Source organism: Chanos chanos, chromosome 8 (genome assembly GCF_902362185.1).
Source record: "Chanos chanos chromosome 8, fChaCha1.1, whole genome shotgun sequence".
Classification (NCBI taxonomy): domain Eukaryota; kingdom Metazoa; phylum Chordata; class Actinopteri; order Gonorynchiformes; family Chanidae; genus Chanos; species Chanos chanos.
In genome coordinates, this window is record NC_044502.1 from 29,395,499 (window position 1) to 29,464,889 (window position 69,391).

Sequence of the window (69,391 nt, forward strand, 5' to 3'; positions counted from 1 at the left end):
GGTTTTTAATTCACAAGATGCCTATACTAGTTGTGAGTTGTTTTTTTTTTTTTAATGGTGAAAAGCCAAAGCCTTGTTTCTTGCTAGCAGAGGGTTTTCCATAACATATTGTAGTACACCTGTTAATTGCTGTGTTCATAACTACCAGTACTGGTTCCTTGTTTACTGTTGCTGAGACCGAATAATCATGTGATTTGGTATGAGACCTGTTACCCATCATGCAAATCACATGATAAACAGTAGTGCATGCTTGGAGGCCTGAGCTCCACACTTTTTTCTATAGCCGCTTTCAACACGGCCTGCAGACTTTTGGGTCACATATTCAATAATGAAGACAGATTTAACAATACTCAGATGAGATGGAAATTTGTGAAATATACTTACCTATCAAATTCTTACAGCCCTTTAAAACATCAGGCAAATAAGTCTTTGGAGGGCTACTACTATGTTCCAATATTTTTGACGAGGTGCACATGATTGACCTTACAATGAAAATCATTACAGCTGTCTCCTTTATTGCCAGTCACTCCGCCCTTTTCAACTTTTTAGTTACAGTTAGCCAAGGAGTTCATCTGATCTTCATCAGATTAAATGCAGACCATCTGGGACGGTGTCAAATAAAAAGATATTCAAAGAATATTCTTCTATTCTATTCTTCAATCGCAATTTTTTCTGTTGGTCTTTGCTTGCTGGGTCTTAGTTATTGGTTCTTGCAGCAATATTACTCTTCACAGCTGATCGATATTTGGAGGGTGTCAATGGAGGGCAATGCAGACAAAAGATCAATTGTGCTTGGATCCAGGTTCTGATTGGGGACACTGGTTATCTTTACCTTTTAGGTTCTACAATCACACCATTACAGCATTAACTCTGTAGCTCAACCCGTCGCATTCGGTCTTCTTCTATAGGGACAGTGTTTGTTCTGAGTTCCCACTGTTTACACAAACTGGCACACGGTTAACAGCCATCCAATATAAATCCAGACGAGTCCAGCTGGGGACTGCTGGATTATTTTTCTGTAAAACTACAAGATACATAACGTATGACTATAAATATCTAAAAACATAAACAGATTACTTATGAATATCTGACATGATATTCATTACAAGGATGGTGCGAGCTGCTATAACTATATGATCTATATTATACAGTTATAAAAAACTAGATGCCACAAATATCATAATTAGACAGATAACAGGGTTATTAATGTCAAAAAACACAAACAATAAAGCACACTACAGGGCATGAATAAAAACACCAATGAACCTTCATGTGCAAACCCTGTCTGTGTAAACGTAAAGCCTACGACACAGTAGTTTCAATAAACAGAAATCTCTGTCTACATTTAAAGGTAGACACGTTCGCCAACATAAACATGCCATTCGGCACCTACACTCATATTTTCCAAGGCCTGCCCTGATGTGAGAAAAAGAACAGCATGTTGCCACTTGTCTTCCTCTGTTAGTTGAAAGCAAAGAGGTAGTGTAACAACAATTTCCATGTGTTGTAAGACATCAAACCAAAAATGAATAAATGAATTACCAGAAACTCTCTCTCCCTTTCTCTCTCTCTATATATATAAACAAAAACAAAACAAGACACCCAGACGACAGTCAGAACAATATTCGTGACCCGCTTGTTTAAATCTGCGCAACGGTCAAGACCTCACAACGAGAGTGAACTGTGAATGTTAAGGAGAAAAGAAACTCTTTTTGACTTAAGCTTGATGTAAAGTGCTGGAAGGTTGGTCGCAGTACTAATTGTCATATTTGTTAAAATGGCATGTATCACATTCAAGGTCTCAAAAATAGACAACTGTGCAAGTTTATATTTGCGAGGAATGTTGCATCAATCAAATTCATGTGCAAGTGATTTATACTGACAAGTTGGGCCACAACACCGCGAAAGATTAGTGAAGAGAGGTTAGAGGAAAACGGGTGTTGTAATTAAGAAGCCAGGCTAAGCTGTCCTTCAGATCTCATAATTTAACCTTTCAGTAGATATAGACTTTCCAGTGGTGCATGAGTAGGAGTTGAATTATTTTGCATGTGACAAGCATGCAAAACCTTCCCATAATAAGATTCATTTGTATCCTACTGAGTCGTTTTTGTCTGCAATAGGCGAATGAACAATATTGAAAAACATGCATCTATTATTCCTTTGACTCTGCATTGTGAAATGAATTGCGAGTAGACGGGGTTTATCTCTCATCGCTCTTTTGTTTCATTTCATTCAACCTAATTTTATTTGTATAGAGCTTTTTACAATAGACATTGTCACAAAGCAGCTATACAGTGTCTTGGGCTTGAGACGCCAAGTGAACATGCCAGAGGCCACAATGGAAAAGGAATCTCCCTTAGTCTAGGAACCCTGGGAGGAACCAAGACTCAAGAGGAACCGAGGAACCAAGACAAGTCCATTCTCCTCTGGCTGGCAGCAGTTACAGGGTTAAAAGAATTTGTCTATTTGAGATAACTAAGGGGCAAAGGGGGGCCAAGAGGGGACGCGAGTTCGGTCTTAGCACGTGAGTTACGCAAGTACAGTCAAAGAGGGTTTGTGTGTTAGTCAGGGAAAGTTCAGAAGGGGGGGTTCAGTCAGGGATGATGCTAAGGCAGGATCTTTGCTGTATGTAATGTCCTGTGTCATGGGACTTGCAGTCATTCATGCAGAGAACTCCCAAAATTTGGGACCTCCCTGTCCAATCCTAACTGACACAGCTTCCCACTGCCGGCTGCTTGCAGCTGCAGGTTTTTGGAGTAAGAGCCACGTCGGTGAGCAGATTCAGTAAACTGACAGATCTCACAGAACAGAAATGTCCATATCTCCCGGTTGAACTCCACACGCATGGACTTCTCCTAAGAGAATGCAACCATAAATCTGTAGTTGATGTGTTGAGTGTGTCATCTGCTTTCATAGACATTTTCTTTTTTTTCCAAATGAGATGGCCTCTTAGGATGAATCAAAGATATGTAACCCTAAAAATAAATAAATAAATAAATAAATAAAGACATCTTGGATACCAGCCTCTAATTCACCATGGAAATCAAACGTATATTTCTGCCCATAAACATGACAAAGTATTTTTCTGCTTAGGTTCTTGTCCACCAATCTGTATTTGACAATACCAATTTAAAAAATAATAATAATAAAATAAAAAAAGAGAGGCATGATTCCACCAACAGGCTTCTGCAACCCCAAAAGAAACAGGAGTGGAAAGAAAAATGAAATCAGATCACATTCTACAAAAACTCACCTGACACCACTTCCTTTCTCTGTAAAATAATTTCCAATAAACTTTATTTATACACAAACTGAGTCTAAATTTGCAAATTTGTCACACTTACAATAAAAAACATCTCTACAAAAGACAGAAATTGCGTGCCCCCAATCATCAAGCTACCATCTTTACACATAACTTGTTTCAAAACAAATGATTGCTATACAACGTAATGTGCCCTCAGTATACAGTGGTTGCTTCCATTTTTGTTGTTTTTAATATGTCACACAGTGCATTCATTATCAATGCTATACATCTCTATTTTAGAGGAACAAGTTGTACAGATTAAAAAGATTAAGAAAAACAGCAAAAAAAAAAGAAAAGAAAAAAAAGAGAAAAAGAAAGAAAGAAACAGTAAAAGGACAAGAGCTACACAATTCATTTCCAGGTAATATCTTTTGTTAAAAAAAAAAAAACTGGCATCTTAAGGCTTATGCTGAATCAGATTGACTTTAACCAGGAAGTAGAAAGGACTGCAGTTTAAAACCTGCATTGTCATACTGCCCTTTTGCATTGAACTGAAATTTAAAACACTGAAATTCATTACCACCATCCAATGAAGTCTAGTCTCACTACCAAAAAAGAGAAGTTGAGAGAGGAAAAGACATGGAAAAAAAAGAAAGACAGAAAAGCTGAAGACTTGTTTTTACTCACGTTCCCTCTTGTCAGTTTTTGAGGGTGAATTTCAAGAAGACAACCAACACACACACACACACGCACGCACGCACACACACAAACAGGGAGAGCTGGTGCTTTCCAGCATTCTGATTATACACAACTTAGAACATCTCAGCAACTGATTCTGGAATGTACTATGATGGGTGGGTCAACATCCACAGCTACCTGCGTTACTTGCTAATAAGTGACAGTAGCTGAAATGTAGTTGTTGTTGTTGTTGTTGTTAATGAGCTTATACACCTGCACGCCTCATGAGAGAGCAGCAGTGTTCCTGAGAGGCCTGCCAATGTGGGGGTAGCAGGTGGTGGAGAAGAAAAGGGGTTGAATGCTGGCAATGGAGAGGAGAATAGAGCTTCCCATACACCACTTTTTTTGTTGGTTTGTTTTATTTGTTTGTTTGTGGGGTTTTTTTGTTGTTTTTTTTTTTTTTTTTAGTTCTCCTCGATAAGAGTTATATCGAGTTCTGTACAATCCCTCTCAAAAACGCTTTGCTGCGTGCTGTCACAATCAGGGTCCACCTCCTCCCCTTCCTCCTCCTCCTCGTCGCTTTCGCTCAGGGGCCCGATGCTCGTCCTCCCGAGGCCTTCGGCTGGCGAACACGACCCTCTCAGGTCTCCGAAAAACGGCTCTAGGCCCATACAGACGTCCCCTCCACAGGCCAGCCTCCCACGTTCCAAAAAACTGAGGGGGTCTGTGCTTCGGGTCTAAAAAGAAACAAACACAGGAGTGAGATGGAATTCAAATAAAAATTTCCTTTTAACGCCCCCCCCTCGCCTTTTAGCTGCAGTGAACTGCCTGAACTCCCTTTTAAGCGAATGCTACATAGGCCGGAGAGAGTGCAATGATCCTAAGCTCCCTTGTGAAGCAAAGGAGGTTAACACAATAACAAACACCACTTTTTGCCTTTCCGCGCAGAAGTCAAAGCTACTGTTATCAGTGCTAATATCTTCCTCATAGCCACAGGACACAAAAGCATGATAAATGCAGCTATCATACTGTTTGTCATTGCCCTGTTAGGAGTAAATGCAGATTAATTTTTTTTTTTGGACCACCTGGTGCACAATAATGGCACCTCCTTTAGCACCGCGCAACTGCGCAAAAAAGTATGATCAGTATGAAAACCAAATCAAACTTTATTGGATATTTCAGTCTGTGAAAAGGTTGCCCAAGCTTAAAATTTTCGTGTTTACCCAAAGGTGCACCCTTGTCACCAAAACTAGCAAGCTGTCGATGCTACACTTACTTGACAGGCAAGAAAACGGATAACAGGCTGTTATTATACGTGTTCCTTTAATGCTGTTCTCATGATTTGGGAACAGAATGTTCATGTATAATGTATATGTGTACATTTATCAGACTGGAGAAAGCAACCTTGGGGGAGAGTGCGGGGGTACAGGTCTATACAGGCATTACATTTGGGAGGTTGGGGTTGTGAAGCATGAGAACCAAAGTCCTCCACATGCAGTACGAGTAGCGACAGCAGAGAGTGACGATGCATTTACGTCACAGCGTTAACAATAAGCTGCTTCAAAAAGCAAAAGCTATAGCAGCTGTTACGCTTAAAAAGGTCTTTGAGACCAACTCTTCTTAAAATTATGATTTATTACCTCACATAATTTGGAGTTTAGAAAACAAAGAACAGTGAATTTTGTTCTGTGCACAGTAGCATTTGCATATTACTGTTGACGGTTACTAAAAAGGACAGATGACAAAATAAGATTGTTTGAGTATAAAGAGGAAGAATTTAAATTTTGTTGTTCATGTTTAATGATAATCCATGTTGATTTTTTTTAAGGGAACACTGTATTGTCAAGCCAGCATCAGGATAGAAATGATTTTGAGGGTTGAGTATAATTTCATGCCTCTAACCAAGCTGTTACTGGTTGATAAAAAAATTGATGCCCAAAATTCCCTACAATCAATGAGAAACATGCATCCTATTTTGATGTGAGAAAAGCTGTAAAAGAGCATGTTTCAGGAGTAACCGGTCAGGTATTTATTTCACTGATGCAACAAATCCCAGCATTCCTCTGCCTGAGGTCTACAACAATCCCAGGAGCCATTCTTTGCAAATCACACATTCCCAAAATCCTGTGCTGTGTAATTAAATCAAAGCTGCATTCAATTGCCTGTCAAGCCATAAGTAAAACTTACGTAGTCATTGTAGTGAAGAAATAAACTACTGAATGTGATGGCACGATGTGTGTTGTAAGACACCTCACGGAATAAGCTAAGAATAAGTATCATGTCTTATCTTAGGATGGTGCTGACAGTTTTTTTGGGGGGGTTTTTTACCTGTGTCATCTTGGCAAAGTCCAGAACGGGCCTTCCACAAGGCCTGTCTGGGTCCCTGCGACGCTTCAGTCCAGGTTTGAGGAGGAGGAGGTCGCAGGGCTGGGAGTGGCAGCGTGGGAGCTGAGGAGGAATGGCGCGACGGAGCGAGGACGGAGTGCTGCAAGCGGACGAGGGCGAGGCGGGCACGGCGGGCGGGAGGGCCGCCGGTTGCGGGGGCACAGGGGGCGGCGGCAAAAACTGGGCGGCGGCTTCGCGGATGAGGACGGGGGAGAGGGAAAACCGCCGCTGCGGCGGAGGGGGCGGGTGGAGAGGCGACGGGGAGGAGGAGCACGAAGACGGCGAGGGGAGGAAGCAGCAGCAGGCGCCCCCTCCGGCGGTGTCACTGGGATCCCACGGGAAACTCCATGGCAACGGGGAGTCGGGGGAAAGGGCCAAGCTGAAGAAAGTGGGGCTCGAGGACGAGTGCAGCGACGAATTGAGAGAGGAGCTAGGGGCTCTTAGCGGACACGGCCCCCCCGCTCCCCCTCCACTGTGGCATCGACGGTTCACTGGTGTCCAGACCTTGGAGGCACTGGGCCGCCAGGTATTCCGGCAGCGTGAGAGGTCCTCCGGCACGGACAGTGAGCGACAGTGGCGTTTGGGGGGCGGCGGGGGGGGAGGCGGTGCACCAGGAAAAGACAGGTCCGTCACAGAGGTGCTCGGGGCTAGGGGTCGATGCAGGACATCTCCCTCTGGCAGGTGGGTAGCAGAGGGACCCAGGAGCACAGGGCCCGGGGGGAAGCTTGAACTAAGCACACCCTGCTGGCTGGGCTTGGAGGGAGGGCAGAGCTGCCAATAACTGCTCTCTGAAGATCGAAAAAGAACAGAGAGAAATGACTTACACTGACAGCAGAAAACTATCAAGACCACGTTACAACACAACAATACTCCTGCCCATATCAAGTTTTACTCTGAAAGTTGTGATTTAATTGACAGTCAGTTGAGCTTCTTTAAAACTAATCATATTTAATATTACAAAGAAATCTAGTTACAGTGGTGATGAACAGGTGCCACAACCTGCTAATAAAATTACTTAAAGATATCTAAATCTCTCAGTTTGGCTTTCTTGTCAGATGTTGAAGTGCATACGTGAATACTTTGTGTGACACGGCCTCAGTCTGCAAAGCAAGGCAGCCTTGAAAACCTCTGACATCTAGTGGCGAGACAGGAAAAGAACAAAATATTCCTAATGGCATTTTCATCATCTTCACACGTCCTCTTAATTCTTATACACCAGTGGGCGTTTGCCGAACCCAGACTAAGCCATGTATTTTACCATTTTACTGTTAATGGGTATTCTCCATTGAAAACCCTTTTTAATTGTGGACTGGGCTTAATTTGTTCCTCCCTCTACACAAGTAAATTCTGTTCTTTCATATCTGAATTTATGTTAGAATGAATAGATTGTGTTCATAATGTAAATTCATTAAACAACTGCTGAGGTAACAGAGCAACACACACTACAGCAGTGTTTTGGCTGCACCACTCGCTTTGGTTTCAGAGATTTGCACTTTCACTTAACCAGCACCTCATATTTTAATAGAGTAATTAACATCTAATTACCCAAATAATGTTACCCAATTCAATGAACAATTTAAGAATCTCTGATTTTGTGATTCTAAATTAGGGTGTGTTGGTTCAAGGTCATGAATAAAGTCTGAGAAAAACACTCACCAGGCATCAATCCATCTGTGGGACAGCATAATTTGGGGCTCTGCGGCTCGGGTAAAGACTGGAACACAGAAATATTTAACTACAGTCAGAAGATACTGTGTATTACAATTTATCAGTAATGACAAAGATACTGTGTATTACAATTTATCAGTAATGACAAATCACAATCAAGATTAAAGCAGACACGGCATGAGAGGAAACCAAAGAGGGAAGGGAGACAGAGAGATAGAGAGAGTCGTGCAGATAAATTCAAATGTCTCACCAGGGTAAGTGCCTTTTGGTGACTGATACCGAAACTCTGTTTATGGAGCTGCTCAATATTTAGTGTAACCATGGCATGGTGAGGTGTCTGTGGAGGGACAGGGAGTAGAAGAGGAAAAGATAGGGAAACACTGGGGGGGTGGGGTGGGGGGGGGGGGTCACTCTCCCCTGGCCTGCGTGTCGGTCCAAATGTGGAAAGCACAAGCACGTGTCCAACTTCTCCGCACTTCCACAGGGAAAGCTGTCCCAACTGCTGTCACTCGGGTATCATAGTGACACAGCTTCTTTCTCACCTGGAGAAATAAAAAACAAGTGGTAAGAGGTTATACGTTTAGTGACAATATGCAACCTGAAGCTTCCCAAATCCAATAGGGTTAAGCTTATTTAATGACTGTTTCTGACACCATCCATAGCACATCACTGGTTAATCTTGTCCTTACAAAAAAAAAAATTAAAGTTGAGAGAATCAGTCATACCCTCCCCATTACTTTAATAACATATTTACACATACAAAATTAGTCCCAGGGCTGATGAATAACACAAGGGATAAATCTAAAACAGCAGTAGAGGCCTCTCCTTTGCGTCACATTTATGCATGATTTTGTTTCTGCACTGATCTAACACACCTGTTTTATTCTGACACTCTTCAGAGCATGTGTGAATGGTTGTGTGTGTGTGTGTGTGTGCACGTGCATGTGTGTGCCTGGAACTAAATGACTGATTATTCAGACTAACAGGTCAAACAATCTAGTTTTGTACAGCCTTGACCTACTATCATCATTATTCTTCTTGAGGGTAAAACATTTGTCTAACGAACTTGTTCTAATTTTTTTAAATGAAGGATCAAGAATGGTCTACAATTCTATCTTTTTTTTTTTTTCAAAAATTGGTCTTGCCCCATAATAATTAAACAAGACTCTTGTGAACTAGAAACAAGAATAGTGCACACTAAATATTAAGACATTAAAAATGAAGTATTATTAATAATGACAAGATAATAATAATAATAATAATAATAATAATAATAATAGTAATACTAGCATTATGCATGATTGAAGAAGCATATGCTAATACCTAAGCCAAGTCGCAAGCCATGCGCTGACATATACACTGCTGCTTAGCCCATAGGAGTGTAAATTTTGAATTGTGACAGGTGTTCTGATGAGTATACAAACTCAGGGAGCTTGCTAGTCTAATATTACGGCGAGTTAGCAATAGCAATCCCTCTGCACGTACATTAAAATCAAACATGGTATCAAACGTCGTCATCAGAGATATTTAACTATAAAGGGATCTGTGCTGAATTGATGAACAATGATGAAAATGCATGCTTAATGTTCAATGCAGTACATCTCATTCTATGCAGTTCGCTAACTAGCGCGACGTCGAGTCTGTCAAAAACCAAGACCCTCAAGCTAAACTGTGCAGGATTCAGTCACCAATAACTAATAAACTACGGCTAGATGAAGCTAAAATACCATGTCGAAAAATGGATTCGACTTCTTGGTTACCTTAGTAACGCACTTCGCACGATCGCGGAAGCTAAGTGGCTAGCTAGCTAGTGGACGTGAGATGGGCATGGGGGAGGGGACGGTAGCCCATGAAATGACTATTGGGTTAGCTAAGCTAACTATTGTCATTAACCAAGATATTTTATCGTTTCACACACAGGGCGCTATCCTAGTGTATCATCGGGTTTTACCAATGTCTAATTAATTAGAACAACATGCCTTCAATGTTTATGATAAATCTATCTTGTGTGACTCATTTGAAGGACAGTATCGGCTGGTTGACTAAAGGATTTGCCTGGGCCTTGGCTATTGCTATCTGTACACAGCTCGCTAGGTTACCTCCCTTGCGTTAACTTCAATTAGCTAAGCTAGAGTAGCAAAGCTGCGAGAACACTATGTATCCAACAGTTTTAAACGTCTGTATTTACCAATTGCGTCTAGCATAAGAGGCATGTAGCATACTATGGGCTGTCATCAGAGCTTGCCTGGAGTCTTTTTCGTAATTCCGTGCCGGGTAGCTAAAATTAGTCAAATGGGAGGCATCAGACTGGTTCGCTGGCCAACATGGTGAAATGCCCACAAGAATTCATTACCACCAGTATAAGCCAACAAATAAGCAAATAAACAAAAACACATTGAAAATGCAGGCAGAAGAGAGTGACAGTCACCTGATTAGTTAAATCCCAAGAGAGAACACATAAATGTTCAGCAATTAACGTAAAGTTCACTGGTATATAAATCCAGAGAGCAAATCGAGAATGACTATCTATAGCCACCGTCTTCATCCATGTCAAACGAAATTGATTTCACCAGACAGCCCGTATGTATAGCTACCGCTTGCTATGTTGATGTACCCAAATATATATACTGGAAGAATGTGCAATCGTGGCTTTTATGATGAAAAACACAGAAAATGAAATTTTCGTTAAAAAAACATAAACACTATGCCTCTTTGTTTATGTGCGAGCATTCTGACTTACCATGCGAACAGAAAACAGCATTAAGCATCACAGGCCTCGTTGTATGCTCAAATGCCGCTTGTAGGGACAAACCAATCTGGAAGTAGCCTCTATCGCGCGACAAGCTAGCGCGCAACCCTTAGCGTTTAGTGCTGTATTTAGTTTCTATATTTTGGCCTAATGTAAGCATAATGGGAGTTAAATAATGTGTATGAATCTGTGCCTATTGAATTAAGAATTTATCCATTTATGAGTCAACAGAACAATCCATATTATACGATTCTCAAAAATAATGAAGCTAACGTTATTGCTAGTCTTAATTCACTTCGTCTCCTATTAGAAAAAAACAACATTCGTACGCCAGTGAGCGATTGGAATTCATAACATGTACAGTGCACTACGCAGGGAGTGTCCTTATTATGAGATGAACCTCGGTGAACATCCAGATAGTAAAAACTAAGAAGAGCATCAGACAAGAGCAGAAATTATTGTTGTTCATGAATAATACAAATATCTAGCTCGATAAAAAGAACAGAGATATTGTTAAGTTTTCCATACAACCTACATCTGAAGTTGGACTGAGCCGTGACTGAGACGTCAGTTTGAATCATGGGAACTGTAGTTTTATTTTTAATCTTCCACAATAAACATCACCATTAGAACGATAAATAGAGCACTTGTAATAATATTCATTCTAATGAATTTATTCTGTGTTGTTCTCAAACAGCTACTTTCGTAGCTATTTAAAGGACGCGTCATAGGAAATTAATTAACGACACGTCTTTACTCTCCTTGAAACATTTGGAAGACACAAGAACATTATTCTCAAGGAGAACTGTAGTTTTCATTTTTTTTTGTTTCTGTTTATAATTCATGGCACTTCAAAGAAGTCTAGTTAGAAAACATCTAGTGTGCGGACAGAAATGAGGGGAGGGCTGCGGTAGTGGTGGCTTTTTTTTTTTTTTTTTTTTTTTGGTAGTGCTCAGGTATAGGAATGAAGGACTAACTAATATATTGCACTGAAAGCTGAAGGTTTTGCGAGGTTTAATTGTTGTTTCTGTTGTTTTTAATATATATATGGAATTCTTCTCATAAAATATGATAACAAAATCTCAATAAAGGACATTCCCACAGTGTTCATATGCTTGAATCTCCAAGCTAAATACCAAATGACTGTTGATGGCACTTAATTTTGGCATTTTCAAAGAGGAAAAAAATGATGTACACAATGAATCCCTGAAAATCCAGAAAACCTCATAGCTGCAGATGTATACGCATTCTAATCATATACATGGTGGAAACAGTGAAAAGTAGAACATTTAAGACCTTATTTTGTAACTTTGTAACTCTGTTGTGAAAACAGTGATATTTACAAATATAATACTGAACTGTTCACTGGGAAAAAAATCATATTTGCACCACAAATCAACCTATGACACCAAAAAAAATGTCCCAGATTGTCAGTAAAGCCACTGATGCCCAAACCTAGCATGGTGGACACTTCATCAAAAAAAATAAAATAAAAACATAGTCCCAAAAGTCCCAAATAAAGGAGCTGGAAAAGTTAGTACAAAGTAAATTGACTGATTAATAGAGAATGGGGGAGAAAAATGTTCAGTGCAAATTTACCTCAAGGCAAACATGTCACGCCATTTGTGTACCCATGAAGCAGAATATAGTTCAAAGCAAACCCACAATGAATGTGCAGCGTGAGCCACTAAACTGGTCTGGTTTGAGTGATAGGCTCAAGTGTAAAAGTGATCATCTTTCTTTCTTGGATGACCGAATCCTATCACCTCTCGAGAGCAAACTACACAGTAGAATATAGAGACTATAAAATGAATTCCAAGGTAGCTGTTTTCCTCCTAAGACCACTTGTTGTCTGTGAGTGCGGTCAGTTTCCAGAAGGACTCTCAGCCATTCCAAAACATTGTCGTCAGATGCAGGGTGACTTGTAAGAGAATATCCCAAGATAGACTGTGAGGCTTGAATCTGCTAGCCGGTAGAGCCAACCTGAAAACGTCTATTCCAGAAAAGAAAAAAATGTGCACACACGTCAGATTGTACTTTCTGATAGTACTGTACTACATTCTTGTGGCACATAAGATATCTAACGATTTGTTTGTTCATATCCCAGTATCATGAAAGAACAAGGAAGCAACAGGGTCTAATAAAATTGCAGCCTGTGAGTAAAATGCGTTATTAGCCTAACCCTTCATATATTCATAGTAGCTGTCAGTATTTCTAGAACCCATGTGTGCTTTTTTTTTTTTTAACATTTTGGATTTATTTGAATCAAAACACAATGAGTCAAAATATACTAAACTATAGCACAAGTCACTAATAAATAGCATACACATCACTCCAAATTTGCTTTAAAATGAAATTATCTCCTCCTTATCTGTTAAGGGATGTAACTGTCCTTATCTCTGTGGCGCACTGAAAAAAAAGAAAAAAGAAAAAAAAAAAAAAAATATATATATATATATATATATATATATATATATATATATATATATATATATATCAGCCATTTAGCTGAGTTGTATTGAAGGCAACAGATGTCATCTCAACAGCTTCAAGGCTTTACAGAATGTGTCATCCTAATATCAATGCATTTTTATGTTCCCTCTGAAACAACCCCTGGCTGGTGTCCATTACATTCAACTGTAATTATGCTATAGAAGGCAACTTAAGTAAACATACATCACTGGCAAAAGTTGTATCAGAAAAAAGTCAGATGTAAATAAATTATGTAGTAAAAAGGCAAACTTGATGTCACCATATGAAGGGTATGTACATGGTGGTTCAACGATTATGGTGCACAATACTGACCACATGGGTATTGTGAACATGTTGTGAACACGAAGAAGATGCAGTGCTCTTGCCCAGTGAGTCACCCTTGGGAATTCACACATTGAACTGGATGTTTTATGTGTGTGTGTGTGTGTGTGTGTGTGTGTATATATATATATATATATATATATATATATATATATATATATATATATATGTCAGAGATGCTAATGCTAAATTTGAACTACTTCTATGATTTGTTGGGGTTTTTTTATTACACTTTTACTAAAAATACCATGTCCAAAATTATTCATACCTCATAAATTTGCAAAATTATCACAAATTGTTGAGAAAATGCAAGCCTCTATACCATTCCAAATGGTTATGGTAATTTCTACTGTTTTCTAGAGCATTACAATTAACTATAAATTGAGAACAGCTGATGCAGTAGTTCTCTAGTCAGTTACTAGTCAATTGCAAGTCATGGCTAAAACCAAAGAGCTTAGTGAGGGCCTCTGGTTGCACATTGTGGCTGCTCACAAGATGGGGAAAGACTATAAAGCCATATCCAAGTGTCCATGGACACCGACCAAGGAGGACTCCACTTCTCCAAGACAGTGAAGAAGAAAGCTTTTGGTCATCAATTCTGTGGTCAGATGGCCAGAAGCTTTCTTCTTTCTTCAGGTGAGCTTGTGTGCCTGTCTTGAAGAAGTGGAGACCTCCTTGGTTGGCATCCATGGATACCAGCCTTGTGCAGATGCTGGTACCAGAATTGCTCAGATTCCTCAGGATGGCCTTGGTGGTGATCCTTGGATTCTTCTTGGCCTCTCCAAACTGCCATTCTTGCCAGCACAGGGGTCACTTTTGGCTTCCTACCATACCCTTTGAGATTTTTCATAGTGTGGAACTCCTTGTACTTTTTGATTATGCTTTGTACTGTGGCCACTGGCACTCGAAAACACTTGGATATGGCTTTATAGTCTTTCCCCATCTTGTGAGCAGCCACAATGTGCAACATTCCTCACTAAGCTCTTTGGTTTTAGCCATGATTTGCAATTGGCAAGTAAGTTACTAGAGAACTACTGCATGAGCTGTTCTCAATTTATAGTTGATGAGAATGCTCTAGAAAACAGTAGAAATTACCAGGACCATTTTGAATGGTATAGAGGCTTGTATTTTCTTGAAAATTTGCAACAATTTCAAGTGGCATGAATAATTTTGGACATGGCATTTTCAGTAAAAATGTAAAAGAAAAACCAAAACAAACAAACAAAAAAACCCATAGAAATAGTTCAAATTTATCGCTAACATCACCGGCACAATGTCTTACCATTTTTTGTCACTTGTTTGTCATTTCCAGCCAGATGAAACCTAGTGGTCAAATAAAAATTCACTATAAATCAAAATTTGACATGGGTATGAATAAATTTGGGATATATATATATATGATAGGGCCTTGGACACGTTTATTTGAACCTCAACACAAACAAGAGCTCATCTTGGGCATTTGCCCTTTTATTTTATTTCATTTTATTTTTTTTATTTTTTTTTACATTTTATTACTGCAGTTTAACAGGCAAGTAACAATACTCTCTGGTCTAGATTATGTATATGAAAAAATCACACGATAGCCGCACTAATGAATATCCTCTACATTTGCACTCAGATTAATGCTGGGCTTTTATATCGTTGTAACTAAAATGTGTTGTCGGAAGTTAGTGTTGAGAATTTTAAGACCACCAGATGTCAGTAAGAACCTGGGTGTAAGATGCCTCGAAATACCAAGTCTGTCTGCAACCTTGAACTGTCTCACTCCCTCGTGTACTTAGCATTGCCAATCATAAGGATGTAGACAGAACACGTAGCCGCAGAGTTTAACCGTTCCTTTAAGCCACCTCTTCGGACGTAGCCAGACATATCTGTCAATAACCCCTTCAATTTACAGTTTGTACATTGTACAATAGCTCGTCAGTGACGTGATCACGTGGTACGTGTTACATTTACTAGGTGCTGAGTATGTTTGACCAATCGCAAATTAATGTTGTTTGCTCTATTAGCTCAACGCTAACGCAATTAGTATTTTTTCCTAACAGCGAATCTATCGATTGTAATAAGCTTTGATCCCAGTCATAGCTTTGTATTTTAACAGTTGTTAATAGATATTGACAATGTCAGCTATACCACTCAAGTGTATTGTCTACAAAAATCTGCAATGTTAAAACGTATCATTATTAGGAACATACTGAGTAAGACTCAACAAGAAAAATGAATTCCCATGCCATGGGCGCCATATGTCTCGCTGTTGAATTTTTCTGTGGTCGATGTTTCCATAGTCTGACAGTACAAGCGAACGATCACTGCGTTCATCGTATGGTACTTGCCCACAATCCACACGTTTTTGTTGATTTACGGCAAATCGAAACACTTTACGGCACTTCAAAATGGCGTCCGGCAGTGGTGTAAGTATTGTTTTTACTTTCTCGTTTTATCTCAGTTTTTCCTCATAGCTTTTCGTTTCATCCATGTATATTTCATGTGAATTCGGTTAGCATCTATTGAAACATTTAACTACTCACAGTGGTTACCGAATAGAGCACTGAAATGTGTTTGTAAACTCTATGAAGCTACTTAGTGGCTCATCAAGATAGCATTTGTAGCTAACTTTTGATTTGGTGGTGCCAGTACCATTTAAAGGCTAATCCGAGACATGTAAGGTGACCAGACCCTTGAGCTTGTCTGTTCTTTAAACTTATGAATGATGTCGTGTTCTGTATCAATAGGAAAGTAAAATATATTCCGTTAGACAATGGCTGTTCGACACTGTCTTCGAGTGACTAATACAATGTTGTTTACATTTTGATTTAGAGTAAGAATGATTTTCGACGGCGATGGGACAAAGACGAGTATGAGCAGCTGGCTCAAAAAAGACTCACGGAGGAGAGGGAGAAAAAGGATGGTAAGGATGCCTCTAACGAACAATTATTCATTAGTTGACAGAAGACAAGTATACGTTGTTGTTGTTTTAAGTTAGAGAGGTTTAGGTTTTAATACACTGCCCCCATGAGTATGTAGAGGAAAAATTACACTAATTTTGTAATTTTGCTGCGCTATGAGGTTGGCATTGAATTCAGATAATGTTGTAAATAACAAGACCGCGAGAGATAAAAAAAAAAAAGATAAAAAAGTAATCCACTTGCTCTTATGTTTCTATTTCCAGGCAAGCCATTGCCCCCTGTCAAGCGGGCACTCCTCCGCCACAGAGACTACAAAGTCGACCTGGAGTCCAAACTGGGGAAGACTATTGTCATCACAAAGACTACGCCTCAGGCAGAGATGGGCGGGTAGCTACTATTATGTTCTCTTCCAAGAGGCTGTCGTGTTGAAAGTGTGGAATATAACAATTTAAGACAAATAACTTGTGCTGCAAATGGATAAATGTAAATGCTGCACAGCCACAAAGATGTAGCAGTGCTTCGGAGTTTGACCCCAGCCAGAATTTCAACACACAAAACCCAAATGTTTTCCATGCCCATATATATATTTGTAGTATTAGGCCAGTACCTTTGTTTTGTGTTGTCTGCACTGACTGTCCGGTCTGATTTTAATGCTTCAGCTCTCAAAGGTTTAATATAGAAACACTTTTCTCATTTGGCTTTTTATGCACTTTCATGTAGGTACTATTGCAACGTGTGCGATTGTGTTGTGAAAGACTCCATCAATTTCTTGGATCACATCAATGGCAAAAAACGTAAGTATTGGGATTTTTATTTTGGTATTTTATGTGTTGCGCACAAAGAAGGAGAAGTTAAGACTCTCCCTAACCTTCTCTCTGTGCAGATCAGAGAAATCTGGGGATGTCCATGCGAGTGGAACGCTCCACTCTAGATCAAGTGAAGAAACGTTTTGAGGTCAATAAGAAAAAGATGGAGGAAAAACAGAAAGAGTATGATTTTGAGGAACGAATGAAGGAATTGCGAGAGGAGGTGAGTGACCAGACCATTAAGTCTTTACCTGCATTTTGGAAGTATATACAGGAGCAAGTGTGTTGAGGGAATATGCAGTCCTGCGTAAAAGCTCATTTGTGGAATGTTCTACTAATAGCAAATCAATGTATTGTTAAGGTTGGTAGAATTGGTGTGATTTGTTCTAAGGAGATGCAATATTCAGCTTACTGTACAGTATCATTATGGATTCACTCTTAATGGTCAATTTTATTGTCTTAATCAGGAGGAAAAAGCAAAAGCTTACAAAAAGGAGAAGCAAAGAGAGAAGAAGAGAAAGGCAGAGGAGGATCTGAACTTTGAGGAGGATGATGAAATGGCAGCAGTGATGGGCTTCTCAGGGTTTGGCTCCTCAAAGAAGGGCCACTGATATTTAGACCACTCTCACCTCTTTGCCAAGATCTTTTCCCCCTGCAGCTGAGCAGTGAGAATTTACAGATAGGTGTATTGTTAACTCCTGTCAGCTAAGAGGGTAAGACCATGGTTTGTTCCTTGATTGGACCAGCCTTACCCTAATTTTTACTGTGTTTATTCAAGGTCATGGAAAGTTAAGCTAATGTCTTTTTTCTTAAAACACCACTCAGTTGTTTATTGATGTGTGAAACCAACAAGCAGTTTTACAAAGAACAGCCCTGGAAGCTTAGTTTGTTGCTAGGTAACAGTTTAAAATTTTGCAAACATATCTGAATTGGAACTGTACTTAACATTAGCCCAGCTTTGTTTCTGAATCACAAGTCTTGCATGGGTTGGTGCTGATTTGTTATATTCACTCAATCTTTCAGTGTCTGGTACACTTGTTTGTTTTAGGGAGGATAACAGTGAGCAGTTTTCATTGACATCTGGAAAAGCAGGAAGCCGGGCAGTGTTATTTTAGTTTTGAGTTCCTTCCTTACACTCAGTTTTTTTTTTTATGATCAGTGATAGTTAATTGGAAATTTTAAACAGCCCAACCTGACAATCCAGTCCCTCACAAGCTAAAAGTGTGAAAATTGAGTGTCCACTATGCAAGACTACAATGGCCACTATTGCACCCTATTCATTTAGACCTGCCCAGTATAAGAATATGTTTGATTTAAGGGCTATGTGTTTCTCTTTAACAGTCTGTAAAAGTTACTGTGTTAAATTGTGTAATTTAATTGCTATTTTACATTAAAGATGGCTCCGGGTTCAGTTTTTGTTTAATTTTTGTTTCAAATTGATGGATCATTGATTTATGTATTAAAACATGTATTATTACACATCTGAAGTCCACTTAATTTGAGACATTACTTTCCATCAGCTCTACTTTGTTTGGATCTTATATGTACTTTTATTTCATTCAGGTATTATCACTGTAGAGATGACTCTTTTTGCTAACTGGTCTCATGATACAAAGTTTTAAGAGGGTTGTTGTTTGCTTTTGTTATATGGTGGTGTTGTACAACAAAATTAACTGCTGCAGTGCAAAAAAAAAATGGCCAAGGCAAAGCAAAAATGATATCTTAACACTATCTTTGAAACAACGCCCAAGGAGCTGGAACTCCCTATGGGCTAGAAAAGTGCTTGCATAAAAGCTCAAGTTTTTCCTGCTTAAAAGATTTTTGGTCTATTTTGCGTTGGAGAAGAAACAGCAAATCTGTAGGATAGGTTTTATAGTACAGATTTCACATTTTATGCAAAAAAAAGGGGGGTCCAAGATGCAGAGAACGAATTTCATTTATAGAATATCCTTAGAAAGACTTGAATTCCTCCTGAGCAAAAGATTAGTTCATTTGGCTGACTTTCTTGTAAAAAGTACAAAACTGCACAGTGGATCTAGAATTCCATATTAATTTTACAAGTGACAGCCTTTTTTTTCTTTTCTTCTTCCAGTTTCAATACTCCTATAGCTCTGTATTGGTGCTGAGTACTCAATGGAGAGCACTGGGATACAGTTGTAATCAGAAATATTCAACCCCCTCACCTTAATAGACATTATAGTGATGTGAACTGAGGTTAATGAAAATATCTGACAAAAAACCTCATCCCCACATCATCAATGATCTACCCCCAAGCTTGACCGTGAGGATGGTCTTCTTCCGGTCATAAGCCTGGCCTTTCTCACGCCAGACATACTGCAGGTCCATGTGTCCAAACAGCTCCAGGTTAGTTCCATCAGTCCATAGAACTGTCTCCCAAAACTCTGCAGCCCTATCCGAATTCCCCCTGGCATATTCTAGTCGACCTTTGATGCTCCTTGTGGTCAAGAATGGAGTGTGTCTTGGAATTCGGCCATGAAGTCCTTCTTTATTCAGTGCTCATCTTATAGTTGCCACTGAAGCACTTGTCACGGCCTTCATCAGGTCATCCTGTAGGTATTTTGCAGTAACACGGGGGTTTTTATTAGTTAAAATAATTAAGCTGCTAAGGGCTGTTGATGAATTTTTGGGCTTTCTCCCATGGCCAGGCAGGTTTGCAGCTGTGCCATAAGTTTTAAACTTCCTTATAATGCTCCCAATGGTGTCTCTTGGAATATTAAATTTTTGGGAGATCTTCTTACCCAGTGCCCTTCAGGTGTAATGACAATTTCCTTTTGTGAAATCTCCTTAGTGTCACCCATGACTGCAATTCACCTTGAACACCTTCATAGGTGGGGTTTATATATGCACCAAAGCTAAATCAAATTAAGGATCATTTTAGAGTTCCCAAAGGCTTAATAATGTTTTAACTCCACTTCAGGCCATAAAAACTAGCAGAAGGTTTAGAAACAGCAATATTACATAGGGGTTGAAGAATCGTGACATGGCTAGATTAACAAAATATCCTGTTGCTCACAAATACTACATCATAGATTTTCTTGGTTGATTTCATGTATAACTCAACTGATAAAGAAGTTATCCAAAGGAAAATCTAGCTCTCTGAAAAAATTTCCATTGGTAAATCCTTACAATCTTTGAGGGGTTGAATATTTCCGATTGCAGCTGTAGTAGAGAGCATGCTAATTGTCTTTTCATTACTATATATGACACTAGAAACTAGGAGAAAGAGGTTTGCATATTCGTCCTCTGAGATGTGGGAAACCACCTACTGTGTCTGTTCATGCTATAAACTGCTGAGCATCAGAGATGACATAACAAAACAGGAGGAAATATTAAAAAAACACAGTGAACTTGCCTGAGACCCACACCCAAAAGATGGCAGAAGGTTGACTTTATGACTACAAGCCTGACACTGCGGGGATTCAAACCATGCATTCCAGAATGACATAAGTGAGAGATTTGACAACGATGCTTTATTTGCAAACATATCAAGGGGGTTTCTTTTCTTTTGCATCCTGTTTGTGTTTGCATGCCTTTCTTCATGACACCACTGAACAGGATGCATATTGAAGATGGCGAATCAGTTGACAGGTTTGCTGGTATCATGTGGCTGTTTAAGCACATGGCGGTATTGATCGATTCCTGCCCAACACAAATTTTTTAGACTTGAAACAAATTATGTCCTGACAAAAGAGTCAAAGAAAGGTGCAACTCTGTGTATAATTAGACAGGGACTCCAGAGTTTTGCAATCAGACCAATATATACTTGTGAGGGCTGCATGAATACACAGTATTCGTCTCACTTTTTTCCCTTGCAGCCTAAAGATGTCTCCCACACAGAGTAAATGTGTGATTATTTGGAGGCCAGTTACTCATGCCCGTGGGTCTGCATCGTTTGACAAGTGTGAATTCGACTGCATGACCCAGCCGGAAAGATGTAAGACTAGGATGTCGCCTCCAATGTCTGTTAATAGTACCTTTTCGTAGAATGAAATAAGCAGATCATCAAGTTATGATGGACTTTGGAGGAGAGTGATGTGTACTGCACAATTTGGCTCTTTGGTTGCTTGATTGACAGTGTGCCAGATAGTGACAGGAAAACAAGACTGTGCTGTCTTTCTCTCTCTGAACTGGCCACAACAGTAGCACAGCTTAGATCTATACTAATGAATTGTCTGAATCAACATCTAGACCTCTGGAGTTTCTGTCCAATCACAAAAATGCTCTGTTTGCATCTCGTCTTGGCCTTGAGCAGCCCAGTGTGGGTTCATCTTACCGCGTTTCTCTATGTAGAGAGGTACCCTTAAAATCCCAAAGCACATGAAGAAGGAGAGTAGTGGGTGCATAATGAGCACTGCCCACAGAAACAGAATCAGAGCCACAAGGCTGTTATTGCCAAAAACCTGTAGAAACCAAGAACACACAGGACTTCAAAACGGAGAATGTTCAACAAACCTTTCATCTCTTAGATACTAAAACAGAAATGTTCTTATGTAACAAGGGTCCTATATATAGTGATTAAAATGACAAAAAATCTACTAAAGTAGACATACTTGCAAAATGTGACATTTGAACACAAACAGATCTTACAGTGTGGAAAAGCTTCTGGTGAACAGTTACAGTGGAGTATTTCCACAGTATTACTCTAGATAATGTCATTTCCTTACCTCATTCTTTCCTCCAATAGTCCCTTGATCAGAGAGCAGCCCAGCATACACTAAGCCCCATAACCCTGGCACCAGATAAACTGAAAAGAAAAAATGATAACAGATAAATCTAATTGTGACCTTGGCTGATATTATACTGAAACACTGAATAGGCTCGAACAGCGGATTCACTGCAGCGTTTAGTTGTTCTTCAAAACAATGTGAGCAGAAGTGTCTTGCAGTCCTAGCAGTGAGCTGACATGATATTTGGGTCTATTTCCTAAGACTCTGATGGAGGAAAAACTGGATTAAATATCAGACTGTCAGTAATACAGGCTTTCTGTGCAGTGACTGTTTAAACAGGGAGGGTGATGTTTTTGTATGAGTGTGAAAGACTGACCGGGGATGACATTGAGAGGATCGTCCACCTGCATGCGGCTTATAAGCACACGCGCAGCAAAGAAGAAGAATGACGCAGTGGTTCCACACATAACGGCTAAGCCGGGTATATAGGAGTCAACCCCCGCGCACACAGCCACCTGAATTTCAAAACAAGAAAAAATCATCAGTTTGGAGGTCACATATTAATAAAAACATTTATCCTCTCCTATAACGCTACAGGTAGCGTGACAAGTGTCCAGCTTTGGATCCTTTTTGGGGCAAGTTTAAACAGGCATCTGTTACCCTGGAACATACCATCTGCTCTCTTCCCAAATAGTCTAACTTCTGAAAAGAGCTACTGTGCCGGTCCTTTAATCACTGTATTTGGTGTCTGCACAACTCAGACTACTTAAGCTGCTTTTCAATCACATTGTTTTTTAGCGCCTTCCTTCTCATCAAGGTCCCTCTTAACTTGAAATCTATTTGATCATCCAGCCATGAGCACTGGAGCAGAGGTTCAACGGAACATCTTCAGTGCGAGAAAAGGAAGCTCACTCTGTGAGGACATCTACGGACAGTTGGATGTGCAATCAGACCGATAAATACATGCCTCCTATGGACAGTTTATCAGTCAGTTATTAACATCATTATAATCTGATGTCGCTGTAAATCCATTGGAGGAGACAACATTGGTACTTCCTTCAAAGTAAGTCTATAACTGTCCTCTTGCAGCAGTGAATGAGGATGTGGGTACTGATGTCCGTGTGTGTGTGTGTGCCAATGGGTAGTATTTTTTCACAATCCCTTTATATAATATCTTCCTCAGCATGGAGATAGCTGATGAGATGGAGTAATTGCTACATTTAGAGCAAATATGCTATGGGATGAGCTAGCACTTGTCTTATCCTGATAAAAATGGCACTGTTAATGTGTTACTGGGCCCTGTATCTTAATAGGGTGGACTTCCTCTTTGACATTGTGTGTTTTTTTGTTTTGTTTTTGTTTACAAAACATAAAGCCCACAGATAAAGTCAGCTGTAGAACAGCTCTATTAACGTGCTGATTTTCAGCGAGAGCAACCAAACAGTTCTAAGGACTGCCACTCACTTCCCTTACAGAAGAGGAAGAGAAAGACGAAGAGGAAAGCTATTAAAAACAAAAGCAACAGCAATCGCAAAAAAACAACTTAACAGTTCATTCTGCAAATAAGATTTCAACATGTGCAGAGTACTGAATAAATATGTTATTACAATCTGGATTCTGACAGCTACACCGGACTTCATGTGTATGTCTATTTTAAAGGACTGTGTAACATGCGTTTGTAAATCTCTTATGTAAAAATAGTGGTAAACTGTGATGTTACTCCTCATTGACTGAGACACTATGCTGACACTGAATCTTACCATGCCGGCGATGGAGCCACCCACAAGGCTGTCGAGATCGTAGTTGTTCTGATAGATGCGCTGAAAAAACAAACCATACAGACCACCACTGGCTGCTGCAAGCAGGAGGTTGATGGCATACAGCCCCAGAAACTGGCCCTCCTCAGCAGCTAATATGCGAGGATGGGCCCCCAACACCAGGCCAAGGAATCCCAGCAGCTGAAGGAATGCACCCATAGCCATCATCTACACAGATGGACGATGAGTGAGATTAGGGCAGTGGATATGTGTGCTATGGAAGAGATGTGAAAGGGCTCAATCTGTATGGACACCTATAGACTCACAGTTGGGTTACCCGTCCTCTTTTTAAAATGAGGCTTTTTGTGTCCGGCTCGCGGTCCAATGGCCCTCAAAGAAACAACTGCAGCCGTGCCACCAAGCACAAAAATCATTCCACTGCCTGCATAATCCTGAACAAGAAAAGACAAGAGCCATACTCAACCTGTAAGGACACAGTATTAACCAAAGAGCCAGGACCACATGCTTCAAGGGAAAAAAGAGCATGTGGATGTCTGATTTTCGTGAATTCAGGAGATTTGGAAATGTAAAAATGAACTCATACATGTGAGGGATATAAAGTGGATTGTGGGTTGAAGATTCCTTGCTGGTCCCAAACCCAGTGACATGCAACAGGATAAACGAACCCTAAAAGATACCACTCATTAATATCACAGGATGTCAACTCTCAAATATTCTTCAAATGTGAATGACATTTATGGCAGGGGTGCTATTTACACAACGATGATTTGAAACATTCTAAATAATTGACATCAAATGATTATCAGTATGAAGTGAAATAGATCATGGGTCAAGCTTATGAGCTTTAAAGTATTAATTATGATTAAGCCACTGCACTGGTGAAAAAAATCGGGCTTGTATATACATTACACACTTATGGAAGAAGTATTGAAAATTACCTAAACTTCTCCAGTTTGGGCCCCTATTTTGCTATCACTTTTTCTTGAGCAGAACAGATCTCTTACAAATAAGCAGCATTTGTTCATCCTTCCCTGACAGATGAGTCAAAACAAACTAAGCAAAAGATTAACAAAAATACCAGAGAAGACATAGGCCGACATCAGGTAGCCAACTGGTTCTGTCCTCTCACTGGCAGTCCCTAATGCCACAGTCGTAGCCACAGCACAGCGTACGTAGTTGAAGAAGAAATGAACCAGATCTGTGTTGTCTAGTGAGAGGAAAAACTGGGTACCGATGAAATTGCTGTGTTCACCGAAGGCAAATGCATAGCCATGGAGCCAGAAGGCCACAAAGGTTACAACTGGGGCAGGGAAAGAAAAGGAAAGCATAACATTTAATCAGGGTAAATACAAAACAACATTTAAAATGTCTCTTAAAATCTGTCAAATACTGCATTGTCTGAGAACATCTGTTTGTTTGTTTGTTTTTTGATGCAATTTCAATACGAGTGCATACTAGACACCAAACGAATAGGAGAATTAGACCACAAGAGTTGGCCCTAGTAGTAGTGTCTTTAGTGGGCCGACTTAGAACAACATTGAAAATACCAAGAGTATGAAGTCCCAAATCTAGCACTCAGGTTATTTTGAGATATTTTCAGGTTAACTTGATTTAACATGATTATGTCAAATTACAAAGTAAAAAAAAAAAAAAAAAAATCATCGGTTGGTATTTCAGTATTCAAAGAGCAATTGCATGTGCAGCTGTCATGTTGCCTAAGAGCGGTTTCAGTTGCACTGTCACAAGAGGAAAGCATTTTCATCTGAGTTGGAACCCGACTGCTGCCTGATATACTGCAGAAAATAACCATTGCACCTAGATTGATATTTGAACAATAGCCTTTGAAGGAAGCTTAAGTATAACCACCAACAATCCCCCACTTCCACCTAGACACCACCTTATTTAACCAGGAAGTGGAAACTACTGTGCTATAACGAGTAACACACAAAGCTTTGTGTTGCAACAAAATGCATGCATGCTTGTCTACACTTGTGTGTTGGTGGTACAAATGCAAGCATTTACAAGACTTTGAAAACCTTACCATTTTTATTCTGAGCTATATTTGTGTATATAAAAAACAATTTCACTTACACTTTGACTATTTCCATTAAAAATGTCATTGCGACAGGGAAAAAAGAGGTAACCGAAAGTTTTAGATTAAGACTTTCCAGCAGTGGGCGGTAATTACAGTCAAACTGGTCTGCTTGAGTGCACTGTTTGTGCATAGGTATATATTGTACGCCTTTGAAAGGCAGTTGCTGTTCCCATTCTGTGATTTGTTTAATCAAATGCACATATAAAGATAACAAGTGAAATGGCACGCAGAGGTTGACATTGGTAACATAATGTGGATTCAGAGAGCTCTTTGTGATGCTACTCTAAATTTATACCCCATTATTGACACAAATCAATAACAGGTCTGCATGATCACAGTCATTTTCAAAAACGATGCATTTTTTAGATTAGATGTTTGAACTGATGTTAATGAGTACTCACATGTATCTGATACATTTTTGAAGACCACATTTAAAGCATTTTGAGGATCTGTCTTGCTGATTTCAACAAAAGCAAAACCAAACTTCAAGCCTGTGGGATTTAAAACATTTGAGTGCAGCTGGCCTACTGGCTGGCTGACGTTAATTATCGAGCAACATAACTAACTGATGTTGCTGATTCAGCTATCGAGCCAACTGACTATCCGGTGTTACTATACATAGCTGTGGCAGTTATAAAATATGTCATTGAAGACCCGAGTAAATTAAAACGTCTTTTTTCTTGTTTATGTCACTTCATATTTGAAAGAAATCACTCACAAAATAACCAGACTGAACAGATGAGTACGACCGCCTCACGAACTATTCCTTCATCAGGGATCATATTAGTTCCCTTGAATACTGTTTTGACCAGCTTTCATTCGCTAGCTTAAATCCACGGTAGTTAACAACGACCCAATTCTATTAAAGTCGTAAGACTTTTAGAAAAACATTTGGTTCAGTTTATGTTGAGTTTTAAACATTTTAAGTGTTCGCAGTGAGGCTTATGTAGTCTTTTTCTCTTACGTCATTTAGAAGCGCACGCGAAAACAAACCGTCACTATCTAATGCGAGGCGAGGATTAGACGCCTTTGAATGGTGCTGTATATTAGGCTACGGGCAAGATAATTTTATTGTTTGGAAGAGACCAATGAGTTTGTTTAAGGGCTTTGTGTCAATGTGGAATTGCACAATTATAAGTGTGTCATCTGAATGGAAGACTTGCTACATTTGTTATGAGGTCAACCGTTTTCAGAAATATTGCACTACTGTGAGCTATAATGACTTGCATTAATTATTCAAAATACTATATTCTATCTTATATCAGGTAATAAGACAACAAAATTCCTTTCTTGTGTCCACTGAAAGGCTCAGTAAATGATACATTAAAAATGTGTGGGCACAGTAGCATCTGTAGGAAGTGATAACACATTACTGTGTTAAATTTGATTTTTCACATTAAGTGACTTAGCCTACTTCCCCTATTTGCCATCACTGTCACAACAGGAAACTAAGAAGGAAGTGTTTTTCATTCTGTCTTTTTTCGCAGTGTGCTCAGTCAAAGCGTAAGTGTGTTCTCGGGTGTTTTGTGGATTCACATGTACATTTTCTGGCGGTACCTCGATCAAACCCAGTTGGATCTGTTTAATTACCAGGGGAAACAGCTCTACTTCTGAATTTTGCGTCAATTTTTGGAGTGATTTATTTATTAGATCAAAATATACTTTTAGGTCTTTTATGGTACAGTACAGTGTTTTTTTCCTGAGTCAAAATATAACTGTCACGCTACCGTAACATTAATGCTTGTCATGCTTCTGCCCTCCTCAGTTGAGGGAAAGACAAAGAATAGCCAAGGGCGTAACATTGAGACAAAGGAACTGAAGGACCTGCCTGAGGAAACTATCTCTCTCCAAGGTCACAGGCACGTTCATATGTGACTTGGCGTACTTGCTGTTAGAAGACCTGCTACCAAAGGCCTCGCTCAACTTGCTTGAATAGAGTTGAATTTTTGGGATTGTATTCTATAATTTTCATTTTGAAAAGAGGAGAAACCATGAATTTTGACAACATCCCAACTAAATCGGAGGTCATGAGCTGGGATGCACCTCGTTTAGCTGACTTTTTGAAGAGGGTAAGCCATCTTCTTCTTCTTCACCAATCTAGCATAGCAGGTATAAGTGTGAACATGCTTTACTCTGTAATCTTAGTGACACTGTGTTGTTATGGCTGAATCCTGCCCTATGAAGGATTCATCAATTCTGACATTTGAATCAAAGACTAATATGGATAGTTTGAGTCTAGAGTCAAAAATGTGAAATTTGCTGTAATGTAACCCAGATAGGTCTACAGCGACAATACATTACTGATTAATTTCTTTTTGTTTTCTTTCCTTTCTTAGCTGCTTTCAAATTTGACAAATTGCTTTATCATGGGCTTTTTCTTCATTTTTTCTTTCTCAAGCAAATCTGACATGAAGGTAACAGTGGCCTAACAGTTTAAATTAACAAACTGAGTTAATTTTTTTTTTCTGTTTGCATTTACAGCAAGATCTGAGGGGCTGTGACAAAGTCATCCTGAAATGCAACATGAGTGGACAGAGATTCCTCGTAAGTTTGTTTTTCTTCAGCCTCCTCAACGAATGAATAAATTTAATACTGGTTTTCCTTACAATTCTAGGGCTTCAGTCATGGTTTGTGTCAGCTGCTCTGGGGGAAACTAGTCAGTGTTCCATAGATATTCAGCATGAAAGAATGTTAGAAGTTCCATTATTAGTAATGGCTATTCAGTAATACAGAAATAAAGGAAGTCTTATTCTTAGTAGGGGTAATAGTGCCTGTATTCCAAGATTCCTAGAGTTAGTCAGTATTACATGGAAATTTACAGATGGGATCATTTTCTCCGGGTACACCGTTACATGTTTATTTTCTAACAAACTAAATTCTATGTTCCTGTTTTACACTCATCTCTCAGGCAAGAGCACTGTCAACTTTACTGTCAATCTCAAGAGTCATTGTGTTTTTAGGCGTCATCAAATTTAACACTTCCTAACAGTTTGGTTTTGTACTGACTTTTTTTTTGTAGAACATGACAGAAAATGACCTTCAAAAGTTCCCTAAGCTTCATGCCCCGTGAGTACTGCCTGATCACTGATCACAGCGATCCTTTACTTACAGGACATAAACTGTAAAACTGATATTTTGTTGAAGAGAAACAAAATTAATCCTAAAACAGACTAATATATTATCATCTTGCCAAAATCAGAAAGATAATGGTTTAACACAACTCATGTTTTGTAAATGCATAAGTATGATGAGAGATCACGTAATGTTGCTGAGAGTAAACATCACATGTTTACATAGTTAGCCAGCGACAGCCTCCAACTCCAAGTATTTTCAGGCAACAGATTTACAGAAGATGAAAAAAAAGTTTCATGTTATCTGGTTGGTGTTAATAATATAATATAAAAAGAGCATCATCTCCACAAGATAACTTTATAGTGTAAGGCTTTTTTTTCTTCAGAAAAAGTGATATTTATGGGAGTAGCTTGTGCTATGCAAAATGAAAGCTGAGATTTTTCATGGAATTTTTTGATGTATGGAATGGATTAGTTTAGAAGGCATGTATATGAAGAATATAATACCGGACCAAAACTTAGGTATTTAGACAGAGTTTCACTTTGGGCATATAGTGACACGATGTTTGTCTTCTGACGTATTTTGCAGTCGTAGCCTGTAAATGTGCTAACCCCCCCCCCCAAAAAAAGCTTTTGTGTTTGATACAGTTTTTGGATATTCGAGTTACTCTTCAAAGCATTTGAACACAATTTGTTGTAGTTCAACGCAATTTCATGTTGCTATTAACACCAAAGTTGTACATTTACTGTAAAAATATTCGTTTGGCCCAGTTGTTTACTTGCTGGCTGTGTAATCTCTGTAACATCCAAATATATAAACATACACCAATTATAGTGATCATTAACTCTGAAAATTAATACCAATACCACCAAGATTACATATAATAAGTTATACCATGGGATAAATATGTATGATAGCAGGTTTAGCCTCTAAAAAGGACTCAGGAATCTTTGTGGGTAAAATATGGCTAACCAACAGCTGGAACAAGCTCACAAGAAATAGGATCACAAATCGAGATGTGCCACAAGGACAGGAATCATATAGATTATTGACAAAGCTCTGGAAGGGCTTTCCTATGGTATGAAATATGGAAGTAGGCACAAGGTAGAGGAACTGTAATGTCAGTGAACCTTCTAGAAATTTTCACACTGGATCATTAAGAATAGCATAACAGTGGTATCACAACCAATACACTAAAATTTGAAACCGAAGAAGGATAGACAGATAATGGTGACTGACGGGAACGTTATACTGACATAATGTTTTCTCAACATCTTTACCACAGTTCTTTTCATAATGTGAAAGTTGTTCCAAGAAACCAAAAGCACCTTCAACCAAAATTATTTTACATTTTTACTTAGAAGTGTTTCACAATCAAGTCACACTTGAAAAGTGATACTTGCAAGACGCTACAAAAACCAAATGGAAGCTTGCAATATTCTGAGACTAGTCATAAGAATAAACAGGCATTTTGAAAATACCTGCATTGAAACTATGCTTCTCGGACAAAACTTGTGTGGACTTGACTGGATATGACATCTATTGGTCAGTAAATCAGACTTTAAAGCGCCAAAAGGATGTGTATCTGTCTATTCTGCCAGAGTTTGTCCTGTATTGGAATACAGCTACGAATACAAAAAAAAATCATATTTTGCTTAGATATTCATGTATGTGTGAAATGGACATTAAAGTTGGTTTACCCCTACACAGAGATATTATTATGGAACAGAACAAAATCAATACCTGAAAGACAAGTTGTGTCATCACATGGTAGTGGAATGGAATGTCAGAGTGAGGTCATGAGTGTGGATCTGACTTAGAGCAAGAAAAAAAATGCACCCGAGAAGTGGAGGCAGTTACCACATCCTGCTTAGCAAAACCCTCAAATAGAACATACGCCAGTCACAACACTCCATGCTTTACACACGCCATTACACTCTGAACAGCTGTGCTTGTGTCGTGCGCAGCCTTCAACTGATCTGAGAGCAGTTTTAGTTTTGCCTCTTAAGGTAAGAGTGGGTGGAGTGAATACCCCCCATTAAAATTAGATGTAGAAACAAGACATTAGGCTAGGACACATTTTGGCTCTGATAAACAAGTGCAGCAAGGCATGTTGAAAAATGATGTTGCTTTTGCTAACTATCATTCTAATAAATATGTAATACTCTGTTTTCAGACTTATTATCAAAATCTGCAGTGAAATTAACAAGAAAGAAGAAAAGAGGAGGTTCTTCACAAAAAGGCAAGCAGTCTTGTACTTCCCTAATGATTCAGCTGAGTCAGTAAGACTTGCTCCAACCAATAACTGATTTTTTGCTTTTGCTTTCACAGAGCACCAGCTCCTAAGTATCATGAACCAGGTACAAATTTGTATTTGCTTTATGCCCATTAAAGGCTTACACTGTTTTTCTTCACTCTAGGTAAATCTAAAAGTTTTTTTTTAATAAATATTCTCTCCAGATATCGTTCATGAGGATCAGGGGTGGAGCTCTGAGGAGTTTGTAAGACTGTGTCTCTTTACTTTGTTACCCCATGACATTTAAAAGCTTAATATCAAGCTAATTAATAATCATTCATTCATTTGTTTGCAATTGCAATTGAAACATTGACTCTGATGTGAAGGACCAGAGTGATGAAGACTATGAAGACCCAGATGCAAACATCGATGATGAAGGCAGCGGGGGGGATTATGAATCACCTACCGAGGGACCAGTGGGCGAAGAAGTGGACAGTGATAATGACAATGACTACGAGCCGCCTCCAAGCGATTCGGATGAACTTCAGCATCGCCCCATCTGCCCTGCCATAAACAACAGTGACTACATAGGTACAGGGTCACCCTTTGACACACAAACTCATTTAGCGGCTCAATTACCTCTATTATTACTCCCATAATGGTATAATGAGCTAACTGTGTGAATCATGTATTTAGATAGGTTGAACCATCCCCCACCTGAACCACCTATGCGTCCTGGAGTCTCCTCACTTCCACCCATGCCCCACCCTCACGTGAGTCCCTTATCTCTCTCTCAATTATTTTCCTCAATCTTTCACGCTGTCTGTTTCCGTTCTTTCTTCTTCAAGCATCTTTCTTTCCCTGACCCGTCAAGTTCCTTGTACTTGCAGATTGGTGGATCTTATCCTAGACCAGACCATTCTCCTCAGAGACCCAGCAAACCCCAAGCCAAATGTAAGAAAAGGTCCCCAAGTCTCTGTGTTAAACATTTTAATTATTTGTAATGGTGCTTAAGTAAAGTGTTTCTCCTTTTCTCTCATCTGAAGTGCCCTCTGGTCCTCCTGCCCCGCTTGTTGACCGCAGTAAGAAGCCCACCACACTGGAACGAAACCTCAATGACTCTCTACTCGGTAGGCTGTTTCATTCAGACACTGGAGATGAAATTAACATGGATTCAGAGATGCCACTACTCATAGCCACAACCTTATGTCATATTCAGTGATGGTCAAATGTTTTAATAACAGAAATGACAACAGTCAACTATGAAAATGGTAATATTGTCAGTCAGTTGATGACCACAAGGAATGATCTAACTTGCACTCGGTGAGCGCAGACCTCCGGCAAGGCAAATAGTCCACTGTTCTATTATATTCAAATCTGCAACCCCAACCACTATATATGTCTGGTTATATTTCCAAAACCATTAGAACAAAAAAGTCCGACCGTGTGATTGTGAAAGCTAATTTATTGTAAGAAACGATTAGCGATTATGCGCGAGTTATGCCAGCCCACACTAACCTTTAAATTGGCTTATTGAGGTCATATCGACTTGGAAAAAACTAAGGACGATTTAGACATTGCTTATTTCATACATACCTGCTGTTTTTCTTTCTACAGTGATGTTTGAGATGGCTGTTGTATTTTGTTGTATTTGGAGCCGTGGCAAACTATTCACTGTATTTATGACGGGTTCGCGCATGCGCGACAATTTAAGTTTTTGCCCTGTCTTGCAATGATAAGGAAAGTGGAAAAATAATAACTGTTAAAATAAAATAATAAAATAAAAAACTCCAAAAAAAATTAATGGGTTCTTCCTTGGCCCATGCTACACCCTTCCACCAAGTTTAATGAAAATCGGCCCGGTAGCTTTTCCGTAATCATGCTGACAAACAGACAGACAAACCAACAAACTGCACCGAAAACATAACCTCCTTGGCGTAGGTAATTATGTTCAAAAAAACCTCCAGTCTAACTAAAGACTGGCAATAGTAACGGTTAAGTGAATGTGAAAATTCATTCTAAAACAGACCTGTTATCTTTGTTTTCACAGCTGGGAAAGTTGGTGGCCGTGGACAGCGGGTGAGGTGTACTTATCCTGTTTCTCAGTCGCTCTTGATTATATCTAACATCTTATGGTACCACTAACAGAAGTCCTTTGCTTAGATACATTGGTATTAAAGACCAATTTTTGGACACTCCTGATGAAAAATATGGCTTGTTATGTTGTTACCATGGTGTTAAAGTGATTATGCCAACAAAATAAAAAAAGGGCCAACATATATCTTTTCTATGAAATGCAGGCCATAGATTTTTAAAATAAATGTCTGAAACCTGGTTGCTCAATTAACGTTGCATTATTATTATGATATCATAATACAGAATAATATATTAACCAGTGTTTTGAGTCTACAGGGTTTCCATTTGAAAATATATAAAAGTCATGAATGATATTATTTGATACTGTAATGTAATATTTTAGGAAATAAAACATTTTGGGAGCTTAAAAAAATCCTTATCTCAAAAAATATTTTTCTTAAACTTAATATTAGACTATTGCACAATATTGTATATTGTTATTGTAAACAAAAAACAAACGATAATACCATAGATACACAGCGCTGGTATTCACTAGAAGCCATTTATTTCTGTGGGTTCCATGTCACTTGTGGGCATTCTGACATAGGGTCATATGCCTTCAACCACTTCCTCTCGGTTAGAAATCTGCTCACTCTAGATAAGTGATGTATTTGTAGACTTGCCTGTCATGTCTTCAGAAGGAGTCTATCGATCTGCCAGCATCCGCATATTCATTGCCATGATTAACACTGGAAAGACTTCAGAATAAGTTTAGTTATATTTAACGTGTACCTCATCAGCATAGGCACTTCCTCTAAAATCAGCTGTTATTTATGTAAATGTTGTGCAGTGGTGGTGTGACTCAGTCAGTGTAAAATTTAAAAAAGGTTCACTGTCTTGTGTATGAGGCTTCACGCCGCAGAATGGAAATAAAAATCAGCAGTGAAAAATACTGTTTCAGTGGTGAGACAAAGACCACAGCAAAAACAGACTCCTGTCTACGTCAGTAATATGCTTAATTGTTCTGTGCAGAAAAGATTAGAAAAGAGTAATAACTCTTTAATTTTAAAAAATGGGCTCACATAATATATATTTTTATGTATATATGTAACCAAGTGTTTGTTTTGTTTTTTGTCCCCTGCAGTCTGCAACTCCACCTAGGAGGTAACGGGGTTTTTTTTCTCTCGCTCTCTCATTTCCCTTTCAAACCGTGTGCAGTTTTATGTTATGGGTGTAGTTAGCTGTATTTAGTTTGGAACAGTCCTAGCTAGTTCTCACAGCATTTCCTTACCAGTTTCTGAGTTTGCATGTGTGTTTTTACCAACCAACAAACATGTCATATAGAAACCACAATGCTTTTTCCTGTGTGGGTTTCTTGACTACTATCTGTACATGAACAATCTTGTGAATAATTCTTCCTCTTTAACATTTCCTTCCATCTTTGAACTTTCCTCCCCTAAAGCTACTGAGTGAAATGGTTTCAGTCAACTCCTCTTGAGCTCAGGGCATCCTGTGTAGTTCAGTCCGTATTGTTAAGACAGTGAGAACGCTGTGATGATGACTGCTGTGTATTATACAGGCCACCGGTAGCAGAGAGGCCACCAGATCCAATGAGAATGCCTAAACCTCCTCTTCCTTCTGCAACCGGGGTACGCAGGAGTGCCTCTGCACTGAGCCAGAACTCTCCACACAGCAGGTACTCCCCAAAACACACACAGATGCGCTCACACACAAAGGCATGCGTGCACACACACATAAGCGCACATGCCACGCGCACACACACACAGAGAGAGAGAGAGAGAGAGAGAGAGAGAGAGAGAGAGAGAGAGAGAGAGAGAGCTTGACTACAGAGGAGCAGGACTTGCAAGGTTCACAGACTGTTTAAGATATTTGATTTATCAGTTGTGGGAATTGATATTTCAAAAAAGTTCTGATCTGATGGATCAGTCCTCAGAATCCAAACGATAAACAAACACTACACCATTTACAATAATAATCTTTGAAAAAGCACAATCTCCCCTCATGTGTCTCCTTCATGTATAATCTCTGCTAACATCACCAAAAAAATAAAAACAAACAAAACTAACCACAGAAAACAATTACAATAAAACATCAAAACGTTACATAGGTTGAGCATACCTAATCCGAAAATCCAAACTCCGAAAAAATCCAAAACACTTCTGGTCCCAGGCACTTCAGATAAGGGATACTCAGCCTGTATTAAAGGATGCCACCAAATGGTTTAAATGTTTGTTTTTTTGTACAATTATGCAATATTTAAATGTTGTAACTGTCTTGGCAGACTTGCTCCTGACCCCAGAAATGAGGTAGGACGCCCCTTGTACTATGTTTCTAACTTCAGTGAATCTAAGTGTAATCTAAGTTTATAATTTAGTCTGAGGCTCTGACTAATAATATAACAACATGTATACAGCACTGATGGTACACATGCTAACTCAACTCTCTCTCTCTCTTTTACATCAGCAGTTTCATGATGACAGTAAGTATCCCTATAAGTGGAAGAATATGCAGCACTGGTTGTATAAAACATGTCTTCAATTAAAATGTGAAAGAGTGTGTTCTGCAGGTCTTATTCTCTTAATCCCTCTCTCTCTGTCTCTCTCTACCTTTTCATCTCTCTCCTGCTCTGACAGATGCCAAACTTCCATCTCATTTCAACTCCCACACATTCCCCCTACAACCCAGGAATCCCTCACCAAGACCACCACATTCCAGTCACTCCTTCCATTCTGAAAGGTGATTATATAACATTTATATAACATCAATAACACTTTAGACTTAGTCTAGAATAGCACTAGGATGGGAAAAACTATTTGTAGTTTGAATATAACAACATAAAGTAATATGCTGTCTTTTTCTAGCTTGCCACCCAACATGCCTCCCAGTGGCTCTCTGCCATCAAGACTTCAGGATGGTGAGTGACATGTCTAAACTCCAAACTGTGCCATTACACTCAAGCTTCAAACCTTTTGAATTGAAGAAACTGCTTTTCACTTTACCCATTCAATTACAGCCATGAATAGCCACCGGAGCAGTTCAAGAGGACCCAGGCCACCCATGAGACATCCCGAACCTGATCTAGACGATAATGAGGTCAGTGGAGGCCTGTAGAAAAGAGAGTAGAGAGTAAGGAAAGACAGTGGAGATACCAACGTGTCCAGCAGGTGTCGCTGTTGTGCTACAATTGTACTCACTCCTCTCAAGGCACAAAGCATTAAAGTGCTTATTTGCATTTTATTGACAGTATAAATAAAAGAATTATCAGAATTTAAAAATAACTACAAAAGCCTAAATGAGTAATTGTTTTCATTGTTTAATTTGAATTAAAAAAAAAGGTATTAGGAAAATAAATAAATAAACACAGGCTTTCTTGTGTTTCCACAGCTAATTTAAGAACCCTGATGCACAAAAGAATTGATATATTGCAAAGTTTTCCCCCTTCTCATTGTGATTGTTAAGTAATAACAATATTAACCTTTCACTTTCTGTTGTATGAAGGTCCTGGATCCAGCCTGGTACGTGGGACAGGTCAGACGAGATCAAGCAGAGGGCTGTCTGAGACGGGTCAACCAGGTGAGGCCTACAGTTTGAGGCCTTTGACCTCAAAATATCCACACAAATTTGAAAATATACATTGCTCCTCTCCCCATTTATCTTAATTATTAGAATTATTTACATAGTCCTCTAAAACTCCTTAATGTACTCTCTGAGCTTTGTAGAAATCAGCTTACTAGTATATTATAATGCAACTTTTAATGCATGTAGGACAAGCATGTGCGTAAGAATACATGAACCAATTTCCTTACAGAGAAACAAATTCTTATTATTGATTATTAAATAAATTACCAAAGTGTCAATGGGAATAATAAGATACAGGGATATAAATTCTGTTCAGATATAGATAATACATACTTTGTTGCTACATTTTCACACAAGCGTGAACATGACCTGTTCCCTGTTTTAGGATGGTGCATTCCTGGTGCGCGACAGCTCAAAGGGCTCCCCTACTCAGCCTTACACACTGATGGTCCTTTACCAAGACAAAGTCTATAACATCCAGATCCGCTATAATGCAGAGAGAAACAGTTACCTGCTGGGCACTGGAATGAAATCTTCAGAGGTAATACATAATACAGTAACACATTCTGTGGCATGAAGAAGAACCATATATAAACAGTAAGTTAGCAGATAAGACATGAGCAACTAAAGGCTAGATTAAGTTAAGCCATCGAGGTAAACCCTTGTTTATTTCCTTGACAGATGTTCCAAGGGGTCAGGGACATCATCACACAGCACATGCAGTTGCCACTGCTCCTGATTGATGCAAAGAACCGTTCATCGGGACACCAGAACCAGTGCACACTGTCTCGTCCTGCTGGGTACTAACCCCCTCGCCTCCCACTCCACCATTCTCTAACAAGATGACACCAAACAGGACCAGGGAGCAAAATAAACTATATTTGACATGGCTGATGACAAACTAGCTGTACATGTCTGGTTTAAGGGAAAACCACTTATAGCTGCCTTATTCAGTATTTTACTAGAAATTCAGTCTGAGAAATTCATTTATTAAGAAGACTAGCAAAACTCATCAATAACTAAATTTGATGAAGTGTGTTCCCTGTACAGAAATATTAAGGACATTTTCCTTTTATTATTTTTTTTTAAGCTTGTATGTTTTTGATACATATGTATAGTGTCATGCAGACCATTTCATAACCGTTTGGCACAAAATGTCCAGTGGCTCCCTTTCAGTGACTTTCAGTGTGCTACTTTCTTTCTTTCTTTCACATTTGCAAAAAACAATACATTAAATTTAGCTAGCAGGGACTAAGAGAAGTTTGTAAGTTAACAAGTTGTGGAGGCACAGACCAAGTAATTGAAAGGACACAAACTTCCAATCTACAAAGAATACAGTTGTTTATTTTATACTTGTTTTTGAGGTAAGAACTTAATCTATTTTTGTTTTCTTGCTAATATTGCTTTCATAGACTCGGGAGCCTTAACTAAGTATAAATAAGTGATAAATAATGATTCCTGCATGTAAACAACAGTCTTACTTATGACATACAATGTGGGCAATCATTTTTACAATTTTCTAAATATTGTTTCTTTTCATTATATGTCATATGTTACTGTGACATGCCAGTGCAGTGTTTGACACAGCTTTAACCCTAGAGGCTCTGTGGGACACAGCAAAATAAAAGTATCCAAAGAACAACGTCCACTGAACATAGACTATATACATTACCCGCCAAATACAATATATATATATATATATATATATATATATATATATATATATATATATATATGTATATACGCGCGCGCGTACATACATACACACACACACACACACACATATATGTATAAAAAGATAGAATGCACTTAATTGATTAATGATTATAAACATTCGAACACCATAACGTGTGTGAGAGGATTGTTGATAAATTCATGCCAGAGTTAGAGTTATGAGGTTCAGATTACACTTGCAGTTGTGCTTCTTTTTTTTTTTCATTTGGATGTACCTTTCTGTACCTGTAAATATCGGGGAATCTAAAACTGACATCTCTGACGGGAAAAATGCAGGTCTTCAGTATCATGTTTTCAACGCACCGTTTTTGCTTAAGCAGTCGGTGCAGGACTACTACAAAAAAGAACAAAAAAAGAGGGACGGGGGGGAGGGGGCTGCTAAAATGTTTACACCATCTGTCAGAAAATGTGATTTGTTGTAAAATGTCAAAACCAGCTAAAGTAATAATCCCAATAAAATCAGTTCTCATGGTTGCTAGCAAACGGTGACGTCTTCGAGGTAAAAAAAAATGTTCATGAATTCTTTTGTTTGTTTGTTTGTTTTTTTAAACGTTGACTTCACGCTTTAGATTTTTAGAGCTATAGATTGCTAAATCCTGATGTACCCCCCAAATAGGTGCCATTTTTCTGTCTCTATACAAAACAAATAACTTTGCATGGTTTAAAATACATTTCGTGATCGAATTAGGGGATATCATTATTTTTTACATTTTTAATTTGACTTGTGTTTATATGTATGATTATATGTGCGGAATGGTGGTGGTGGGCCATTTAAACGTGTAGTGCCATTTAACTAATTAGCCTATGGCAAACTTTTAAAAAGAAACAACCTTTAGTTATTATGACAGCAAAACGTCCTGTTTTCTCTTCCACGTAACCCAGCAAGAGTAGCTCTGTTCGATATTTTTCTTAGCCAGACAGCAAAGACAACAGGTCTTTTAAAAGAAGTTTGTTCTTATGGCTACGCTGCGTCATTTGTAAATTTACTTTGGTAATAGGCCTACGATTGTTTTCGCTGTTGTCAAACACTGTGGTTGAATACTGTGAGACCACACTGAAAGCATCGCGAATTTGAAGCCTAACGTACAACTGCACTCACCATTTGTAAGCAGCGGGCGAATACTACCTTGGAGAGGTGGGTGGTGTCCGAGGGTGTAGCTTTATGATGTAAATTGTGGATGACGCTGGAATGGGCAAAGTGAATTTGAGCCCGCATTAGTGAACTGTTCAAAAAAAGGCGGTTGGTAAACGATCACTGAGATGAGTTTTGAAATACATGCACACCCAATAAAACAATGAATTCAAATGAGTTGAGCGCCAAATGGTCGCTTAACCTGTCAGAGACACTTGTAAACTGAAAACTGAAAATCGGGCCTACAGCAACAGATGTATATCACTTGTAATTAACCGTATCCATTTCTTTGTTTAAAACTGCTTTATTCCTTCTAAAAATATTTTTTCATACCGTATTTCACACCCTCACAGCAGTCTGAAGGAACACAACTACCGTATTTTTCAGCGCAGTTAGTACAACACATTCAATCACAGTTCTGATGGGAAAAAATTAATCATAATTTTTTTTAAAAAAATTGCCCTTGTGTTTCAGTTCCAAGGAAACTTTCAAAGTCAAAAGAGATTTTTTTTTAAGTCTTTGATTTTCATGGAAAATGTCTGAGCTGTTTTATTTAAGTGTTTAAATGTACGGGCGCTCTCAGTCCCTTAAAATGGAACTCTCTATAGTCATACATACTCATGTATACAATCATAAATGACTGTGCAAAAACAGTGTGCTTCCATTTCTGTATTCCCATTTTTTGGTGTCCCAGTGGAATATTCCCTCATTTAGCCAAAGGTGCTCTTTCACATTTTGTTTCTTTTACAGAAACAAATGATGTGTGATGTAGACATGAAGGAGCCAATCAGAGCAGTTGTAGGCGTTGACAACTTTGTATAAATTGTTCAGGTAAGACAGGTGGTAGATTGAGATGCACCTGACAGCTCTGCATGTTGTGGACACAAAGATACACAGAGCTTTACTTGAGGACACAGAGAAACACACAAAAAGAAGAATTTACCTCCTCTGTCCAGCAAATTGGCTTTGAAAGAGGCATCTGTATCTTTTAAGGGAGTCAAGTAAGTGAGATCAAAGACAACAAGCAGTAAGTTCAAGGACAGCTTCTAGGTAAGAATGACTTCCTTCGTGCCACAAGGCCTCTCACCGCAGTTTCAGAGTATGGGACAGGAATCTCAAGAGTACAGCCTGTACAATGACAGCTTCTACAGTTCACCACCTCTGCCTAGCCCACAGCAGAGCATACCCTCAGCTTACGACCTGGGGGACTTTGCTAGCCAGCCCTCCAACCCTTATCTGTGGTTCAACAGCCCTGGGCTAAACTTTAGCCCTTATCACGGTGGAGGCTCCAGGACTCCAGGAGAAACGTTTGGACTTCAACACTATGACATGCAGAGGCCGTACTTGAGCCCAGGGGGGATGATGGGCGCTGCAGGGGACCTGAGTTGGTTCTCTTTACCCTCTCAGGAAGACTTGATGAAACTAGTCAGGCCTCCCTATTCATATTCTGCTCTCATCGCCATGGCGATCCACTCGGCTCCCAACCGCCGGCTCACGCTCAGCCAAATCTACCAGTATGTGGCGGAAAACTTCCCCTTCTACAACAAGAGCAAAGCGGGCTGGCAGAACTCCATCAGGCACAATCTGTCTCTCAATGACTGTTTCATGAAAGTCCCTCGGGATGATGATGATCCAGGTAAGACAGGTTAATCTCCGTGTGGGTGCCTGTTGTTCACATTTGTAGCTATTACAATACTGGATTTGTGTGTGTGTGTGTGTGTGTGTTTGTGTGTGTGTGTGTGTGCTTTTTTAGGAAAAAGGAATTATTCAGGCCTATTTTTTTACTTTAAAATTTATACCCAATAAGCCGCACATAACAAGTATTCTATAACTGAAACAAAACAAGTACAGGATAATTAAATAAGTGTTTTATATTGCATTTATGCTTTACTCCATTAAACAAGATTTATACAATTTTTCATTATTTGTTCCATTTTGTCACTAGGCAAGGGCAACTACTGGACTCTTGATCCGAACTGTGAGAAGATGTTTGATAACGGTAACTTCCGTCGCAAGAGGAAGAGGAAGTCTGACTCCTTGGCCGAAGAAGAGGATTCCGCTGAGTCAAACCCAAAAAACCACAACAGCAGCGAGAGCACTGAAAGAGGACCTTCCTCAGCCTCCACAGATCTGTCTCCCTGCCTTAACGGCTTTCTCTCCCATATGAGTGAGGTCACGCCGAATTCAATGACAGCCGGCACTGATTGTCTACTCCGTTCACTGCCACTGGACTTGCCGGTGGAGGGTTCCCAGGCTGCTTCCCCAACCCAGGTCTTTGGCTCTTATTCTCCCAGTGCCACGGTACCACAGTGGGAAGCCCAGATTCTCCCACCCCCTCCTCCATCCACTCTCTCCTCATCCCCCTCTCACTACACGGGCAGCTACAGTGATTCAACCGCTCCCAGCCAATTCAACAGTCATTTCTATCAAGGTCAGGACTCCAGTCTGCTCTACCCACGGGAAGGCACAGAGGTGTAAATAAGAGGGCAAGACTGACAAATGGACACTCAGATGTATTGCTGTCAGACCCAGATTTAAGGTCCTGAAATGTTTTTCTATCAGGCACTTGAAAGGGCAGCTGGTCTGCAGAGAGAACCGAATGTAAGACTGATTCAGCAAAGTTTGCTCTCACACAGAGGAAGTTTGCTCTCTTTGCAATGTGAGTCCAGGAAAACCCAGCCCTCAGTCACATCAAGTGAAATCATCTAATTTCAGACAGTGAAGAAAAAAAATATAATGAAAAAAAAAGACATGCAAGGGTTTTTGGCAGTTCTTCTTGAATGTTTTTGTGAGTCTGACAGTTTGTGCTGTGTGAAATGTCGGTTTATTTTAACTAAACACTCTTTATGACTTTTATTACAAAAATGAGTGTGAATAATTTACTGCTGAATGATTGAAATGTGCATTTGTGGGTTTTTGTATCATTATTATTTTGTAACTGTAATATATATGCCAAATATCTTCTTTGTAAAATTACTTTTTTATGGAAAATGAAATGAGCTCCATGTTTTTGGAAAGGTTTCATATTTCTACAATAAAAAAAAGCATAAACATCATTCATAGCTGGGGTTTTTATTATAAAATACATCATTCATCACCTTGGCTTTGACTCAAAAAAACAACAACAAAAAAACACTTTTCTTGGTATATAAATCGAGTTGAATTTTTACCGATACAAAAAGACAAAAGATGCAAATAAAGTATGATCCCTCACCCATATTGACATATGATGACACAGATTTATCGCGTGCACATCAAGATTTAAATGCCAACTCTTGCGGTGGAGTGAAGTCAAATGTACATGCTATCTGACAGTGGAGTCAATGATCCACACTAAACAAGGGGGTGGGGAGAGGAGGCGTACGACACCTTGAGACAGCCAAAGAAACCGTTAAACAACAAACTCAAAACGAGAGAAAAAAAAGACTGGTTTGACAGCAGAGGGAAAAAAATGAACAGGCAAATGAAAAAGAAACTTGCTCCCTGAGCTGCGAAGATACCCTGAACACCTCTCAGAAACCCAATCTTCAATTACAAACTTTTGTTCATGCTTGACTGTTAAACAGATTGTACATGGAATAAGAATGCTGAAATGTGAGCATCTAAAACACAGCACAGAAATTAGACAAAAACAAGGAGAGACGCACGTAAAAGGCAGGTAAGGGTGTAGATGCACTCAGGATAAAGATCTCAATAATATGAGACAATTAAACTAAAATAAAAAAGATAAAATGATGGAAAAATGGACACTTTTTGCCAAAAGACTACAGGTGGAATGTGCAGTACACATGTGACATGCTCTTTAGAGTTTTATGTAGCCACTGTTTTATTTGTGTTGTTTGGTACCTCTGATTGTTTTCCTAATGAAAATATGTCCAGTTGAGACTATACAGCAAGGATCAGACATTGCTTCATGTCTCCTGTGAAGTGCAAGGCTCTACAGCCAATTCTGGAACCTTGCGAATCATTAGGTTTCAGCGGAAAAAAAGCGAAACAGAATTTATCTCCGATGCTTATAATCTCAGACGCTGACATAAAATTAGAGTAAATGCGCATATATCTTTATTCAATCTAAAAGAAAAAAAACCCCCAGCAGACTGATGAATCTTCACCCATTAAAAGATTTCCCACACTAGCAGACTGACAGATCTTTATTCACTCACATTTTTCCTGCAACAGTAAGTCTTAAAATAAGAGTCGCACAAAAGATTTTGGTGTTGAATTGCTGAGGTCATGTGTTTCCCACTGTTCCCCAGTGTGGGAATCATTGCAACATATTTCTCCCTCTGACTAAGCACTTTAAGGGGGACCAGAGAACGACAATGGTGTGATAGAGATAGAAAGAAAGATAGAGAGGTAGCTTCTCTCCTGTTCCCTTACAGGAATAACAGAAATTTTCGTTCTGTAACTGAACAATGCGTATGACGTGTTTTATTTGGTGGTTATCACAACTCAAAAACATTCCGTATTTTTGTAGGTCACAGTCACCCCTCCATTCCCGTAACTGTCAAAGGGTGAGCTAACGTGAATACAAAACAGTAGTGCTGCAAATAATAATACTGTAAAAAAACAATGCAAATACATATGAATCATACTTTAGCATTTTGTGAGTGAATTATTCACATGATCAGCTTTGCAAATCAGGGATAACTTTGTTAAGTCAGGTTAAAATTCTGTCACGGTTCTATCTAAGGCCTGCGCCAGACAAGGTTAAAGACAGATAGCAGAGCTGTCTTTATTTAGGTCTTTGTAATCAGAAAAGTTGAATATTTAAACTGTGCTTGGTGAAGAAAGTTATTTAAGGAATGTTCATGGGAAAACAACCTTTATTTAAAAACAACAGAAACAAGCGATTTATAGATATTACACAAAATCTGCAAGAAAGAATAATTGTGAGGTGGAAATGTGGAAAATATCTTACCTTGATTAATTACTAGCCTATGAAATGAAATACTGTGTGCGTTTTGAATACAAAAAAAAAAAAATAGTATAAACAGTTACCTTTCTGAGGCCTGTTCAGTTAGTGAAAACATCTAATTAAATGTGCGAACTGGCCAAGAAACCCACATTTAGGCTCATAAATGTACCTTCAGCACTAATGAGTCTGGTGTTAATGGGTAAAGCGTACCCCTCCCAGTCTAATGTTTTATGCTAATGCTAACACCTTCTTTAACTAGCCTATTAGATATCAGCAACTGGCCTTGTGCTCTGGTCCATGGGTCAGTAATCAGAAGAGAAACATAATCATTCATCACATAATCATCAAACTTCATCTTTTTGCCTCCCTCCCCCGAGGATCTCTTTCTTTTACATGTGTTAACGTGGTTCTCCTGCACTCAGACAAATTCCAAGTCAGGCCTGCTGTTGCAGCCCTGCAACTGAAGAGAGATACCCTAACACCCAGGGTAGACCACACACACATGCACACACACACACACACACACACACACACACACACAAATTCCTGGCCCCTTGCTTACAGGTGTTTATTGCCACAACACAGGCACTTGCTAGCGTCATTTGATAAAAAACAGGCCAGTCCATTGAAGAGGGTCACTTTCACAAATATTCACAAGCTCTGACAACACAGGGGAGTGTGCCATCTGTTTGGGGTCATGTGCCTGCCCTGTCAAATCAAGATGTAACCTTGTTAAGACACTTGGGCTTCGCAGTGTAGCAGACAGAGCCCCAGATATCACAAATTACAGGAGACTCAGTTGTTCAGCTCAAAGCACTAAAAAGCGGATGAACAGTAAAGGCGAAATAAAGTTACAGAAAATCAAAGAGCACAGCAACAACCATTCAAGTAGTGTCACAACATCTTATGACTATTACCAAATTATTAACAACATTTTACAGTTGTTACAGTACTATGCTACGATGTAAGAATTCAAAATTTCAATTTTTTTTTGGAAGATGTCATTTGATTTTGCCTCTGTGTTTTAATCCACCTCCCACTCTGAGGTGGATGAGTAATGCCATAGTTTGAATGACAGAAAAGTGCCATCACCTCGGTTTGCTAATTTGCCCCTTATCAGTGTGGTTATATTGAGGCATTCCTCAGGCATGTGCCTCCATTTGCAGGCCGAAGCCATTGTGTCTGTGCATGACAACAGTCATAATCACCACAGTCAATGCAGACAAAACACTGATTGGAGTGGCATGTGCCACTCATACATTCACACACACACTCACACACACCTTCACACCCTGGAGGCCTCGCCCTGTCACACACATACACACATGCACAGCCTCATCTCTATTGAATGGGCAGACTCAAAGCTATCAGAACCACTTGATAGTACCTAGTAGGATGATCCTTTAAAATGCTCACATCTAATGAGTAATCTTGTCGTCTAGTGACGCTGTAAGTGTGCCTAATGTTTACTGACACATGCCACATCAATAGGGCAGTGTTGTTTATAAACACAAAGCCCGAAGGTGTGGGAGGTAGGGGACAGACGTAACAACTCAAAGACACCTTGCCACGACTCCACCGAGAGCAGGTGTGGAAAATTCTTTGACATCCATACATAGCACTGTGAAAAAGCAGCTGGTATTGGTGGAGATTCTGGATAAAGTTTTGAGAGCTTGTTCAGGAAAAAAACAAAGATTACTTTGACTCTTCATTTACATACTGGGCAAAAGAGAGGACTTTCAGTTAACAAAATACTTATAAAGTGACCGTTTCAGTCAGTGCAAAGCTTGACAATGCCACACAGAACTCATGACATATTCCTGCTTCGACTGAATGTATTGCAGGGGAGTCCTGTGGAACATATGCACTTCTTGGATGCAACTGATTTTCTAACATTAGATGACTGTTTAAAAAAAAAAAGCACAACAATTTAAAAAATTTAATGTAAGACACTTGATTCAAATCCTGATAATTGCTGGTCGTACTGATTACTTAAATATTTAAACTGTCAGTTAAACATCTGAACATTTCAGTTAACTATAAAATCATAAAATGATTGATTGAGTATCTGTACACTTGATCTGCTAGTTGTTGACATCATCCAAGACTGACCTTGGCTTCTCTCCCACATTTGTGAGGTAGTAACCATGGCGATGATTTGCATGTAGATATGCTTGACCTAGCATTACTGGAGTGAAATTAAGTGTGAAGACACCTAACCTTGATCCTTGTTTAGCTGCACTATTTTTGCAGGTGCTTTGGTGGGTTCACTTAAGATTTAGAGAAAAAGTGTTGGCCAAAGACCTCTCAAAGTGTGAGCTGTCACATAAACAAGGATCACTCAGCATTCTACAAAGAACATTATGCTAAAATTACAGAGTGGGTTTTTAAACCTGTTCGAGTGTGTTCAGGCAGTGAAAGTGCTCTTTTACTGCAATGCCTTGTTTTGACTTTTGCTAATTAGTTTAGAGACAAAGGCATTAAGATGTGTGGGTCTCCATGGCTGATTAACATCCCTGAAGTGTGCAACAATCAATTTTTACCAATTTCAAACACCAAAACTAATGTGATAAAACAGTCATAAAACAATTACAGCCAATATAAGACCTAATCTTTAACTGAACAAACAAGATACTGACTTCTTTGATCTCAAATTTTCATTTGAACTATCACTTTGATAATTATTAATTTGGTCATTTCTTTCTCCTGGCCTGCACGTAACATTAATTGAGAGAAAATGGAGAAATCTCAGATAAAACTGTAGATGATACAACCACAGATTGTGTCTTAACTCAGTTTTTATCAAGTCTGGATACAGAGATAATAAAATTTCAGAAACACATCAGCTAATTGCCCATCAGCATGTTCTACGGTGCCCTGAAACTCCTCATAGTCATCACTCGGCAAACCGACTGATTACAAACCAGCTTTGTTTCACCTTCTGTTAAACCGTAGGCTAGGTTTTAAAAAAGGGTCATATTTTTGTGTTCCGTTACTGCACATGTCTGTGCAGTCTAGACGACCACATGTTTGTTTACATATATAGAAACATGATTGAATTTTGGCTCGTTTCTAAATGCCTAAGGAAACAGGGTGTAGAACAATACCGTTCTTATGATAAATCCTCACAGACTTCTCGCCTATCTTGGCTTACCTCCCTGTCATTTATTTGCAGCAATAATGGAGTTATTTGCATGTGAATATGAGTGGTATGATGCTGTGGTGCTGGAGTGAAATCAAGTATGAGAAAAGAAAAAGTCTTGACCCTGATTACCCTCCTGCCTTTGCTGAGTGTACTGGCGCTTCAATCACGGTTTTGCGTCAGTGAACCATTCATTCATAAATGATTCAGTTATGGCCATGTCCTTTTCTTAATTTGTATTCTACGCACTAATAATCATAAAGAGAGAAAAAGGCAGTCTTTTCCATCAAGCATTTCAGATGTTTGTTATTTTTATGAAATATTAAGATGTTTTATTCAGCATCTTAGAGTCTCTCTGTTCTAACAGAGTTACTTGCTGAATGAAGTATTTGTTGGATGAAGGAATGAACCGTTTTGCCCAGACTTTCTGTTCTGAGCAGTATAAAATGAATGTATTTATGGGCAGTTGCAAAGTCAGAGTCGGTTAACTCAAGACAGAAAATAAATGTCACAAAATAGAGTAATGTGGGGATATCTGTAACGTCACTCATTGTGAGGCGTTGTTCAAGTTGAAGAGCGAGAGAGACAAGTTGGTCCAATAGAAATGTGGAGACATAAACATGTAAACTGTACGGAGAAGTAAAGACACACAAAAGGGCGAGACACATAAATATACACAAACACAGACACACACACACACACACACACACACACACACACACACAAAAAAAGAAAAGAGAAAAAAAATAACAGAAAGAAAAAAACAAGAGACAGAGGACATTTCTTCCGATCCATTTTGGGGCCAGATATAAACGGCCAAGGCACGAAGTGGAACAAAACTGAAAGATGTGTAAGATAATGTGGGGTGGGTGACAGGGCACTGAGTGTCTGTCTGTGTGTGTGTCTGTGTGTGTTAGATTCATATGGTCCTGTTCAAGCCTGCCCCACTCTCACAGACTGTTCGCTGGACCCCTATAACACAATAGCCAACCCCTATACCCCATCACCAGTCACACGGGTTCCATTCAGGAAGCCTGAGAGAGAAATGATGAGTAAATAAACAAATATAAACTCTTTCACACATTAAAACTCAGGTTTCAGTGACTGTCGCCATCACTCTCAGCCTCATCATCGTCTGAGCAGAGGATTAAGGTCTTGATCCCATGTAAGATTGGGCTTGGTGGTGAGCAAAACAGTGCAAAATCTTAAAAAACGATGGCTGTAAAAGATTTCACCGATACTCTTTGTCATATTGACCCCTCCACCCCCAACATACACAAACACGGTAATCAACCAAATCAAGCCAGGACGTCTCTGTGGCTCAGATTCTGTCATAACCTTTGGGTCAAACCAAGGAAATGGCACTGTTCCCATGTAATGTCATACTGACTTTATCTGCTCACTCTCTAGCTTCTTATCATTGTAACGCCTCACGGTTCTGTTGTCCAGAGGATCTTACATTAAGTACTTGGAAAACTTGGGGCGTCTCCCCAAATGTTGTTGGGGGCGGCTGAGAGGTATCAAATGAATGAGGGACAGTTCTGTACTCCTTTTCACGTTTCACAGAACGGCGTAGAAAATTTCAAGAAGATCCAGATTGAGCTCGATTCTGTATAAGGGATCTTGGAAAGATAAGCGATCAGTAGATTTGTGCCAGGGAAGTAGTTGTTTCAAAGATATTTTGAATTTGAAAAGCAATAGACTCTAGCAATAGACCAAGACCTGAAGAGGAAAGACCCCATTGCAGACAGGCAGAACTTGCTTAAGGACGTGAATCTAACAGCAAAGAAACATAAATTTGACTTTATTTTTTTTAAAAAAACACTGAATAAAAAAAGTACAGGAAATAGAGATTTAAACAGAATTTGAGATGAGATAAGTTTAAATAAGTTAAGTTAAAAGTTTATATATACCTGGGCCCATAAATGTATTATGCAAGTGATTCTAGGCACATTCGAAGGAAAGGTGGAAGCTTTCTAATACAACCATTAAACACTGTTTTGTTTTGTGTTGTTTTGTTTTTTAATATTGTGGGTTTCATTACAAAGGAGGCATTTATAGGGAACTGAGAAAAAAAGTAGAGAAATCTGTCAGCAGTGGCTGCCAAGCAGGTAAACATGTACGTGTGTTAACCTGGTTCTCCCGCACTCAGACAAATTCCAAGTCAGGCCTGCTGTTGCAGCCCTGCAGCTGAAGAGAGATACCCTAACACCCAAGGTAGACCACACACACACGCACACACACACACACACACACACACACATGTGCACACAGACACACACACACACACACACACACACACATTCCCTCATAATCTGCTTAAAACTGATTACTGCCTCCCAGTAATTCTACAACCAAAATCTATGGGCCTAAGTTATTAGACTTCTTAATTTGAATAAAAAAAAATCATTAAGCTTTTAAGATCCAATGATGGATCATAAGAGTTATTTAAAGCATATTTTTCATTTTTGTGTGCATTTTTTATCTATCTCCATATAGAGTTCACATGAAGGTTAATCACCTGTAAGAGTAAAGTTTTCAGATTATAAAAACTCTAAAGTACACAACATTTAAAAGATGTGAAATCATACAAATTTTTAAACCAATAAGGACATTAAAAAATCGTCTCAAAAGTGAGCTCTACCAACAATATAGCACAGGGTTGACATCTCTTTGAGGTTATTCTATGAGCAGTGTCAAAATGATGAAGGCTCTGTAATCAGTAGTTTATCAGTGAATATCTGCAGTTTTTCTCTCTTCTTGTCGCACCCGTTAGAACAACAGTAGATTTTGAGGCAGATCTCTGGTGGGGAGTGGAAAGTTTCAGTGCACTCAAGTGTAAACTCAGAGGCTGACAGGAGTTTATGAACTGCAAGGTTGTCAAAGTCAGGGAGACATGCTCTCACAGGCCTCCGTCAGGAGGGAGAACAAATCGCTCCAAGGCTGTCCCGATGACACATTGACACCCCTATAACCTGATACATACACACACATACACACGCACACACACACACACACACACACACAGAAGCACATGCACGCACACACATTCGGATGCACATGCACACGCACATACATGCATATGTGCAAATGCACACACACACACACACACACACACACGCACACACACGCACGCACACACGTCACCGTTATGCAAACAAAGGTCAAGCAACGGCTACTTATCTGATTTCAAAGTGAATGCTTTAAACCTCACCCAGGACATCCTCAGGTCAACTGTCTGATCATGACAGTTATATCTGTTGGGACTGTCTCCAAATACTCTATGATTTCTTCTCATACAGTTAGCACATTCACCCCATTTAGCTATAATTTCTAATTAATTCATTCTCTCTCTGTCTCTATATGTTTCTATCTATCTCTGTCAACATTTTTAAATTATTGCATGACCTCCCAAAAGAGGACAAATGAAATATCAGTGGAGTAGAACTGGAGAAATAATGGCAGCTGTCTCTGGAAAAGCTACAGATATTCCGTTGGTATTTCAACACACCTGATAGTCAAGAACCGCTTTGACTAAACAGTTTATCCTTGCCAGAAAATTTCACACATTAACCTTACCCTTCCTCCCTCTGCTGATGAGAGAGAGAGAGAGAGAGAGAGCGAGAGAGGATAGAGAGGGGGGGGGTATTCTGGCTGCTTGTCACTCAACAGTGGACTGGGTGCTGGCAGTGTGAGGGGCATGCCTTCCTCGTGCCGCAGGCTGGGAATTACTGCTCAACAGAATGTGATTAAATCAATAAAAGCTCCTGCTACACCTGCTTTAGCACTAACACCTGTCTCAGGTACAAACTCTGCCAGTTGCCAGAGAGAAAGTTCTAAAGACTGAGAGAGAGAGAGAGAGAGAGAGAAATGAATAAGGCAATGACAGAAATAGCTGTGAGGTTGTGGGGGAACGACCCCTGAAATGAAAGAAGATACTTAACTTTGCGTAACTGTCAAACAGACATAACCCTACTTCCAGTCATAAAGATGTTCGTTCAACCCAAATTTGTTAAACCTGCAAGAGTGGGTGGAAGGTGTCCAAAAACAGAAGAAAAAATTCAACTCGACTGAGGCATACCTCACAGAAATATTTTTAGTGCAAGCATCCTGAAATGAAATTCCATGTATATAAAAGGCCCTATGTGTACAGACAATGACGGACAAGTCACAGTAAACGATTGGGATATTACTTCTCTTCTCAATAAAAACTGAAATGAAAATTTGTATCATCTTTCCGCTGAGTTCCAAGGCAGGACTCAGAGAGGGCGAGAGACATATAGGTGAAAGTTAAATGTTAAAGTAAAGGTGGCATGGCGCGTGTTGATATAAGCGAGACAAGGTCAGGCAGCAGGTGCACTGTTGACACAATAAACATCCAGAGAGAAGATGCCAAACCCCAAATAAGACACGATACCAAGAAGAGAAGGGTGCAATAAGAGGAAAAAAGTGCAGTACTTTTTTCACATTATGTCAAATGTAGGAGTCTAGGTGCCTTTGTCTTTGTGTTCATTCCCTCCTCTTTTTTTCTTTTTTTTTTGATGGCCAGTTTTGTCCGTTAAACATGTCAGAACGCTAAAAGGAGAGGGAGAGAGAGAGAGAGAGAGAGAGAGAGAGAGAGACGAACGTGGAGAGATACGGCGGAGATAAGGACAGACTTAAAAAGTGAGAGATGGAGAGAGATGTGGGACTACTTTTGTGCCCCAAGCTTTGTCTTAGTGTTATCATGTTTTGATTCATAACACTGTAATCGTTCCTGTCTCACATGGTGACCCCTGTCAAAGCCCCGTCATTCTTTGTGTTCAGGAGAAGACAGTTAAAGCACATGTGCTGAAGGCTCCGTGTGTCCTTCTTAAGAAAAAAACGGTGATCACAGGACAACAACAGGGGAACGGAAGAAAGATCAAAACCACTGAGGATTACGGACCTCTGTCCCATATTTCAGTCTTTTTTAATCCTCCTTTTGGCTTTTTTTTGGTGGGAGAAGCAAAGGTTGAAAACGAATATATACATAAGATTACCAAAAGGATCTTATTCACAGTGATGAGGTCCAAGAGCCCACATTCAACACACACTGCCCACGGCACTGGTGTGTATCCGAAAACACAGTTTCCATATTGCCATTGTTTAGTAAATGTAGAGATGACTGGTGCTGGCGATGTCATTGCTCCCCTGGACACCCTTGATTGGTATCACCCTCTGTGGCCTTGGTAACACAGTAGTACAGCCACTCAGCAGTTCAGGAGAAACATAGACAGGAAAACACAGGGCCAGACGTGTGGCACACGGGAAGGACAGGCACACACACACACACATATACAACACACACCTTATCACCATCCTCCACCCCATTTTCATCCCTCTAATACTGTCTTTCCTAATAGAGTACATACATTTAGAACAGGAGTAAACCTCTAGGGTAAATTCACTTTTGGCTTAGTCAGTTCAGTGGAGGGTGTTGAAATTTAGATCAGGAATGGAAAAACTCCTCATGTTAAAATGAAAAGAAAGATTTACTCTTAAATTAGCAAAAATACAGTAAATAGTACCAACATTTCTCCATTAATCACAATAAAAAACAAATGTGAAAAATTAATTAAATCATACGGTCATCTTAAAAGATATTAGTAAACGTTTAATCTGCATTAAAACGCAGTTATAATGAAGAAAAAAAAACAATTTAACTCAGAGCTCCTCACAGTGATATAGTATTTTGTCTAAACAAGTGTTGTTCCATGGAAAGTTGAGAATAGTGAATCATAGCATGACAACATGCTACTGTTGACTAAATTCCAAACGATGACCTTCAGAGAAATCCGCAGTAGTTATCCAACGCGACCATTGGTTAAATGTGGTTGAGCAAAATTGTCGTGAAAACGGCATCCAAAACATGAATGAATCCACATGTATCGCTTTTGGGGATGGTCATCTCAGCATTTTGAGGGAAATCTTCCTGGAAAGGAGCTGTCTTCTCCCAACAAATCCTCATTCCCTGTACAGTCCGCTCCATTTCGTCTGACTGAGGGGCTGAGAACTGCTCTTGTGTGCTTTTATACATGATTTGGGAAAAATAAGAGCTAAAACACAACAAACAATATGGAAACTGGGGACATGGGAGCTCTTTCATCGTGAAATATTTAAGATGTCAACACAGAGAAAAACAAGTACCAGGTACCTTGGCCTAGTGGAGAAACTTCAGACACCGCATAGTGTGCAGTGTTTATGAGTTTCAATAGCCAACATACACTGTTTCCTCACCAAACACAACACCATAACCTAAGCACGCTACATGAAACATTCAGTATGTGTCTGCAAACAGAACTCAAGGTTGGTATGTTTGTGTGTGTCTGCGAACACGCTACAAGACATTAAGAGCATAGAAGTGATCATCCTACTTTGATGAGGACAAATTATTATACATAATTGCAAACATGGGGATTTCAACGGCGGAATATCGTGAAACAGAAACGTAAAAAAACGGTGATGCAACGGCACCAGCAATAGGAAAGACGACAGGTGCCGCGCTACCTCAGAAGTACAGAAGACAATGCTGCCATCATGTGGACAAATGTTCAAACGACGTTAGATATCGTGAGGTATCATCAACAACGATTCTTAATCTCATTTTGTTTCTGCTGAGAATGCTTAGAAGATATTCATCTAATCTCTCTGGAAGCCACGAATGCAATGACTCCAAACTCCTATACATACGTGTTTCTTTTGGTAAAGTATCTCATGTGTTGTCCGATGATCCTGTGAAGTCTTTATAGGATCGGCGAAATAATGTCCAATGAAATGTGACTGAAGTGACATTTCAATTTAAAGTGAATGAAACAAGGTCAACAGAGTCAAAATCATGATGGGATACGACAAACAAACAAATTTCGCATCTGGTAAATGGTATTTTAGCTACCAGAAACAACATAGCGTCCTTCAGAAAAGTCACGGAACCCAGAGGAAGCGTCGAGTACCATCAAAACAATTTCACAAATTTCACAAAGCTTTTTCTCTTTTTTTTAAACATCTGGGCGGCGGTAACTTTTGAAAAAGTAAAGGGAAGCCTTCAATCCACAGTTTCCAACTTTTAATTACGGTGGTGAATTAAACCTCTGCTTATGGTAATGTTTCGGTCCGAATACTACTCTATATACTAAAATAACGGCCCTGAAACATAAATCCATTGTGGGAGCCAGGGTTGTCACGGTATGTTAGTAACTGTTACCTCACTATTTCAAGACAGTAATCATCCCATACCCAGTTTCCGTATAAATGTTTACAGGAACACATTGAGCTTCCACGTCCTTCCCATTCGCCAGATTTAAGCATCAGCCAAATTTATTTTGACCTAGTAGATTATCGCCTTTCAGCTCTCCAAGGACTGAGGGTTTCAGTAGACAATGCAGTACACCAAGGAAACATGAGTCCCTTTTAACGGTGCAGGCTCGTTTACATATGATTTGGACTAAGACGTACCAAAGCCCACATTAGTGAAAGTGAATCTTCATGAATAAAACTCATCTAACAGCAGTGCGAAATTAAACTATAGCTAGACCAAACCATGGCCGCATTGCATGAACTCACTCCATTTGCTATTCCAGGATGTACAGAATGACTGACTCACTGGTTCTAATGATTTTTTACTGAGGTGCATCCTCACAGTGGATAACACTTAAGGCAATGTCTCGTCTTCTGTTAGCATTGATAATGTACAAATAAAGTCCAAATGATTAAAAAAAGGAAAGACATGAAATTTATTTCAACATCTCTCTTCCAATAATGCATTCACACATCAAGACAAAGAAGTGAAAAATAAAAATAGGAGCATTTTCCAAGTTAACATTTACAAAGAAATAAAAACTAATTTAAAAAAAGAGAAAAAAAAGTCCTGTGTCAGCAGAGCAACTTAGACTCTTGGATAACCTCCTACATCAGAGCTTTACCCAACAACAGACACACAGCATTACTGTGAAGGAATATACATAGTCCATCTTGTAAAGTGGTTTGACCAGAATCCTTCACTTGACAGAATGGGCTCAAGATGTCTTAAATCATTTACCACAAAAATTCAAAATTTGAAACACAGCGACAGGTCTTTCCTTTTCAAAAAACCCCCCCACCATCAAAGTACATGACCCAGTAATCATCTCAAAAGATTTATCTGTTTACTGTATGAATGTAAGATGAATCTCCACACTAAGTTTTAGGACACTTTGATCCATTGCTAATCAGTAATATTACAATGTTATATTCTTTTTTGGGTTTGTTTACACAGTTGACATCTAAAGGTTCTTGGAGTACTGTGAGAACTGTGGGACAAATCATTCAGATGGGTTTAGGCAGGGAGGACACTTCCTCCAAACATTCGTCGTAAGCCTCCTTGTATTCTTCATGAGATTTGATCAGGATCACGCAGGTAGGTCGTTTTGAACCAGTAGCTGAGCCCAGGTCCTAAAAAGAGATCAGTTATAAGCACACCAATCCATCTGGTTTCAAGAAAGAAAGGAATGACAGGGCAGCCTACTCTCTGTGTATGTGTAACTTGTCTCAAAATAATTTTCAGTCATTAAGCCTGCCAGAACCCGTTTGGGGTACTTAATTCAAACCACAAAATCATTATAACTGCTGTGATTTAGCACTCATTGCATAGAAGGCTGAACACAATATTTTAAATTAGTTCAGGTCTATCAACTTCTCATACCAGAATGCTTTTTTTGCAACAATGTAGCAAACTAACTCTGAGCCCGTGTAACATGATAACGCAGTATTGAAACAAAGAGAGATTATTTTCTATTAAACTTTTTCGGGACTAGCCGAAAACTCATTAATCCTTGGAAATGTACATATAAAGCGCATATGAAGACTGACCCTATGTAGGAAAATGATACAATACACTTACCACTTTAGAAGGAACGTAAGCATAGGGTAAATTTCTGTCCTCACACATTATGGGTAAGTGGCAGTACACGTCGATTGGAAGAGTGTCGCCTGCCAACACCACAATTCTGAGGGGAAAAAGACATTTACTTGTAAGAACACGGACAAACCTATTGACGAGCTAGTCCACCAAGATTTATTGACAAGCTCACCCCTTTTCTCCTTTATTTATGAACTTCTGTACTTCTTTTACCCCACGGCGAACCTGTTTCACTTTGGACGCTGAAGAGACAATTGAACAGGAAAAAAATAGGCGAATGAGAGAGATACGTTTACTTTCGATGCCGTCTCTGCCTTTACCGAGAGTCCAAACTAGCAGTTAGAGAACCATGTGGGAACTTCGACATAATAGCCATAATGTGCAACATACTAATCGTCACGTTCATCTAGTTGTTTGTTTCCAACTTTATTACTCAATTTAACGTGTATCCTCAAAAACGATCCAGAATCAATAATTACAAAGTAAAATTACCTTTCTTGACGCACTTGTAGAGCTTTTTGCTCAATTTGCGGGAGGCCAGCGGCTGTGCGATGGGATTGATGTTAGATATCAACTCATTATACGACCTCTCGGTTGCTCCTGTTTCCTCCTCAACATCTGCCTTGTCTTTTTTTACTTTCGTCATCTTTATTTAATCTTTAATCCCAAATATTTCAGTACTAAAACCACGGCGGTGCCCCTAAACGCTGTCTAGCACTGTCGGACTACACATGTGCTACAAACCAAAAAGGACGCAAATGCGCTGCGCCTTCCGTTCGACGTGTCTATACTGCCCCTACTGTTCCGGCGGGGTCGAGAGAAAAAACAACTTGACAAACTGAATTAATAAAGAATGTAACCTTTATTTTTTTATATTAGTGATACATGTGTGATTGTACATTCTGTACAGTTTTGTCTCTATTAGAAATAGGTAAGTTCAAATTCAATGAAAACAAAAACTAAAATCTAAAACATAGGTTGCACTCATCAAAAGCTACATGTGACTGGAGAATTAAAATTATTATAATTTATTATTTACATATCAGTCAAAGGGGATATCTATAAGACAGGCAGGGGATGCCGTGCTGAAGCATCCCTGGAACAACTAAAAATTCACAACAGCATTTAACAGTTATTGTGATTCTTTTATCACAGACAACCAAGCAGCCTACTCATAGACATTTTACAGGCGTAACATCACATGTTAAAAGCAGAAAATACACTTATATGAATCTCTGTGAGTAAAGTATATGACCTATGTACAAAATAAATATTTATTTCCCATATATGCAAAATCCCATTAATTTCCAGTATGATTTTTAGGGCACATAAGGCATCATATAAAAGATATTATCTTATTTAAATTGGTCTGAACACTTTTTTCAATGAATACCAGAGTTAGACTCAAATGGCAAGTTTACTAGGTAAACCACCCCGTTCACAATGGATTGGTCCTACAGACAGTGAATCATGTGGCCACAGTTTGCTAGATGAAGCATGCAGACAACCCTAGGTGCACTGGTTCCAGTTTCTCTGAAACATCTGGGATCCTAGGCTTTTCACAAAAGACAGTGTTCAGGGGGTACCAAAAATGTGTTTGTGTGTGTGTGTGTGTGTGTGTGTGTGTGTGCGTGCGTGTGTGTTTGTGCATGGACGGCAAACAAAAACATCCAGTCAGCAGCAAACCTGTAGGGACAGACTTTTTTAAGCCTGAACATGCTGCTATCATTTCTACAAGCAGCTGTGTACTGTCATTGTGTCAGTACAAACGAACAGTATCACGGAACCTTTCCATCACCTCACAGAGTCAATGTCCTGAGACATCTTCTAGAGTCAAACTGGTGTCTGAACTGCTAATAGAAGACAAACAATTTATGCATTTGGCCGCTGAGGGTATACATTGTGTGTGAAATGTAAAAACGCCTAGAACAGAGGGAAGCCACAAAACCTAATCAACGATATGTTCCTCCTATGCACATGAAACAAGCAAGCACCTTGATGTTTGCTATCAAAACAGTCAACATACTCTTTGGACAACGCATACCTCCTCTTCAGGCCCAGAACTGAAGCATGCTTAATGTTGTCACACTGACAACACTTAACTGTCACGAAACCTTTCCTAAAACACAGTCACTCTTTCCTATCATTTCACACCTTGCCAGTCATCACGTACGTATACAGACGCAATACAGGAGTGCAAAGTGCAAATATTCCAGTTTCACGAGAACAACAAATCCTTCAATGTTACAGCAAACAGATCATAACCGACATCAGCATCAAACCTACAGTACACTACGAATGCTCTTCGCTGCTCAACCTGAACAGGAATCCTCCCCCACGGGCAATGAGGTATTACAATGCTTTTAAGAGTGAACCTATGAGGTCATGAAAGGCAGAGTTATCCCACAACTTAAAATATTAAACAAATAATACAGCAAAACAAATATGTATCGTTAAGCAATGCATTGTCTGCTTCAAAAAGTGAAATGTATGTAAGAGATCAAAGTTTGTTGAACACCAAAAATAATCACATCAAATAACTACAAAAAGGGGGGGGAAAAAAATCAACTCAGAAAATAGTTATTTAACAAAGTGAGCAAATTTGTGAAATGACTTAAATAGTATCTGGTAGGCAAAGGTGGCAAAGTTGAAAGACTGTACACAAGTCTTAAGGCAGGACAGATCAAAAAAAGTTGTCTCCCCCGCCATCACTGCTCCTGGGTCTGTACGGCGATGCCCACGTGGGCGTGCCGAATGGTGCGCCCGTGCAGCATGTATCCGTCTTGCTTCACCATGGCGATGGTGCCGGGCTTCGCCTCCTCGGCCGGGATGTGACACACTATTTCGTGCTGGTAGGGGTCGTACGTGCCCCCCACCGGCCTCATCTTTTCCAGTCCGTGTTTGGTGAAGACCTCCTGCAGTCGACACTGGATGTGCTTTAGGCCCTGTCTCAGCTCTTGAGCCTCTTCTCCTTCCTCCACACAAAGGGTCTCCTGCAGCAGGTCTGCCACCTCCACCAGGTCCCTGCAAAAACTCTGAATCCCTGTGCGTGGAAAAACGGCAGTTAATTGGCATAAAGAGGGGATGTGGAGCAGACTGAGTGCTAAATATCGAGCTGTTCAAAGCAGTAACACATGGTAACGCTTAAGGTATTTATCTTACCGAATAACTTGGCATCTTCTACAAATTTCTGAGTTCTCCTCCGCACATTGTCAGAGTCAGCAAGAGCTCTTTTGTATCTTTCCTACAACAGACATTTTGGCAGGGTTAAAGTTTTTTTCTTGTAGACAAAGGACCAAATGTACAGAAAGTACAGCTAAAAAAACTTTTGCAACATATGCGAGATCTTAAATTGTTTTTCTGCATCGTTACACAGAACAGATCTTTTTTTCCCTCTCTACAAATTACAGACACACAGACAGAGATACTTACAGTAAGATCTCGGACCTGCTCCTCCAGTTTTCTCGCCCTGATCTCCAACATCCTCACATGTGCTACAGAGTGACTTTGGTCGTCATCACCATCGTCACCATGGCAATCATCTCCCGTGCTGCGCTGCTCTGCCGCTGTGCTGAAGAGGCTTGTAAAGGCTCTGTCAAGGGCAAAACTTTAGCAATTAATGCACAGGTTTCAGACTAATACACAGACGAAACCAATATCGATTTTCAGTCTTCTCTTTAATAACACTTCCCGTTCGTCAGACTATGAAAGCGTGCTACGCGACAATCGCCGTGAATGCAACGCATTCATCTTTCATATAAACATGACAGCACCCCCCCCCCCCCCCTAAAAAAACACATTAATCAGGAGATGAAATAGAAAAATGAACAGCTGACAGTGGCCAAAAGCGTCCGAATATCTAATTTATGTAATAAAACGGAGGATCAGTTCAGTACAGGCGATAGTGACAACCGAGCAGGGCGAATGATTTCAAAGCAAATGATTTCTACAATTTACAACCACTTTCACACATACATGAAACAATGATGTTTCAAATGCACATAGTAAACACGAAACAGATATCTGTTTCATGTATTTTTTCAAATATGAAATCACAAGTCCTCACAAGTGACGTTATAAATTGGCGAACCTGTACACAACTACATTAAGATACAAGTTAGTAGGCCTATTTATATGTACAATGAGACACAGACTAAGCGATAGACTCAACTCATGACACGTGGGTAAGGTCACGGTAAGGTCAGTGTAAGACAATAGGATAGGAAAGACTTTTGTGATTTTAAATCTAGATGCGGGTAAAAGCACTTTTCCTGAGACAGGAAGCCACAGGTGGTGACCAGACACCACTGTGTAGCAACAGGTATAGATTCGGCACACGCCGCAGACAACGTTCACTGTCTAAAATGGACCACAAGTTAAAACAGAAACAAAAACCAAAAAACCTTCTGGTCATTGATATGTTAGACATGGCTTGTTGACAATGATTCAAAATGACACAGCCTATTTAACTGATGTGACTACAACTGTTACCGTTCCCAGGCAGTATCACCAGTGTCTGTGACAGAATGTTTCCAAACTGCGAAACAGTTTAAGCGCTTGTTTTTCTCCTTATAGTGCTACCGTTATGTGACATATCTGACTACTCGTACTTGTATAAGTGGTAGCAAGCCAGCCTTTCTGGTTTATCCTTCAAAATTATCATCCCAACCAGTTAACCGTTCACCGTTTATGACGCCCACCAGACATTCTGAAACGACGCTAAATGACTGTCAATAGTACAAAAGTGGACGATTTAAAGTCAAGAAAATTTATGCTGAATTAACTTGCTTTCTTAACTGTGTAGCCTATTATCACTGTTATCGAAAGAGCAAGTAGTTCACGCTAACAGTCCATCGCTAGCCATTAAGGTAACTTACTGAGCCTTGTCGAGTGTATGTGGCAAGCGTACAAGCAAAATCGGTAACGCAAATAAACGTTTAGATACTGCCGAGTATCTTGACTCATTACCTTACCTGAAGGCGCATGGGGACCAAGGTTCATGTGTTAATCTACCATGATTACAGAGTAGTTTACGACTCAGTAAAATCATCCGTAACGCCATTTCTTCACCAAGAATCTGTCAGCTGATTTCAAACATCCAATTACTTTATCGACCCGACTGCACGTATAGGCCCTCCCATGCCGCACATTACGTCAGCTCTTAGTGTATCGTCTTCCTTGTCTTAAAAGTCAGCACTAGTTGTACTGAGTATTGATGTCTTATGAACAGTGACAAGACAATCACTATGTTAACGTTCAGCTGTGTCTAATTTCAGTGTTTAAAGGCAATTTTTCATTCTTTCCGTTCTTCACAAAAATGACGAAAAACAGAAGGAGCTACGTGGTGTACGTGACTCTGACTCGACTGTAATGGTTGAATTATCGGGTCTGATCATCCCGTGACCTAGAACTTCATTTCAAGTTTACCCACATCTCCAGCAATGTCTCGAATTCCAACTACTTAAACTTCACTTAAAACTTCCGATTCTTCGAATTTCACGTTTTGGAGCAGTCAAGAAAAGTCAAGAAAAAATGTTTTATTTACAATGGGGGAAAAAGCACAAAATATGTGTCACATAAGGTACAATCTCTAAAATGAAGAAACAATTAGACCACAGTGTTGCAGATGTTCTTTAATACACATGAAAGGATAGTTAGGACGGATATGTGCTATTATGATGGGAGAAGCCGCAAGGGGCAGTAAAGAACTGTGCAGATACACCAGATCGGTAATGGATTGTGAAGAAACAATGTGCTCATCAATCTCTTGACCCACACTATCTTAACACTTCTTAACACAATAAAAACAACAAAAAAGGTTTGTATACCGAAGATTAACTTTCCAGTTGTTCTCTGTCCATACTCTTAATTTATCCCACATCTCCCCCCAAACTTCTTGCAGTGTTTTCAGGAGTGACTTCAGCAATCAGTCTATGGCAATCGTCTCTAAAAAGCATTCTAGCAATGTATTTACAACAGAACACTATCAGAAGCCGTATAAAAAACTCTTTGCGAAATTACCGTGGCGCACTGGCACTATCCACTGAGAGATACAGAATGACTGTTCGCCTTCTCCACACTAAGTTATTGCTCACTTCTGTTCCAAAGATGTAACTGGGGTTCCAGATGTTCACAAACCCAGAGGCCGTGCCATACTAGCTGTCAAGCTCTCTAAACAACGCAGGTGTCCTATGCCGATCTTAGCGCGAAAGCTATTGAACTCTCTTGATTGTTTCCCAATTAAAACACGACGAAGTTCGCCTAACTGTTCATTTTTTACTGTGCAGGGACATGGCGTAGGCTATCTAACCATGTTAGTCTTTAGAGAAAAAAATTGGTTAAGCGTTTGTTTTCACGTCGGAACTCGCAAATCTGCTCATCTGAAAGTTTGTGACGAAACCAGCTACATTAATAATTTAGCTTTCCAACACAGACAGATGGTGATGTTAATATGAGTTGCCTGAGAAACTTTTGTAGCTAACATTTTTTTAATGTACTTTATGTTTACAGCTAACAGTAAAAGTGGCGTAGTAAATCCAATGGATGTCGTGATATCCCTATCCAGTAAACATGCGGAAAATGTCCTTCGGACACTTGATACCTTGCATATTAGAGGAATTGGGCTCCACTGGTATCTTTACTCTTCAGAAAACTGTATAAGGAAAGACCTTCTTTCTGGCCTCTGAGAATAACAGGCACAACCTGTGTCAAACTTATGCAACCACTAAGATACAATCTTCACTTTACGTTTAATGGTGGACTGTAAACTTAAAACTGTAGGCTGATAACTGACTCTGGTGGCTTGGTTTACTGCCAAAATGTCATTGTCCGTAATGTAATGTCACATGAGATCTCTCCAATGAGGTTTTGGATAGGACAAGGGAAAAGGATACCCATCACAGTCCCTTCCTATCCCTTCTCAGTCACATCACAGTATGAACATCCGCCAAGCTGTAGACTCCAAGATTCTCTCCACAACAGCGTTTCCTTTAAGTACCTCTCTTTGCTTCCCATTCCTGAAGACGAGAAAAAAAAAATCAACAATTTGTAACACTAATTTGGCGTATATAAGAGAGCATCTCAAAGCTTTTCATGGGCGGCTGAATTCTTTGATTTTCCTCTTCTTCTTTTTTTTTTTTTTTTGTCTTGCTCAAGGTTTTACTACCTTGGCTTTCTGAATGACGTTTCCTCTGGAGGACGCATACATAGCGGGAGGACGCTTTGAGATTTCAGAAGCACAGTTCACAGGCACAGTGCTGGGACTTTCTGTTTTAGTGACCTGGACCTGCGGGAACGAGAGTGCAAAAAAATCTTCATCAAATCCCCTTCAAAGAGTTCAACACTCTCTGAACTACAGACACCTTCAGGTATGCACAAGCACCCATGTACATGCACACACACACATATACAAACGCCCACATGCACACACACAAGCACCCATATGCACATGCACACACACAAGCACACACATACACATGATCTAAAAGCAAAAGGGCAGTAAACTCTCAGTGGCAATATGTGATTTTCACAACCCTTTTTAATATTGTTCAGTACATTGTTGAGGTAAAGTAGAGCAGCAAAATGTTGGGTGACTTTTTATCATGGATCTATAAATATTTGCAGACGGACCTTGTTTGTTTGCTTTGTGTCTGTGGATGCTCCAATGACCCCTCCAGCCAGTGACTTCTTCAAGTTCTCTTTCACTTCAGTGAGCTTCAGCTCCAGATCCACTCGTTCCTCTTCTTTCTCACGGCACCTCACCTCCAGCTGGGCCAAACGCTGCTCCAGCAACTTCTGCTGCTTACCTACACACACACACACACACACACACACACACACACACACACACACCAATAAAATGTACTTATGTATATGTAATAAATTGGATGCTGGTGCATTGGAAAACATAACAAAAAAAAGAGGTTTGTATACCGAACAATAACTTTCCAAACCGAAATGAAGTGATTAACAGCCATCAAACTTGAGAGAATTTTATATGACTCTTGTCACTATATGGTCTCTGTCAGTAGGTGGCGCCAGCACATTGTAAGAAACATCAATGGTCTGATTTCTGTTTCACACTCTAGATCAAAATCATGCATGGCTGTGTTTTCGTCCATCCTTAAACATAAGTAAAACTTACTTGTGATTCAATTTATAATGTGTGTGCATAAAATCAATTTAGTATCTGAAGAATTTCTGGATGCTTGCACCAATTCCAAAGACTCATCCCCTAGAAATCTGCTAAATCTGAATTGATTTTATTTGGCATTCCTCTACCTGTAGCATTCTTGAGTTCCTCCTTCACGTCTCTCTTTTCTTTCCGTAGTGATAGTAGGGCATTTTTGATCACCTCTTTCTCTTTCTCCAGTTCTTCTTTCTCACTTAGGTACTTCCGCGCATCCTCCTCTGCTCTTGTCTTTCCATATTTACCATATTGATTCACAGCTAACAGGAGAGAATAGGTTTCATGCAAATGTTGTTATATGCTTTAATAAGCATGGTGAACTTGAAATATCATAGGATTGAGCTTGCTACTGCTCAAAATTAGTGAAAAATGTATTAAATAAGGGTTACTAAAGGCTGAACAATGCAAGTCTTTATTCAAAATCCTTAAGGGACAAATGTGGGTTTCACAAGAGGTTGCTTATAAAAATAACTTTTTTTCTGGTGAAAAAGAGCAACACATGAATAAATTGAAACTTTACGAAAGCGTACTGGAATGCTTCTTCTTAGTAGAAAATAAGACGGAAATGAGAAAGTAATAATAACAGAATTCAGTCTGTTATCATTTTCCATATCCAGAATTTGAACAAAAGAGAAAAGGATTCTGCTGGAAACTTACAGGAGGCGTGTCTTTTCACAGTGACCTGAGCGTCAGTCTTTTCTGTGTCTGCACTAGACAGGGAGAAGCGGCGCCTGACCTGGGTACCTGACGTTGGCTCTGCCGTGTCCTCCTGATACTACAGGACATGAGAGGAGACGAGAACACATCATTTGAGATGAGGATGTGATACGAGGAAAAAATGTTGAAGGAGGATGGAGAAAGGGCTATTTTTGGATAGGACAGGAGAGAGCAGAGAAGTCAAAGGTTTTGAAGAGTGTGAGAGTTAAGAGAGAGGGAGGGAGACAAAGAGACAGAGAAAATAAAATTAATCTAATTTACACTATGTAAAAGAGTGTAATGCTTATCCAGATTAAATCCATGAATTCTCCGAGGCAGTATGGTCCCTCAAAGATAACTGAAGAATTGGGATCCAAACATCTATAACCACACTGTCAGTTTACTTAAGATCTTGTAAAATGTTCGTTGGAGACAAAACACAACAAGAGTTCTAGCTAACTATCTTTGGAGTGGAGAGAAATTTGACCAGAAAATTCTGTAAAGTTGGTCACACGCAATGAAAAAGGTGGATTTTATTAAAGGAAAAATGTAGTGAGAAAAAACCCTCAGTGCTTCACATGTGCCAGAACTCTTCTTGGAAAACAAGAGAAGAGTGTGATTGATCTAATGTTGAAAGAACACCCAATTTAAGCTAGCTCACAATCTCTCATCCTTCCAGCTCTATCTAATGTTCTACACGCATACACACAGACTCAAATAGCAGAGCCTGCAGGCTTCCAGCAAGCGCTCAGTATCACACCAAAATAAGTGTGTGTGTGTGTGATAAGAGGCCAGGAAAAACAACATGGGAGAGGTTAATGTGTGTGTTGTGCACATACCACCACACTCTCATACGGAACTTCATCATAAGTCCTGGAGTCTGTGGAGGCACTGCTGGAGGAGGTGGCCCAGCTGCACAGAACACAGGAGAAAGGAGAAGCAAAAAAAAGAGTCCTTTTTATGACAGGCATGAAAACTGAAAACTACTGCTACTGACACACTATCATCACTCTCAGAGAAAATGCACACACACACACACACACACACAGGCCTGAGGAGGCACAAAATGTAGCGAAATGTCTCACATTCTTAACAAATGAGATATTTATTGTGCAAAAACTTGTGGTCACCAGCTTTACTGCAGATGCCTTTGGGTACTTTTTTGGGAGAAAAAACAAACAAACAGGAGGCTTTTATTTTTCACTGTTGCTTCCTCTCAAAAAATGGCCCTCAGATTTTTCTTTATCAGCTAAGAATGTGCTACAAATGTCCTCACATTCAAAATGTTAATATAATAATTGAATCAAAGTTATTCTACACAAAGAATTACGAAGTAACACTGTTGCATTATCGAGACAACTGTTTACTGAAGAGTGTTAAACTCACAGGAATGAATGGCGTGCGGCAGTCTGGATACTGCTGATGGTGTCCACATCTACATAGTCATAGTGCAGGGCCTCTGGAGTGGTGCTACAGCCCGCTTCAGCCAACAATACCCCCAACCAACGCCCCATCTCCTCAGAGCAGCTGGCCTGAGATACACACAGACAGTCCCACAACAAATCAGTCACAGCTCCACCACTATCTGCAGTTCACCTCACAGAACCAGAACGTGATACAGTGTTCTCCCAGAATCTATACACACACCTCCAGGGCTGCCACCTCTGTGCTTCCCCGCATTATCCGGAAGGCGAACGGGTGATTGGGGCCCAGTCCAGGCAGGACGTCTGTGCCGTGGAGAGGCAGAGCGTTAACGTGAGTGCGTTCATCTCCTCTGTCTTTATGAAGGTACAGGGTTCCACCCCGCACACAACACCATCTCTCTCTCCAGCTGTGGTTCACCAGAACATTCAGATAACCTGAAAAGTGACATATTTGAAAACGTTCTCAGTAAGTAATATTTATATAGATGCAAATAGTGAACTCTTGAGCATGTGGTATTAGAAGCTGATCTGTGCAAGCATTTTGAGCATTCTCAGTGGGCAGTATAAAAAAACAATCACTGAACTCCAGAAAAAATAACTACTGGGGACACAAGCATATGTTAAAAATGGCAGAAATAGATAAGTTTTTGGTGTTGATGACACAGACAGTTTCCGCTCACCACAACGTGGGTTGTCATCCATGTGAGGAAGAGGAGGCTTCTTCTTGGAGAAACTGATTATGCGGTTGATCTTCCGCCCAGCAACACGACTCAAGGAACCGGTTAGCTCAGAAAAAGCCCCTTTCTTCCCCTTCCCTGCAGAGACAAAAAAAGAGACAAAAACAGGATACAGTAAGAGGGGCTTTAAAAACATATGACATCACATGAGCCACTTATTCAGAGACCAGTTTCCAATTTAATTCTAATCTGAAGAACATTGATTGTGAAGAACTGATTGTGCAGTAATGTGTTTTGACGAACTGTTAAGAGTACAGTGCTTGTACAGTCATTTGACTGACCTGGTTTCATGTACAACATTATCATGCAAAAAATAATTATAGTAAAAAAAGAACAGAATAAGTGAGTTTAAAACTGTTTAGTAAACAGTGGTTTTCATGATGCAACAGTGTAAGTCCTTCAGTCTTCAGGTAGAATCATTTTAATTCATTATTTTATATTTTCAATGTGTGGAAACTGGCAGCACAATCATAAGGATTTTCCTAAAGAAAAAAAAAGAGATAGAGGAGAAGGCTGCGAGCTAGACTACATGGTGAGCACCACTGAGGTTTCAGACCCAAAGGAAACTGAGGAAGTGTGACCCTGACCTCATATGTCCTTCCTGTCCTCTTTCTACCATTGTCCAGAAGCAACAGTTCAGAGGTAAAGAGCTTTAACAGGCACACAGATTGCTCACTCTATGGCCATAAAGCACACAGGTCTTCTGTGCTCCCTAAGCAAAGAAGACCTTTGAGGGTCTTGCAGAATTTGTAGCATGTAAAGCTAATCACAGAGACCAGTATTAGCCAACACTGGTGAAGGGTACTTTAAATCTTAGGTTTACCTTGTTCACTGCTTTCCTGGATATTGTCTCCATTGACAACAGAGTCTGATGTTTGCTTATCTGCTGATGCCATCTTTAACATTAAAAAAGACAAAGCAAAACAAGTGTCATTACATAGACACACACACACACAAGCGGGGAATGTGAGGCTATTCAGATGCTATATCTGTCCCCACGTATATTCCACAATCTGCCCCATTCATTACTCACAGACATGACCATACCATATAGCAGCTCAGTGTGTTCGAGTGACTGTTCAGCCCTTCCTTAACTTACCTGTTAGGCTAAAGCAAAAACCTCACCTTCTCAATCTCTATCTTGCGTAGAATCATGGGGGAGGATGATCCTTGTAGTCCCTCAGGGCAGGAGGCCAAACTACTCACTTCCCGAATGACCTACACCATCAAAGATTACAGATCATCAAAGATAATCAGAACAGCAAGAAACACTCAACTTCTAGGCAGAACTGATGAGAGAACAACAAAAAGTAGGATTTTGATGTGGGTATTAAACAAAGTGGTACTGGAATAGGAGAATCAAAGAAAACAAAATGGTAACCAGGGTGCTGAGGGTTCAGAACCTTAAACACAGAGTCCTCTAATATTTTAAATGAAAAAAAAGATTGTTCCAACCCAAATATGGAAGCATCTGTCTCATTCTTATATCAGAAAACATGTTTGTGGACATTTATGAAGGACAGGAAAGAGAAGATTTAAAGAGTTTGTTTTAAGAGACTGTTTTAAAACATTCTTCACATGAACTGTACTGAGAAGATCTAGGCTGGAAGGTTCTCTGCATAGATGAGCCTGAGGGTAGAATGGTAAGGCGGGCTGGCTTACCGAGAGCCAGCGCTCTGCCTGTTCTTTGCTCTGTACAGCCAGCACTAAG

General features: G+C 39.6%; 8 protein-coding genes across 9 annotated transcripts in view; 3 read left to right on the forward strand and 5 right to left on the reverse strand.

Moving 5' to 3' along the window:
- Nucleotides 1-3,338: 3,338 nt before the first annotated feature.
- Nucleotides 3,339-10,957, reverse strand: fam53c (family with sequence similarity 53 member C). The gene is made up of 6 exons (XM_030781762.1): nt 10,716-10,957; nt 8,226-8,517; nt 7,964-8,021; nt 7,379-7,442; nt 6,251-7,095; nt 3,339-4,659 (listed from the first exon to the last, which is right to left on the reverse strand). The coding sequence occupies exons 4-6, from the start codon at nt 7,440-7,442 to the stop codon at nt 4,387-4,389; spliced, it is 1,182 nt and encodes a 393-aa protein (XP_030637622.1). The 5' UTR covers nt 7,964-8,021; nt 8,226-8,517; nt 10,716-10,957; the 3' UTR covers nt 3,339-4,386.
- Nucleotides 10,958-15,929: 4,972 nt separating this feature from the next.
- Nucleotides 15,930-18,714, forward strand: zmat2 (zinc finger, matrin-type 2). The gene is made up of 6 exons (XM_030781413.1): nt 15,930-15,949; nt 16,356-16,446; nt 16,708-16,831; nt 17,165-17,238; nt 17,328-17,473; nt 17,718-18,714. The coding sequence occupies exons 1-6, from the start codon at nt 15,932-15,934 to the stop codon at nt 17,859-17,861; spliced, it is 597 nt and encodes a 198-aa protein (XP_030637273.1). The 5' UTR covers nt 15,930-15,931; the 3' UTR covers nt 17,862-18,714.
- A 2,741-nt stretch (nt 18,715-21,455) lies between these two features.
- Nucleotides 21,456-25,044, reverse strand: LOC115819547 (ammonium transporter 1 member 3-like). Its single transcript, XM_030783055.1, has 7 exons — nt 24,795-25,044; nt 24,300-24,382; nt 24,022-24,147; nt 23,699-23,923; nt 22,315-22,453; nt 21,936-22,015; nt 21,456-21,671 (listed from the first exon to the last, which is right to left on the reverse strand). The coding sequence occupies exons 1-7, from the start codon at nt 25,042-25,044 to the stop codon at nt 21,456-21,458; spliced, it is 1,119 nt and encodes a 372-aa protein (XP_030638915.1).
- Nucleotides 25,045-27,802: 2,758 nt separating this feature from the next.
- On the forward strand, nt 27,803-37,644 carry lcp2a (lymphocyte cytosolic protein 2a). The gene is made up of 21 exons (XM_030782330.1): nt 27,803-27,880; nt 28,293-28,355; nt 28,831-28,877; nt 31,060-31,125; nt 31,215-31,243; nt 31,344-31,384; nt 31,506-31,710; nt 31,816-31,892; nt 32,010-32,073; nt 32,166-32,249; nt 33,170-33,198; nt 34,340-34,359; nt 34,775-34,891; nt 35,498-35,522; nt 35,683-35,695; nt 35,850-35,952; nt 36,078-36,130; nt 36,230-36,309; nt 36,715-36,789; nt 37,181-37,336; nt 37,477-37,644. Exons 1-21 carry the CDS (start codon nt 27,803-27,805, stop codon nt 37,600-37,602), a joined length of 1,551 nt encoding a protein of 516 aa, XP_030638190.1. The 3' UTR covers nt 37,603-37,644.
- A 3,073-nt stretch (nt 37,645-40,717) lies between these two features.
- Nucleotides 40,718-42,139, forward strand: foxi3a (forkhead box I3a). Its single transcript, XM_030782331.1, has 2 exons — nt 40,718-41,297; nt 41,607-42,139. Exons 1-2 carry the CDS (start codon nt 40,718-40,720, stop codon nt 42,137-42,139), a joined length of 1,113 nt encoding a protein of 370 aa, XP_030638191.1.
- Nucleotides 42,140-55,481: 13,342 nt separating this feature from the next.
- On the reverse strand, nt 55,482-57,368 carry nhp2 (NHP2 ribonucleoprotein homolog (yeast)). The gene is made up of 4 exons (XM_030782236.1): nt 57,128-57,368; nt 56,808-56,877; nt 56,618-56,723; nt 55,482-56,169 (listed from the first exon to the last, which is right to left on the reverse strand). The coding sequence occupies exons 1-4, from the start codon at nt 57,279-57,281 to the stop codon at nt 56,044-56,046; spliced, it is 456 nt and encodes a 151-aa protein (XP_030638096.1). The 5' UTR covers nt 57,282-57,368; the 3' UTR covers nt 55,482-56,043.
- Nucleotides 57,369-58,253: 885 nt separating this feature from the next.
- Nucleotides 58,254-61,696, reverse strand: grpel2 (GrpE-like 2, mitochondrial). Its single transcript, XM_030781298.1, has 4 exons — nt 61,609-61,696; nt 60,068-60,227; nt 59,798-59,879; nt 58,254-59,678 (listed from the first exon to the last, which is right to left on the reverse strand). The coding sequence occupies exons 1-4, from the start codon at nt 61,683-61,685 to the stop codon at nt 59,344-59,346; spliced, it is 654 nt and encodes a 217-aa protein (XP_030637158.1). The 5' UTR covers nt 61,686-61,696; the 3' UTR covers nt 58,254-59,343.
- Nucleotides 61,697-62,202: 506 nt separating this feature from the next.
- The window catches only part of afap1l1b (actin filament associated protein 1-like 1b), a 21,261-nt gene continuing 14,072 nt past the window's right edge, over nt 62,203-69,391 (reverse strand). For both annotated transcript variants that reach the window (XM_030781297.1, XM_030781296.1), the window contains exons 8-19: nt 69,343-69,391; nt 68,806-68,898; nt 68,504-68,576; nt 67,624-67,758; nt 67,167-67,378; nt 66,906-67,051; nt 66,359-66,431; nt 65,481-65,598; nt 64,916-65,083; nt 64,265-64,440; nt 63,801-63,920; nt 62,203-63,651 (exon numbers count right to left, since the gene is read on the reverse strand). The exon at nt 69,343-69,391 is cut by the window's right edge and continues 131 nt beyond it. In XM_030781297.1, coding sequence (XP_030637157.1) covers nt 63,625-63,651; nt 63,801-63,920; nt 64,265-64,440; nt 64,916-65,083; nt 65,481-65,598; nt 66,359-66,431; nt 66,906-67,051; nt 67,167-67,378; nt 67,624-67,758; nt 68,504-68,576; nt 68,806-68,898; nt 69,343-69,391 — 1,390 coding nt within the window. In that variant the 3' untranslated portion in view covers nt 62,203-63,624. The remainder of the gene's footprint in view (nt 63,652-63,800; nt 63,921-64,264; nt 64,441-64,915; nt 65,084-65,480; nt 65,599-66,358; nt 66,432-66,905; nt 67,052-67,166; nt 67,379-67,623; nt 67,759-68,503; nt 68,577-68,805; nt 68,899-69,342) is intronic.

What these genes read in the sequence shown, in the direction of transcription:
- fam53c (XM_030781762.1), bottom strand. Translation starts at nt 7,442, where the DNA reads ATGTCAGAGGTTTTCAAGGCTGCCTTGCTTTGCAGACTGAGGCCGTGT. An exon ending in GTGTCACACAAAGTATTCAC is followed by an intron (nt 7,096 to 7,378) that starts GTATGCACTTCA and finishes TTCGATCTTCAG; the next exon opens with AGAGCAGTTATTGGCAGCTC. An exon ending in ACTTTGCCAAGATGACACAG is followed by an intron (nt 4,660 to 6,250) that starts GTAAAAAACCCC and finishes GTTTCTTTTTAG; the next exon opens with ACCCGAAGCACAGACCCCCT.
- zmat2 (XM_030781413.1), top strand. An exon ending in GGAGAGGGAGAAAAAGGATG is followed by an intron (nt 16,447 to 16,707) that starts GTAAGGATGCCT and finishes TTCTATTTCCAG; the next exon opens with GCAAGCCATTGCCCCCTGTC. An exon ending in TGAAGGAATTGCGAGAGGAG is followed by an intron (nt 17,474 to 17,717) that starts GTGAGTGACCAG and finishes TGTCTTAATCAG; the next exon opens with GAGGAAAAAGCAAAAGCTTA.
- LOC115819547 (XM_030783055.1), bottom strand. Translation starts at nt 25,044, where the DNA reads ATGCTTTCCTTTTCTTTCCCTGCCCCAGTTGTAACCTTTGTGGCCTTC. An exon ending in GTCGGCCTATGTCTTCTCTG is followed by an intron (nt 24,383 to 24,794) that starts GTATTTTTGTTA and finishes GGTATCTTTTAG; the next exon opens with GGTTCGTTTATCCTGTTGCA. An exon ending in TCCTCTCAATGTCATCCCCG is followed by an intron (nt 22,016 to 22,314) that starts GTCAGTCTTTCA and finishes TTTTCTTTTCAG; the next exon opens with TTTATCTGGTGCCAGGGTTA.
- lcp2a (XM_030782330.1), top strand. Translation starts at nt 27,803, where the DNA reads ATGAATTTTGACAACATCCCAACTAAATCGGAGGTCATGAGCTGGGAT. An exon ending in TAGCTGACTTTTTGAAGAGG is followed by an intron (nt 27,881 to 28,292) that starts GTAAGCCATCTT and finishes TTGCATTTACAG; the next exon opens with CAAGATCTGAGGGGCTGTGA. An exon ending in AAACAACAGTGACTACATAG is followed by an intron (nt 31,711 to 31,815) that starts GTACAGGGTCAC and finishes TCATGTATTTAG; the next exon opens with ATAGGTTGAACCATCCCCCA.
- foxi3a (XM_030782331.1), top strand. Translation starts at nt 40,718, where the DNA reads ATGACTTCCTTCGTGCCACAAGGCCTCTCACCGCAGTTTCAGAGTATG. An exon ending in TCGGGATGATGATGATCCAG is followed by an intron (nt 41,298 to 41,606) that starts GTAAGACAGGTT and finishes TTTTGTCACTAG; the next exon opens with GCAAGGGCAACTACTGGACT.
- nhp2 (XM_030782236.1), bottom strand. Translation starts at nt 57,281, where the DNA reads ATGACGAAAGTAAAAAAAGACAAGGCAGATGTTGAGGAGGAAACAGGA. An exon ending in ATAAATAAAGGAGAAAAGGG is followed by an intron (nt 56,724 to 56,807) that starts GTGAGCTTGTCA and finishes TTTTCCCCTCAG; the next exon opens with AATTGTGGTGTTGGCAGGCG. An exon ending in CTTACGTTCCTTCTAAAGTG is followed by an intron (nt 56,170 to 56,617) that starts GTAAGTGTATTG and finishes ATCTCTTTTTAG; the next exon opens with GACCTGGGCTCAGCTACTGG.
- grpel2 (XM_030781298.1), bottom strand. Translation starts at nt 61,685, where the DNA reads ATGATTTTACTGAGTCGTAAACTACTCTGTAATCATGGTAGATTAACA. An exon ending in AGCAGGTCCGAGATCTTACT is followed by an intron (nt 59,880 to 60,067) that starts GTAAGTATCTCT and finishes TGTCTGTTGTAG; the next exon opens with GAAAGATACAAAAGAGCTCT. An exon ending in AGAAGATGCCAAGTTATTCG is followed by an intron (nt 59,679 to 59,797) that starts GTAAGATAAATA and finishes TTCCACGCACAG; the next exon opens with GGATTCAGAGTTTTTGCAGG.